The sequence below is a fragment of the Astatotilapia calliptera genome, chromosome 19 (assembly GCF_900246225.1).
Source record: "Astatotilapia calliptera chromosome 19, fAstCal1.2, whole genome shotgun sequence".
NCBI lineage: Eukaryota > Metazoa > Chordata > Actinopteri > Cichliformes > Cichlidae > Astatotilapia > Astatotilapia calliptera.
In genome coordinates, this window is record NC_039320.1 from 4,149,300 (window position 1) to 4,213,313 (window position 64,014).

A 64,014-nucleotide genomic window follows, 5' to 3' on the forward strand; every position below is an offset into this window, starting at 1 on the left:
AACAGTTTGCACCAAAAAATAACTCTGAGAAATATTGACCATAAAAAAAATTCTGAAAAATATTTATACCCTAAAAAATGCAAAATAGATCAGACTAAAGACAATAACTTTTAAAGACGCATTTAATATATTTAGCTGTAGTCACATAAATATTTTTTATATATTACGATGTGTTATGATGTGCTATTTTATGACTCTATTCCGAATGTGTAGCCATGTACTTTCTTATTTAACTATAAATGTCTGATCCTGATTTTTGTCACGATTTATTTATTTTTAAAATGTGCGTAAAGTCATTCAGCCTAAAACTGCGTTATAGGGCAAAACTGTCTTTAATGAGTTTACCAGAAAATGAATTTATTGTGTTTTTTTTATCAGGTTGGACAGTTTACAATGCCACGTTCAAACGGGCCTAATAAATAGCACGATTGTGCAAAACAGCATTTTGTTATCGTACTTTTGTATTAATACGCTTCTTTTTTTTTCCAAATGTCAATTCTATTTTATTAACAGAAACAGTAATAAGTGAACCATTATAACTTGTTTTGTTTTTTTCTCGGGAAAATAAAATAAGAATGAACTTTTTCCATGACTGACGTTACCGTTTCGTTGACTTCGCTGTCAGGTAACGACGTGTCCCAGGACAGCCTGCTCCTCCACGGCCCTTTCGCGAGAAAACCCAAACGCATCCGGACGGCCTTCTCTCCCTCCCAGCTCCTCCGGCTGGAAAGAGCCTTCGAGAAGAACCACTATGTGGTCGGAGCCGAGAGGAAACAACTGGCCAACAGCCTGAGTTTATCTGAAACGCAGGTAGGTTAAGCTAACGCTTGCTTGTTTAAATTAATTGCTAACGTCGCTTACTTTTGTCGTCAATACTATTACTGCTAATAAACTATTACTAGCATCTGGCTAGTTCTGGATACTTCTATAACGTTATCCACACATAGCTACAGCTAAAATAGCCCCAATATTTTAAAGCCCAAGCAACGACATTAAAACGGACAGCAACAAAAGAATAATAAAAAAAAATAATTTATAAAAATAATTTATATTTATTTTCTTACGTAGCCAACAATTCTTTATATGTTATATTATAGGCTTTTACTCGTCTGTTTAGTTGTTAGAATACATTTATTTGAATGAATGCACTGTATTGCAGAAAACTAGATTCAATTGTAATAGTTTATGGCAATTTTATTTGTATAGCACATTTTATGTGTAAACTCAATGTGTTTAACATGAAAGATAAAAACATAAAACCCATGTAGGTCTACTGTGCCTTCAGGCAGTAAAAATAACAAAACAATCTTTACAAAGATATAAAACACAACACACACGTACAAGGTAACACACACTGTTATTAAGTGCAGAGCTGCGAGAATGATAAAGTCTGAAGTTTGTCTTTGATTGTGGACAGAGCTCTGACTGACCTCAGGGCAGCTTGTTCCTAAGAACAGGACCCGGGTAGCTGAGAGCATTCTCAGCACACTTTGATCTAATTCTGGGAACAGTTAAAAGATCTGCACCTGATGACCTGAGAGGTTTAATCGACAGGGAGCAAGTCAGAGATTTATTGCGGGGCCAAACCATTTGGAGCTTTCTGAATTAATAGGATTTTAACGATGATTCTGTGCTGAGCTGGGAGACTTTAATATGTTCAAATTTCTGCGTATTTATAAGGACTCTGCTGCATTCTGGACAAGCTGAAGCCTACTGATAGTTTGAATGATCCTTCAAATGGAGCATTACAGCACTCTTGATACGGATGCATCAAGCACTTTGATATAAGTATTTTCAAACTTTTTAAATATATATTTAAGTGGCAGAAAGAAAAAACAGTTCTTGTGAATCTGTTAACATAATGAAAAACAGAAAATTAAAGTCCAAAATGAAAAAAAGTTCCTGACTTGATCACTATGTTTCAGAGACAGAGATGATAAATATACAAATATTTTCTTCTTGTTATTCTAATTTCAATAATTGATACGTTAGAAATTTAAATTAACAATAATTAACTGAATTTATCTTACATGACATATCTGTAGGCCTGTGCACTTGCATTTTTTTAACATTTACCTGACCCACATTTTGCAAAGAGTCTCTCAAAAGGATTTCACTCATGTATGCTCTACTGTAAGCTGTGGTAAATATTATTGATGCTTAAGTTTAATGAGTCCACACTCTGTGGGTGTCAATTAGGCTGCCTAATAGGTAAGATTAAAAGATATTTCCTCAGTCAGCAGTGTGAATATATTCTGCTTGCAAGTTTCTGGTTTGTGTCAGTCAATAAGGCGGCTTGCAATTAAGCAGCAATTGAATTATGCAAATTTTAAAGACTGTCAAACGAATACTAATAAACTCACTTTATTGGATCAGCAAGATTAAACGATAGCATCTACATGGGTGATAGCAAGGCCCATGTCATCAGTTTATCTTAAAGTTAGAAAATTTGGATACGATTAATCAAGTCACTGTGGTCATGAAATAAGCACGAAATACTGTAATATACTATAACGTATATAATGCAGCTCACCCTCCACCCCTTTAGCTAAACAGGTCATTCACAAATTACTGCACTGTACCAAGGATCTTTAAGCGTTTGCTCTGAAAAAAAAATTACCCCAAAGCCGAGCAAAGTAAAGATTAAAGAAAAGTAATGTAAGTGTGAGTGTGTAGTACTCTGACTACATACGGGTTAGTCAGACAGGTTCATATTACAAGGTCACAGCAGCAACTGTCTGGAAGCTTTTAAGCTTGATATTTCACGCATTTTATGCCATCCTTAGTCATTAAGTCTTTATGTGCATTTCTGTTTTCCCTCTCGCTTGCTAAACAGAATAAACTGCGTTGCTTTATTTTATTTCCCTTACTGCATTTCAACAATACAAGTCAGAAACACAGTTTGCCAAAGCACATACTTTGTAGTACCATAAAGAAAGAGAGAAAGGAGCTTCTTAAGGAGTAATTATTGTGCCTTTATTAGATCAACAAAACCACAACATGGCCATCATTTATCTTATTAGCTGCTTGTGCGTTGGGAAACTCAAAATGTGCATCTAAACAGATGTTCGTTAAGTCTTTTCCTTTTTCTCGGGTCACACACTGAGTGCTTTTCTCTATCCAGGTGAAGGTGTGGTTCCAGAACAGGAGGACCAAGTACAAGCGACAGAAGCTGGAGGAGGAGGGACCAGACAGCCAGCAGAAGAAGAAGGGGAACCACCACATCAACAGATGGCGCATCGCCACTAAGCAGACCAGCTCCGAGGACATTGACGTGACCTCAGAGGACTAAATCTGCGGTCCAGCCTCTGACAATGCTGCCCTACCCCTGCGTCTGCTTGTGACGCATCAGAGGACCAATACTATTTATTATGTAATATTATTAAGTATAATTAGACACATTAGAGGAAGACTCGAGGACTTAATATGTGATCACTGCTCATCTCTTCATCAAGGTGCTATACTCTGTGACACTGGGAGGGGTGGGGGGCATCTTATTTAATGAAATCTCCTCTGATTGTCTCTGGATGAGAAGAGATTCTGACATCGTTTGATCATTTTGGTTGTGTGACAGCCAAACATGAAGAGACATGACACCCTCTACCATGGTGTTTTTGTTGTTTTGTTTTTTTAAATTGTACATAGACCAGTGAAGGTTACGTGTTTTTTGTTTGTTTTGTTGGGGGGGGGGGTGTTACCACTTGCTTAGGTCATTAACACTTCATCGCTCGCCCTACTCCACCACCTGTGTACCAAGTTAATTTAAATTTCTCCTCACTTACAAGAAGGAGGTGATCCACACTACGAATCCACCCGGTGAGTCGGAGGACGCACTCGGTGCCAGACCGGAAGAACAAAAACTGGGGAGAAACAAACAAACAAACAAAAAAAATTACGTAAAGGAGCACGCATCTAAAGAAGATTCAAAGACCCTGCATGATTTTATTCCCACTTTCACGCCTTCAAAGCCGTCTTGGCTCTTTGTTACACTTCCTAATGAAGATTCTTCACAGTAATGTGACTCTTGGCCAGCTGTGCATGACTCTGGGACAGATGAGAAGCTGCAGAGACCTCTGGTGTTCGGGTTAACTTGAGCTGCATAGTACAAGTTCACAGCTTCGTGCTTCTTCTGCCATGGCACATTTGTGATCGTGAATGTGTGCAGATTTCATCCAGCACTGTGTGTAGTACAAAAACGTAATATGACCAGAACACAGTTGTGCGAGCGGAACGTGTAATTACAGAAAGATGTTTTAGAAATAAAAGTAAAAATTATTTCTCTGATGGGATACGCCATTTTTGTGTGTGTGTGTGTGTGTAACTCAAGTGTTTTCTTTTTAAACTTCAGATACTGCAAGATTACATTTCATTACAGCCATTGCAGTTGCAGATTTGATTTATTACGTCTTACTTTCAAACTCAAGATGCATGCAAGTGATGGGAATGACAACCCGGCAATACTGGAGCACAAATGAAGAATTTTACTGTTCTTTTTGCTGTAAGCTGCAGCAAGCTTAGGTGGGTGGTGCAATCCAACATCCCGTTAAGGTGGTTTCTCTTTGAGATTGATGTGTCAGGAATGTTGCCGGACAGCTGCACAGGTGTCAGGTGTGTTAGCCATCAGTCTGTATTTCCTCTGAATTCCAGCAGAAATAGCACAGAAATCATTCCCATCCAGAGGCTGAAACTCCTGGAAAAAAAGGAGGGAAAGTAGTTGGCATTGTGCAGAAGCCTTTTCACCAACTGCCACAGTAATCACCTGTCAAAGGAAACGGAAGGAGCCTCTGCCTAATGACCCCGAGGCTTTAGAGATGAGCCCTGACGGCTGACCCTGATGACTTGTTTTGTAAGCTAAGAGGCACGGAGACGTACGAGTAAAATGCACTGCAGTAGTGCTCACTTTTTTCTTGTTTTTTTTTAACAGCGGTGCACAATACATCAGACATCTGGAGGTGTAAAGGGGCCATATGTTTTGTTTTGAGTTCCAGGATATCCTATACTCACTGCAGGTGCAAATACATTGTAAGAGACATTGACGGTTTCCAATCATCTAAACAAACACAATCAAATGGGCTTATTTTTAAACAGTACAGTAGCTCACTGACACTAAAAGCTGTCTTGACGGTGAGCGGGTTGCTTAAGCCTAATCACATCTTGATTAGCTATAAGGTCAGCGCAATTAACGCGAGCTGCACCTCTAAGTCGTCTGTTAGGAAAACAATTAAAGGCAAAAATCAAGCTCATCTCCCTAAACGCCCGGTCTCGTGTCGCCTTAGTCAGCAGAGGGGAGAGTTTAGGATGAGAGCAGGAAAACAGCGTGAATAACAAGTGTCTCTCCAGACGTGTAGGTTTAGGAGCTGCTGCTGCTGTTGTTGCTGCAAAGGTGTTAGAAAACTCGACCGAATCACTGTGGGTTTAATCAGGATTTTCTCATTACTTGCTTTCTGGGGGATGATTGCAGCTTTCTGTTTTCTCAGTAAAACGTACAAATTACACTGGCTTTAAAATTCCTCGTTGAGTGATAAATCATGCAGTGCAACGCACACACAGAATTACACGTCTAATTACTGAAAGAATGCTGCTAACTATGCCCTGGTAGCATTTACACGGAGCTCAAAGTATAGCTGAAAAACTGAAATTATAGGGCACAACCCACAGCACCTTTAGAGATGACGCTGAAAAACATTTGCTGGCTGAAAAATAATATTCAACATAGATGTAATTAGAAATAAATAAATGCAATATATCACCGTAACCACGTTAAGCAATTTTTATTTTTGTTATTTTATGGCTATTTTATTGTTTTTATTTTAATGTTAAATTAAAAAAAATTAATTTACTGAATTTCAGTGAGATATTACAAAGCTAGTAAGCAGCTTCCGGTGATGGGACGCCTTGATCCTGCATTATAAACGTCTCAGCTGTTGGATAAGCTATGGCGGTGGAGCCACTCTGCTGGACAAATTATGGCACAATTTCTCAAATCACATGATTTTAATGAATTGTGGCCTTCTTAAAAAAATAATAATAATAAAAATTAATGACATTTTCTGCAACATGTTTTCCACAGCTTTATGATATGCAAATATCAGCCAACAAATATCAATATCGTTCAAGTTCTGTTAAAAAAAAACAAAAAAACAATACCTTTTGATTACCAGTTTATAATCTTCCTCAAAGGTTTCATATACTCACCTACAAGAGACACACAATTGATACCCAACCACACCCCCCTCTGGATTAATCAGACAGATGCTGATAAATCCACTGTGGGTTACAATTTAAATTACTAGCTCAAAAGCTACAACATGGTGCTTTGTAACATCAGATGACATTACAGTTAACAGGCCAGAACTAAATCTGATGACAATAACTTGGTGAGAGATGTGCGTCGTTATGAATGGGGTTTTGTTTCCATTTATTCATCTCACCCTGGTTGTGTGCCATAACTCACACCCAGCAACCTCCACTGATCCTGCATGTGGCTTCTTGTTGAATTACGCTGGAGTGCAGCCTACTGTGCTGTGTTCCCTCAGCAACCGGGCAAACATACTAATCACACACATCACAGCAAACCATCTTAATACTTTGAGAATGTTTAGATAAATCGAGCATGAATATGTACACAAAGAGAGAGAGCGAGAGAGAAGTCTCTGGTTATAAGACTAATAAAAGAAACAATTTGGAAATAAAATGTCACAATTGTGTATTTATTTATGCTTTTGCAATATTTGCTTAATTATAATGTTCTGGTTTTCACTCTGAACCAAAACTGCAACTTTTTTATTATTTGCCATTGTGGTTAGAAACTGAGTCACTCTTTCACTGGAGGAATTTAAAGCTGATAGTGGTCACAGGGAACACTTGGCTCATTGAGATCCAAGGAAACTTAAACAAACACAATCAGGCTGTGTATATATTTGTTGTGCAGACACCAGAGAAACGCAATTCACAGCAAAGCTACTTTAAAAATACATAAATCAGTAGTTGCGAACGTGAGTCACAGCACCCCAAGAGAGCAAAAATAATCATTCAGATTCAAAAAGATTGATCTTGGCTGCTTTCTTATTTCCACGTTGATTGAAATACTTCCAGGTTATAGACATACATCGCCTTGGGTCACAGGAAGGTACTGACTCATATTGAAGGGTCAAAAACAAAACAAAAAAAAGGCGGGAAGCATTTGTATCTTCATTTCATTCACAGTTTACACATTTATTTGTCCAGACATTTTAATTTGCCCATCTTTGATCTATGGTTAGCGGTCTGCTCGTTGTGGAAAAAGCCTCAAGGAACCAAGCAAGCTTATGGGTTTTGTTAACCTAATTAATCAACCTAACTGGGCTGTTACCCTCAAAATGCACTTGTTTGGCTTTGTCTCCTCGTGTTGTGATACATATTTTCTTATCACTGTTGCTGCTGATTCTTCGTATCAGCTGTTGTTGTCCAAACGTGTGCTAAAGCCACTGCAGCAGCAGCCAAATTTGACACAATTAATTCCCTGGCAGCGTCGGGGCGGCTCGAGCCACGACGGGCTGCGCGTCCTTTCTTCACATTTCAGTTTTGGTAGCGATCACTCAAAGTCCTTTATTGTATGTCACAATCTTACAGTCGGTTGCCATGGCGATCTCTGGCTCCAGCTGATCTACACTGATCTGTGGGAAACCAAAGCAGGACAGAAAAGGTCAGTAGTGCAAATGGAAATATTTCGCACAAATCGTCAGATATAACAGCTTCGATGCAGTATGTGCGTGCTGTATATGCAACCGTATATCACCGACACGAACCGCTGCATAGAGACTGGAAACTGACTGTAATTCTCAAAGGCTTTAAATGTTCTGTATTTACTGCTAATGTGCAAAAAGAGCCAATTTGCCAGATTAAAGTCTAATTTGAGGTTTGCATCACCTAATATTTGAACCAGAGACAGATGGCTGTTGGAGTTGGAGGCAGAATCCTAATCAGACATCTTGGTAGGTGTGAAATGGGGAAGTGGGACAAATTGAGTAGGCGGGGGGTCCAAGAGAGTGGGGCATTCATGTTGCTTTTTGGGGAGATCTTTTTTTTTTCCCTTTTTTTTTTTCATCTGCTATCCTTGTGAAAGTGCAAAAAGGACTTGTGAGAAGAAAAAAAAACAGGCCCCTCTGTGGAACTGGAGGCAGCTTTTCACAGGACTGTTGGCGGCACATATGTCTGAAGTTTTTTGCCATATGGCTGTCTGAGCTATTTCAAGTGGTAATTAAATCCTAAACATTTTAAAGCCAGAGCTGGTTGGCTTGTGTCAGCAAGTCATTTGGCAGAGAGGAGACAAAGAGAGAGGGAGATGGAGTGGAAAAACATAATTGTGCCATTGCCGTTTAATGAGTAGAATGATACATACTGAGGCAATAAGGCTAAAGTTAGATCTCAGCCCGCTAGTCTGGATGGCATCAGTGGCGGTGAATAAAGGCAATGGTGGCTCTGGGCAGATCATAACAGAGCAGGTTGAGTCTCAGAGGGCGGCGCCTCATTAGGACAGCGCTGCTGCACAGCTCAATGGGAAATACTGGAGAGGTCAGGAGACGCTGGTCACCGACATCATCATTCAACCTGAGGCTTTACATTTGCAGCTCTGTGTTTGCAATGAACAAAATCTCAGGACTGAGCATGAGCAACCGAGCATTAGGCAGGAGAACAAAAACTGTGCCACCGCAGAGACTCAAACATTCATAATTTAGACACATATGCTCGAACACACATCCAGCATATCTGCAATTTTAGAAGACCCAATATAAAGCCCTGCTTAAGTCTGTTCTGTTTTATTCAATGTTGAAAAATTACAGCGGGGGAAATGATTATTTGATCTCCTGATGAACTTGTAAGTATGCTCACTTCAAAATAAATGAACTGTCTTTTTTATGGTATTTTCATTTTAATGCAGAGAGAGAAAATCAAAGGAAGAAATATAAAATGACCATCAGTGAGTCTCGGTTTGGAGCTCCATGCAAGATCTTGGCTCATAGGATGAGGATGATGATGAGAACGGTGGTGGATCAGCACAAAACTACACCGGAGGAGGTTGTTAATGATCTGAAGGCAGTTGGGACCACGGTCACCAAGAACACCATTGATAACACAGTTCCAAAAATCTTTGGAGGAAGAGAAATGCAGAGTATGACCCAAAGAACATCATCCCCACAGTCAAGGTGGAAACATTATCGAATTATCGATCGAATTTCCCAGAGGAACCCACCCGAGGGATTAATAAAGTTCTATCTCATCTTATCTTATGCTTTGGGGCTATTTTTCTGCGTAGTTTAGAAGACGGCTTCCTCAGTACCGTGATATCTTGCCTGAGAACCTCCTTCTCTCGGCCAGAACACTAAAATTAAATTGGGTCATGGATGGATCTTCCATCAGACCTCAAAACATACCCCCAAGGCAACAAGCAAGTGACTCTGGTTGATAGTTCGTCTCTCTCAATTAAAATAAAACGACCATAAAGATTAGCCTGTTCACTTCACTTCAAACTTACAAATTTAGCAGGGGATCAAATAATTATGTCTCCAACTGCATGCTCCTTAAGAGAAAAAGAATTGGGCATGAAGTACCTGCGACATCTGTGGAAACAAACTGATGGCAAGCGGCAGAGCCAGGCTGAAGGCAGCGAGACACACGAGACTGTGGACAGGCAGGACGAGCCTCTTTTGTCTCTGCAGGAGAGGGAGCCTGACGGGAAACAGAGAAGAAGAAACAAGTCAGTTGTCAGCCATACACCCAGACCATGGGCAAAAGCAACAGGTTCTCACACACAACACAGTGCAACATAGCCTGGGCTGCATATATAGTCAACAAACACACATATGCTATGAGTGTTTAGGGACCAACCAGCTACACATTTTAAAATAAAGGTGAATAAAAGCTGGATCATCTTATTATATTTATAATCTTCTGTTGAAAACTTTAGGTTCTGGCCAGGGTCCCAGCAAAATGTGCTTAAGAAAGGAACATGACAAACACCCAAGACATTGACGGAGTCTCCAACTCTGTTCAGGTGCCAGTCAGCACAAGACCTATGCAGCACTAGGCAGGCTACTTTTCCACACCATTCATCACCGAAGTTAATTCAGTGCAGTTAAGCTAAATAAACCCCGGCAAGAAAGTCATTTGTCAGGACCTGATAAAACTCACGTGGATCAGCAGGTGAGCAGATCAAAACATTTTGATTTCACACACACTATCAGCTGTCCACTCCGTCGTTACACATGTTTAGCTTAAACAAGCCTTTAATCACCATTTATGCAGTTAAAACTGAACCGCATGATCCTTTGCTAACATTTTGCAAAAGGTTTCAAAAGTGTATTCCCATGAGCTAAAGAAAACAAATGCATGTTAATTTTTTTAAGGGCATTTAATAAATCAAACGAATGAAATATGTTTCTCCTCTCTCTCCTCGCTAACCCTCCACTAGGATAATCCCCCTCTACATTGAGCGGGACAGCGAAGCTCAGCAGGAGCTTGAGAAAGAGCCGCTCTGTCTCTCCACCGCTAGCGACGCCTCTCCCCCTAACGAGGAGAGCTACTGCCTAATGAGAGAGCTCATTAACACATATGGCTGCCATGGTTTAATTAGGCTCCGTGCACACACACGCACGCGCACACACACACACACACACACACACACACACACACACACACACACACACACACACACACGTGGAAAACTGCATTTTTAACAAAAAAAGTCAACGGGAGAAAAGTTGCAAGGTATGTGAGACGTGACAGGAACTTGGATTCGGGCTCATGTGCAAAATTTAAAACCCCTTTTTGGTCAGGTGAAAAACCTGAAACCAACCAAAATCAGTGATATCATTTAATGTAATACTGCATTCACGGGATCTGACTACAACCTGGCTAGTGGCCATATTTTGGTCAAGGTCTTACCCAGGTTGAACTGTTTACATGGACCTGTGTCTCCCTGTTACCATGATCAAACTGGCTGTTAGACTATCCCCTGCTGACCTGTGGCGAAACACAGCACTAGATGATGATGGAGGAAAAAAATAAAAAGCAGCATCATAATCAAATTTAATATTGTTAGTCGTTCTACTTATAACTAAGTGCATTACTGTGAAATGAAACAGCAAATAAAAGCATCAGAAATTAACACATAATCAACTACAACTGTTTTTCCCCTTTAATGTGGACTAACAGAAACAATTTCTAAATTAATAAATCTAGGATATCATATTTATATTGTTTATTTTTATTATACAAGTGTCCTAGAGTTTGCCCAAAATGTGCCCAAATGTGTTCCCATTTATTAAAAATGAATTCCTGACAGCGAAACGGTTCATTTTTATTCACTCGTTCGCTTCTGCTGAGCCATCATTTGATTTATTTTGACATGTTGGCCAGTTAGAGCAGAAAGAAGCGTGCAAACATGTGTCAAGAGGGGTTGTGTAATACAGACTTTTCACAAATGTTACAAAAAAAGGAAAAAATAATGGTGAGCATGTCTATTTTTAGCAATATATCTTTGGTGTCATATTTCAATATGAAAGAGCCTTAACATGGCCAGTTTTGACCATTGTGTTTATCTAAACAGTCTCGCTACTGCTACTGCAGGAAATATACTATCATTTATATTATTAAATTGTTATAAATAACACCTGACTTAGAATTTAAATGCTGAAGCAGTAAACCTGACTCTGAATCAGGTAACCTGGGTATCTTACAGCAAATGGAAATTCCCATTGCAGATTAATGTAGTCTGGGACTTAAATAAATAAACAGATGAAAGTCCAGAATTCACTGCACCCCCTCACAGCTACTGAAGCACATGAAGGCCAGAACCTGCAGTCACTCCCCGTGTATCTGTTCTCAGCAGTGTAATCCATCACTGAGGGGCCGCCCGGGGACGTGTCTCCATCCCCTTGTTCTCGCTCCATTGAGAGCCAGTGAAGGCGAGCTGATGTGGAGGACGGCTGAGCAGCGCTGCAGCCAACCCTCGGAGATCTACGCTCACCCCACCGCTGCTTTCTCTCTCGCTCACGGTTCAGTCATTCAGCTGCCAGGAATCCCAAACACACCTGGGCAGTCGGCCCCACCGACTGAGCCCGCCCACTCTGAGAGGTCTAGACAAGTGCTGTCAAGGATCTGCAGAGACCGCTGCATTCCTCACTGCACCACAGGCACAGTCGCGCCATCGATCAACGGGCATCTGCATAAACACCCTTTGTCATTAAAGCACCGTTACCGTCATCGCACACAACGCTGAACCAGTAGAGCTGATGTGCAGTATCGAATCAGTATTAAACAACAGCCGAGTAGATAACGAGAGAATCACAAATATTCTTTTCTTGAACAAAAATTGGACGGCTTTATAATTAATTTGTGGTAATTTAATTAGAAGACAGCTGGATCCTTGAATTATTCTAACTCATGAAACTTTCACCTCCTTCATTACCGCCATAACAGCATAATCAGCCTCTTTAAAAAATAGTTTATGGAATTTGATAAAGACAGTGATTCTCTCCATTAAGACTTAATTAAATTAGTTATTTTCCTGCTGCAAACACTGGCTGTTTGGTCTTCTTTTCCTAAATAAAACTATTCATATCAAAATGAAATCATATTAAGGAATGCATTTAAAGTGCAGAGCACAACCTCACTACTCGTACAGACAACAGAGGTCAACATCAGCAGTTCCAACAGACGCAATCTACAATTAATAGCATAAAAAGCCAGAGGAGTCAACTTTCCAGTGAAAGGAAGAGATCAGTCTCCATTGAAAGTCAAGATTATATTTTCATTTGAAAGACATTGCAGGGAATTCTTTATTTGATCAGGAACAGTGTGGTTCTTCTACTGTTATCCTGTTTTTGTGGATATAAAAGCGATGGATCTCAACAGCACACTTTAAGACAGACGATAAGGAATCAGAAAATCCAAACATCTAAACGGCATCAACATCTTTCTGCCTTCAGTCGTCCGATACATTCACAGGATAGCTTTATTAGGTGCACCAATCGGTGCTAGTATCGGGTTGGTTCCCGTTTTGCCTTCAGAATGGTCTTAATTCTTCATGGCAGAGATTCAACAAGACGCTGGAAACATTCCAGACATATTGACATGACAGCATCACACAGGTGCTGCAGATTAGGCAGCTGCATGTCCGAAATGCAAATATCCCATTCATATTCAAGAAGCCAGTCTGAGATGATTTGAGCTTTGGGTTATCCTCCTGGATCCTGGGAATGGGAAGGTCATCAGCAATACTGCTGTGTAGGCTGTGGCTTTTAAACAAGTCTGCCAAGAAAACACCCCAAATACCATTACACCACCACCAGCCTGAAACATTTATATAAGGCAGGTGGGATCCTACCATCCGAAAGCTGTAGCAGGAATTGTTTGGCACTGAAATGGCAGCAGATCAGCTGTTTCTGAAATACTCGGAGTGGCCTCTGCATCATCAAAAATCACTTCTCTTAACAATTCTGATGCTGGATTTGAACTTCTGCAGGGTGTCTTGTGTTAAACAGCAGCTGAACAGGTGGAAACACACAATGGCTAAACTAAGTTGAGAAGTGTTTCTTACTTTTCCAGTGCAGACATGATCAGGGGAGGAAGCACCAGGATTGGCATGGGCATGACTACTCTGGTCAGGGCCGTCTCCAAGAGAGCCTGCATAAAAAAACATAAACCAGGAATATTAAAAAATACAAATAAATTTGCTTTGAATCTGGGAAACAATGCAATCATTTAAGTGTTTAAATGCACGAATACTGACGTGTGAAAGCAAAACACTTAAACTTTAAATTGTTTGCTATTTAAAAGCATTATAGTGCATATGTTGCTAAACAGCAATACCAATAACATGATCCATTTAATTTTCAGAGCTGAGGACATACATGCCTGGCAGCTACTCTTGATGTTCCCACCACGTTGCCGTTGTTGTCGAGCACGCTGATGCCCTCTGACAGCTCAGAGTGTCTCATGAGCACCACGTTGCAGACATTTGCACTCGCTGTGAAGACAGAAGAAAGTTTTTTAAGATCAAAGGGAAACGTGCCACTGCCACTAGGAATGTAACATACAGTCATATTTGGAATGAGGAAATCGTGATGTTATGGACAGAGATAGAAAAGGTTTTTTTTTTAAAGCACCGTTTTGACAGCCTTAAAAGTAATCAGTCTACTAACTGATAAACAGGTTTTCTATGAAGACGCCCACTGGAAAAGGGAGGTTTGATTTCCTTTTATAAGTCCTATAAGGATGAAGGACTAAACTTTGTTTGTTCTGAACTGCATGGATGGATTCAGAAGTTGCACATATTCTTTTTCAAGATGTAAACTCCACATCAGTGTCCTGTGATTATTAAATATTTGCTCAAAAATAATGAAGCATCTTGGCTCTAAGGATGGTAATATCAGTCAATGGGTCACATGGCTGGGTCCACCACTTTGATGAAATTCAGAGTGACTAACCTGTGGCGCTGACTTTTCCTCTTGGATTTCTACGAGCGTGACCTTTTGTTTTCTTGTGAAATATATTTAAAAATCTGGACTGACATTAAATTTACTACAGACCCTGATGCGCTACAATAACTTTGATGAGCCTTTAACTTTTTATCATGAAGTGAAAAATCATCATTTGTCCAAAATGTTGTAATGTAAGAATCAGCATAAAACTAACTATAGAACTGGCAGCAAGGCAGTAAAACTGCAAGGACACTCAGCTGCCAACAAGAAATAATAATACTTTAACACACAGATTGATTAAAAAAAGAAACTTGTAATACCCGTACATAATGTTTCTTTAAAATTATATCATATAAGGCTCGAGTCATCACTTATTTGTTTCCTTTTTGCTAGAAAAATAGGAAATAACTGCAGTGTGTACATGCAAACATGTGCAAATATACACAGAAATACAGTATATTAGGCAAAAACAGAGTTTGTACAATTCTAATGACATTTAAAAGTCAGTATTTGGTGTGACCTCATTTATTCTCCAACACAGGCTGAACTCTCTTAGGCACTCTCCCCACTGACTGTAGCCCCAAAGCTTGGCAGAGCCTCCGCCGTGCTTCACAGATGGCTACAGACACTCACTGTTGTACTTTTCTCTCAATCTCCTCCGTCCACACTGACAATGACTTGAATCAGACTTAAAAATTGCTTTCATCACTCCATAAAGCCTGTTGCCACCAACTTTCAGTCCAGTTCTTGTTCAGTTTGTCATACTTCAGCCTGTTCTCCTTGTTTACTTTCCATAAGAACAATGACAGCCACCCTTCTTTCACTGACACATGGATCAGCTGACGCGTTGGCTGTATCACTCAGGTCCCGTGTGAACCCTTTGCTGGATTTTTTCCTATTTCTTAAGGATATAATTTTCAGATACTGTTAATCAGCTGTAGACATTTTTTAGGCCTGTCACAGTTTCCTCAAATTTTTTGAAGTCACACTGCACGCCACGCTGCAATAGGCCAAGCTGTTGACTCTCTGGTAATCACCTATTACTCAAGATAATTCATTTTAAAAGATATAAAGAAATGAAGCATGGCTCAAGACTTGCACAAGACTATTCTTTCAAATGAAATAACCTATTAACTACATTAACTCAAGGATTGGCACTAGACCTATAATACAGATAAATAATTTCTGTTTGCATATTTACATTAAATATCTACAACTGCATGTTATTTGCACATTTTTGGTTACACAATAATGTTAGATGAGCAGCCTATCATTGATCTACAGTCCATTTTAACACATCAGGATATGCAATTAGGTCAGAAAACACCACAGCTTAAGAAATCGCTTTTGCCCTTGTTCCCTCCTGTAAGGAAAATCATCTCTTGTAAAAGAAGCTAACAGGCTGAACTGACATTGTTATGAAAACTCCAAACTGCCAATTACCACCGCTGAGTGTCCCTGTGGAAGACACTGAACTCCTGTTTACTCTTCTCACTCCTCAAATGAAGAACATTATTGCCATGTCATCGTGTCAGCGTTCAGAAAACTGAAGCCGTGCCTCTGCGAGACTCTGACACACACAACAGTCAGATCACAGAGAGGCTGGCAGGTTGACAAACAGCGGCGTTGCTTCCCTCTGATTATTCACGAAAACTAAAATGAACACAAATGTATGTTAATATAGATTAACCTTTCTTCTTGACTCTAATAGGAATAAGACAAACTTCATTTTAGAGAGTTTAGTGGTGCTGCCCCGAGCCTTTTTAATTTAAGACAACAGCGTTCAGAGTTATCTCTACTAAAGGCCGCAGGGCTGCCAGGTCGCTTTGTGAGGGGAATTCAATTGACTGAGCAAATAACTCTTTTTACCTATAAGGGATTTTTTTACCCAGACCAGTTAATAATAAAAAGGGACAGACAGGGTTGTGGCGAGGAACAAACAGGAACAAACACTACAGTTAAATAGAAACTCTTAAACACATAAATAAAAGCATCAAAGTAATTACTAAATTAAATTGATAAAATGCAAAATCTGCACAGCTTAATGTTGAAATATCTGCCTGTCATTTGTAATTATTTAAAATAATTACATTTGTGTACATTTTAATCATCATCTCATAACTGGTGGTACACTCACAGAAATACATCCAAGAATTTTTTGTACATAATTACTTTCTAAATATCACAAATAATGACAAATAAGACAACAAATAATTAACCCCCTAAATTTCTGCCAGCGTGGCTTTCCCTCCAGTTAAGGTCTTCATAATCTAATTGAATGACAGGCCGCCGCTTGATTAGGTTATTACAAATAAATCTAGCCTTAAGTAAGCAAACAAAATCAAATGGGCGAAAATTCAAACGGCCCTTTGCTTTCGTTCGCTTCAATTAGCCATTTTAATTACCTCTTATATTGGCCTAGCAAAACAACAACAGGAACAACAATGAACAAACAGAAATCAGGTAAATGAGGCCTTGACATAGACGCCACTTTAAGGGTAATTATCCAATTTGTTTGCGGCAGCAGAGTTCTAACAAGCAGCCAATTACCAGGCAAAGGCTGCGCTGTAGAAACCTGTTGATTTAATTAGAAGAACCGCCATGGTAAGGAAAGGGGGGGGCAAGCAAACAATTTAATTATGAGCCAGCAGCCCGGGGCATTCTGGGACACGGGTCTATACCCCTGGGTGTGATTGTGTTTGCGGGAGAGTGGCATGAAAATCAGCTTTGTGGCTGCACACACAAAGCCGGCTGTCAACGCGACGGTAAGCCTGCAGAGAGGAGAGCGGGCGGAGGGGAGCGGCGTGAGTCAAAAATCGCTCTATTTAGCTTTCATACAGGGAATTATTGTGATCAGAAAACAGCTTAAATAAAAAGGTATAATATATCAAGAGCAAGGAAAAGAAAACAATCAGCTTGTGTGTGCGTTTTTTTAAATATACCTTTTAATAGCAATTATTGCAGAGCTGTTAGCCAAAGGCGTTTCATTTGTTTCTATAAAACCCCCAATTGTTTTATTACTATTACTAAAAAATATCTAAGCTATGACATTTACTTTAAATGTCCATCCAGGGCTTAACCCTTCTCTGTCCCACGAGAAGCTCACCTGACTTTTTACATTTTTATTTAACTTACCCACTGCTGGGAAGGGGATGAACCTCTGCACCAAAAGCCTGGTGGTTGGGCTGAAGCGGCTCGCTCTCTGGATTAAAACGTTTAACCCAACCTGAAGATAAACCAGACACAGATGATATGATCAGACACTGTGTGTGTGAAAAGCCAGCACAGAAAATTTGGAATTCAGAGCTCTTTCTTTCAAAGGGGATGAGCAGAGCACGAGAACAGCCACCACCAGGCTTAAACATACAAGCATCAGAAAAAGGATCACTGGGAGAAAGTGGACTAAAATTATGGGCAATGTGTTTAAACATTTGATGAACGTAACTTTGCAGTGTTTTAACATTTCAGATTGGTGCATTCAAAAGGCTATATTCGCTCAAATAACACACCACCACGCCACTTCATCCTCCAGCTCCCTCTAGCCCTGCGGGGGGTCGTCACCAGAGCGGACGTTTAATTGGAGCGTGCCTGCCCCCCTCCAGGGATGTCGTACCAAACTCCAGACACCCCGCAATTTCTTTCTGTGCTTGCTGCCATTGTCAAGCCTGAGGGCATCAGCCGGATGAACACCCAGCAGGACCAGTAATTGGCTTGGTTGGAGCTCCTTGTCCACACTAAGGGTTGTGTCAGGCAGGTGTGTGAACGGGTATTACGCCCCTATGACATTTTATTCTGTGGTGACATAGAGGTAAGAAGAGACGTTTAAGTGATTGGGATATTATGAAGTCTGCTTTTTTTATAGTTATGTTGATATCCACCTTATTTGAAATTTTGCCATTTTGGATATTTGGTGTTTAACTGAAGAAGTAATGCGGTGAAAGACCACATGCTGAAACTGCACAGAAGCCCAGATTACCAATATTTTCTTCTGTTATCAAGGTGGTTACAGGAACCCTTCGTTTAGTGTATGTAACAGACAAATTAATAAATAATCTGCAAAAAAAAAGAAGGCTTATTGAACATTTTTTTCCCCATCTGTGGGTAATGAAGGGATTACAAAGACCTGCTTCTATACATTGTTCCTAGTTTCAGTGAATTATCAGTTAACCTGATGGATCCTTAGATGTCGAATGAGACTAATACTACTATTTGGTGATTTTCAAAGTCCTTTATAATGGCCGATATAATCAGAGATTTTTTTCAGACACAGCACATACACAGATCCCGCAAATAGTTGTTAATGAGTCTTTAGTCCACAACAAATCATGGATTTCTCATTTACATTACTTGGATCAGCTGGTTGTTGGGTTTGTGGTGTTCCAAACATTTGTTGCCAGCAGGGAAGTTGCACTGTTTTGGTAGAAAAACTATGCAACATCAACACTCATGCCAAGGTTGAAGGCTTTACTTTTTTGGTTTTTCCTTTATCAGTCAACACAAGATTTGCTGGGACTTACAGCAATGGACACTGCACTGGTAACCGCCCCAAGGTATCCCAGCAGGAACTTGGAAGCTGGAGCTGGCTAAAGTGGCAGAAAACAAGAGGAGACAACATTATAAAAGCACTTTAGCTGAGCAACAGAAAAAGGCATTTGTAATGTGTGTAGTAATGGGCCAGCTGGGATGCCATGCAGGTACAGTACCTTGGAGGCATTGCGGTTGCTGTAGTTAACACAGGCATTGTGACTTTGGTTCAACCACTGCCGTACAAAGGAGAGGAAAGTGAAAAGTATAGTAAGATGTAATAAACTGCGATAATAATAAGTTTCATTTAAGGTGATTCTCCTGTGCATTTAAAATCAGCTAAAAGAAGCATCTTAACCTACAGGCTCAGCCACTGGCTCTATCAAGCATACGAGCAGAATCAGTGACAGAAGAGACTCCGTTATTTAAACAGTGGCAGCCTCTGTCTCACACCACCCGGATTTCTTATAATTAATTCTTAATTTATTCTATTCATTATTGTTTCTGCTTTTTTAAAGCATTTTCCATTAATCCCGCAGCTTTACAACTGATCATTCTTAGTTTTATCAAAACAAAATCACATCATAGTCAACACTTGCTCATTCGTTGTTTTTCTTGAGGCACTACCTACAGCATATGTGCCATGTTTACAAAGTGAAGTAATTTAGAAAACCAAACTACGCCAGAGATGAATTTCGAAGAAATACCTGCCAGAAGACGGTAGATGCAAGTGTTTGATTAGGGAGAAGGAGGCCAACAACCTGCAAACAAAGAAAGAAAGAAAGAAAGAAAGAAAGAAAGAAAGAAAGAAAGAAAGAAAGAAAAAGATTTCATAAAGGAAAATCAATAAATTATCATTATTTGTAGCATTGGTATTGTATGAGTGTGTGCTTTGGAAAAACAGAGTTTATGAAAACCACTCTTACCACTGGTGTGCCAAACGGGATAAAACCTGGTAAAAGATGATCAGTATTACCACTCTTACAATTTCGCCTCTACCCTTTTTCTCAGATTTACTATAAATCTATTCTTTTGTGCAGAAATGTCCAAGCCCTTCAAAAAACACTGTTCTCTTCTTTCTAACTTTGGATCACGAGGCCAGTTCCTATTGGTCTGACATTCATGTGGTATGTTGGTAATTACATGTTAATTGCTTCTGTCCTTTCCTTCTTTTCTTTGTTCTCACTTCCACTACGGTCATCCTACAAAAAGGGTGCTTTCAAACTGAACCAAAGTGCTAGCATTTGCTTCTTCACAAACCCCAAGTAGATCTCTGTCAGCACAGCAGAGAGGTTTTAATCAGCGCCCAGCTGAGCGTGACCTTTTCCAGGCCTGAGACAACCTGAAGAGCCCTGTTGAGCCATGACAGTCTCTAAGGTGAAGACGCCTCCGTATTGGACCACTTAAAAGCCCCGAGATTCCCCTCCACTCCAAAGTTTCCACTCTTAGATACGCTACCTGACATCCGAAAAGGCATGAGGATCTTCTCCCCTGTGTCGGGGTGGATGATGGCCTGTAATAAGTGCATAATGATAACAATCAGACAGTAATGAGCACCGAATGATTTGGGTTAAGTCAGTTCATATGACTTATAAAGAGAGCACTGCTGTGAAAATAACTAAAAGAAAGTTACTGCTCAGGGTATTTAATATTAACTTGAATATATAAAAACCACTGAGAAAATGGTTTCAAATCAATAGATTAACCAGTTATTGCTAATCGACTTATTTATTTACATCACTCATTTAATCATATTTCAGGAACAATGCATTGCACTTGGGGAGCTTTTGAAAAATAACCTTACTCCTTTGACAAATATAACAGTTTGACATGTTTGCAGTAATTTAACAAAATTCAACAAAAGTTGTTATCTTCACAAGTAAAAGAAAAATAGTGACTGAGTTGTCGGATACAGTATAACGCTTTAAAGCAAGCCAAAAGTATTCACCACAGAAAAAGCTCCCTTTAAGAAGCTAAAGATGCTAATGCTAATGTAAAATACTTGGAATAACAATATGCTGATGCATAAAAGTACGAAACACCAGTGTCATTACCAATTGTGGGGTGCCGTAGAAACCCAACCCTAACACTTAACGCAATATTTACAACAAATCTAATTTCTGTTATGGTTTGGGTAGCGAGAGCTATCGTTTTTAGCATGTTAGCATGCTATCATCTTCTAATTTATATTAAAACACAAAGTAAAGTTGAACCAGGCAGTTTTCATGGACAGTTAAGGGATGTCTAGTGAATGAAATTTATCCTGCAGACTGCCTGCACACACTGTCAGCTGAATGTACGAACTGGTTGCAACCACATCGAATGGCTTAATTAACTCCCCCGAAACAGGGAGCAAATTTTAACAGCAGTCTTTTCAGCTAGACTAAGGTACGAGGCATTTTCAAGGTTTACCTTCTCATCTACCACACAAGAAAGCATTTGATCAGTTTCAGATTCGTTCTACAACATTACAACAACTTAACCAGACGGTCAAAGTGATAAAGAACCACAGGAAGGACCGGCAACATTAGGTAAGGCCACCATATAGCCACGATTCCAGTGTCACTGAGTGAATCTTGGATGACATAAAGAGACAGAAGCAGCCAAAAGGAATTATGGGAGGTATTTCTAGACAAATAGGAGGCTAACTTTAGAAAGCCCATTTACTTTTAAATGATTTTAGAAGGATTGTGGGGTGTTTTTTGTCAATTCTACACAAATATTCAAGCAATTACACCAGACATTATCCCGTCAGTTTGCTATTCCCACTGTTACAAAGTAGATAAGACAGATGATGTGTCTTTCCCCCACTGCCTTAACACTGATCAAATCTGCAGATTGGAAAAGAACGAAAGCGATTACACTGCTTCCTCAGGCTCATGGAGCCAAGCTTCGACTTGTGAAAGACCACATACGTACATGTGATAGATATACCACTATCATGGCTGAATATAGATTTTCCTCTTAGTCTTGAATGAACTTGGGATGCAGTAAGAAAAATCTGGAGACTAGTTTAAACTATAATGATCTAACAAACTACACAAAGAGTTCTAGGTCTTTAACACTCAGAAAGAGTATAAACCTTAGAAGCACATAAATAAGGCAAGCACCATGCTGAAGGATAGGTCGGTTTTGGGGAGTTTTGGCAGTTGACAACCCTGAAACCCTGCAAGAGCACCAACTGTTTCATGTTCTCATACAAAAACAAACCTGGACGTAAGCCAGCCTTCAGTGTTCATATGGAGCCCAGTTTGAGCCGGATTTGGTTTCATTCCTGCAGAGTGTGAAATTGTTTATGTAGACTGAACTGCATATCCTACACATGAAATGGAAGCAATAGCAACCATAATGATAAAAGAAGAGTTACTTACTTAAGATTTGTCTGAACAACCCTTTATACACACATTAAACCTGACCCAAAGACAAGTTTATGTCGACAAGATACATACTTTAACGTAAAGTCCACTGCATCCCATCCGTGGTTTAGAAAATTAGTTCTAAAGATGAGAGGATACTTATGGTTCATCTGTATTTAGAGTGTTTGATTAGATCCTTAAATACACATTTTAGTGTCGAGTTCAATATGAGCAAAAACTGAGATGTAACAGCTTTTAATTTTTAATTTTCCAATGAAAATGCACATTTTATAAATGAATAAGGTGGACGTGGGAAGTCATAAGATTTAAACAGCATCTAAATTAAAGAAATGCCAAACAAAGTACAAAACTAATTTCACAGTGCTGAGATTGCACTTAAAAATACATTCATTAAATAATTCATCAATTCATTACATTAATTAAGTTTTATTTAGGTGAGGCATAAATATCAAACATATAAATCTCTGGCAGTGTTGGACGTTGGCAGTTTGTAAATAGATATTAAAACTTTAAATAATTTTCTCCCACTTTAACCGGCTGCACCTGTAGTTCAACGACTGTCAGCCGTCTTGCAGAGCTGGCACTTCCAGCTAATTAACACTGGAGGTAAAACCGCTCGCCTGCTTCAGTGTCTAATTTTAATGTAGTTACTTCAACATGGAAGCCTTTTTTAATGTTGTTTTTGTACACTCTTTGGTATATTTGCGGTATAAGCACGTAACACCAGTCAAACCTTACCCGCTTCGAATGACGTTACTTTTTTTTGGAGTGTTTCACTTAGATTGGACCCAATAATGACATTATATAGAGATGGATCGTATTTCATCTGCTTCTCTTAATAGACAAAGTAAGCAAAAACAGAGAAATCTTACCTGCTTTATTTTCTGGGCTTGCCAAAGCTGTAAAGTAAAATAAATAAGAAAAAGTAGAAAGTCTTTCAATGCTTCTGTGTTTAAGGGGGATAGTTTGTCTGTCTACAATATAGTTTACAAATTTAATATGTAAAAGAAAATTAAATAAAAAATTACATTAAAAAATGATGAAATTTCAATTATTATATTTTGCAATTATTAACAGGACTGTACGGTTAATAATATTGTTGAAATTAAATTAATTAAAAAGACTAAATTTGGTTTATTTTTACAATTAAAATTGTTTGTAGTACATCAGCTATTGCAAAAGCAGTAGACTTGAAAAGAACAGATATTTCAAATTTAAATATTTCATCTGAACGTTTAAACAATTAAAAATATTGACTGTAAATACCTCCTTAGATAAAATAGAAGGTTAAGTATATTCACAGAGTCTGCTTCACAGAGAAATTACTGTACAACTAATAACGAATAAGTTGCTTCAACGGTGTAAATAAAAACTAATTATTAAAATGTTGCAACAATATAAACTTCGTTCATACCATAAATATTTCCCTGGCACAAACATTAAAGCAGCTATTTTTGATTTAGCACTCAAAGGCCGGTTAGTGCCTGCAGTGCACAGATAATCCACTCAAGGGCAGGAGACACATGTCAGACTGCATAGAAGAGGCTTTTCAGAAAGGTTTGCAGCGTTTCAGATGCTGAATTCTCACAAACTGATGTTGATGTGAGTTTTCAACTCAAGCTGACGCATATTTACCTGAGCATTCGTCACTCCCAGAGGCAGAGTTCCTTGCTTGAAATGGTCAAGCAGCTCGACGCACTCCCGCAGCCGTTTCTGATGTGACGGAACATGAGAGTCAATAAAATGTGAAACCAAGTCTGGCCACTCTCGCCTCTATGTCAGCTTAGATGTGTATTTGCCCTCCTGCTATAGGCCTCAATGTGTGATAATTATGTTTTACTAAAACCTCCGTGATGATTTTCATGTGACAAATGAGTTCCCTAAAAGGTAATGAGGAGCTTACTGTGGTGTGATCATTGTCTAATATGGAGGAAAATACAAGGTCATGAGGACCAATTTGTTCTAATGAGCTCGCCATCTGTGTGTGTATGTGTGTTCACGTTTCTGTAATTGTGCGTGTCAGTGTTAGCCGTGCACTTTTTTCTTTTTTTTTTACTGTATGCACAGGAGGTCATGTGTGCGTGCGACCGAAGGCAAATCAGGGCTGTCCCTGTTCCACTGTCTGAATTAGGGGCAAGTTGAGGCGATGCCTGGCCCAGCAAGGTGTCATGTGTATCAGTGTGGGTGTGGGTGAGTGTCTAAGCATATGCACTTTCCACCCCTCCCAGCAGCCCCATATGTCCACACCTCATCACATCCCGGGAGGTACTGCAGCTATTAGTGTCACCAAAGAACCCACTAACAGCTTCATTACCCAGAGCACTAGAGCTGTGATGGCTCCATGAGCAAAATTACCACAACACAACCAAGAACTGTGGAAATGTTGCAATGAGCAGAGCAGCCTAACATTTACAGAGAATATCCTGTAACCTAAAGGTGGCACATTTGCTGGCAGTAGCTGAGAATCCTTCATTTTAATTATACCTTTGAGGTTTTCTTCCTTTAATTCAACACCTCCTTCAGTAAATTTTGGCTAATGTTGAATCCCACAAGATTATTGTGCTGCCGTTTTAGCCCAGCTAGGAAACCACTGCGGTTATATAAAACCTGACTTCTCTAAAGATCACCATCACAGATCATCTGATGGAGTTTAATGTCATTTGTATGCAGATATTGTGATACTGTGGCTAACTTGGTAAATAAGCAACCCACGCATGTGATCCATGTAACAAATCCAAAGGTTTGTTTACCTCTGTCACAAAGAGCGTGCTGGGGTCAATCACGTCCAAGAAGTGCCTGAACCGGCCAAAAAACGTGTTCTGAGAGACAAACGAAATGCACATTCATTCATTCATATACAAAGCAATTGTTAGCAATATTGTTTTTTTATTTAAAGACCAAACATTAAACTGCAGATGCAACTTTAAATATATAATCAGTGGAAAAATCCTGATCTGGAATGTATAAGTTCAGAAAGTCCAACTTTCCACCCAGTCTGCATATAAATTGTTGATCAATTATATGCAGCCAAATCATGATTATGAATCGAGAGCCATGGAGATTCCAGCTGTCGCCCAGTAAACAGCAATATTACCGCTCGCCAGCTGTTTAAACACGCCAGGTGGAGCCTCCTCATTAATGCCAGAGACAAACTGCATCTTTTGCACACCCAAAACTACTCACACCGTTTTGCAATTAATTCTAATAACGACTGTGCCAGAAATACCTTTCGAGAATTTATTCATAACCGAGCATAAGGAATAATTTAGGGGAATCAGCAACGTGCCACGCAGCCTCGAAAGCCTCGAAAGCCTCCTATCCCTCCCTAACTGGAGTTTAATTACACTAACTGCTAATTTGGATGAAAATCTGGTATCTGACTCACTGCTGTGCCTCGTGACTTCCTGAACATATGGATGGTTTGTACAAACATGGCACAGGGGAAAAGTTGTTAAATCTGGTACATTCAATTACCCACCAGTGCCACTCCAGTTTGACCAGTTTGAGTCGATACTCGAGTGGAACAGACTTGTCTCAGCTTTACTGGAAGGGTAACAGGGGCTTAATCTTATCATTATGTTGTATCAGATCCTGATTTATGAAGACGCAGCCTTTTGAGTTGGTTTCCACATTTCAGCTTCGTCTGAAATTCCACTTTCAATGGAGTAAACTTAACAGTTTTAATAAAAGAAAATTCAAAAAAATATCTCCATGTAATAATTTCACAGGATCAAAATAGGGAATGCTGGAAATTCAATTTTTCCACAGTTCATGCCATACCGTTATACCGGAGTACAGATGGAGACCTCCCCAACTTAGACCAATAGAGTTGGAGTTAAATGCAAATCACCTCAGTGATGGTTAAAAAACTATGAAAGCACAGAAATTAGAGCTACCAAAACAAATAACCATCCTCTGGAACAAGAGATTAAGCTTTGGTCTTTTTCAGGACATTGTCGTAAACCCTACAGAAAATTCCCAGCAAACCAGTACTTTCTAAAATACTCAGACCAGCTCACCTGGCACTCAAATCACCGTTCGTCCTCATTCAGAAAATTTGTTTATGAGCAGAGAACATGCCTACATGGCAAAATGCATGTGGGCTAATCACATATTTGTGTTGACCAGCAGTTGGACAGGTGTACCTAATAAAGAGGTTGGTGAGTGTATACATCTTATGTCTTATGTTCTTCTTTTTCATTTTTACTGACTCAATATATTTGTGTACAAAAATACCACAAATTGATGTAAATGTATATTTATAGCAGACTAAAAAGTGTATTACACAATAAATCTTCATTTTCTGTTAAAACTTAACTGATTCACCTGGGCGATGGTTTTTGTTACATGTGGCTTGTGGTGCTGAACCGCTATACCCCATATAGAGAGCCGTTTATGACATTTGTCTCATTTATCTAAATGAGGCATATAAGAAGTCAGACACCAAAAGAAGGTCGTACAGTTCAAACTGATAAAGTAATAAACATTTCTCTGAAAGAGCCTCGAAGGTGCAGGCTTGTGTGTATTCGCTTTTGAGGGCACTAGGGTTGAAATATAAAAGGCTAACATAAGATGGAATAAAAGCATATCTCATGGGATACCTGTATGATAACAGCTGACCTGCATATTTTCTGTTAGCACATACAGTGAGGGTCAAAAAGCATTTGAACAACAACACAGTATTTTGCAGTTTTAGCTCTGTGTGCCTCCACAGTGGATTTAAAATCAAGCAATCAAGGAACTATTTAACAATTACAGATATTTTTCAGGAGCTAAAAGCTTGTTGGATCAACATAATTTGAAATAAAATGACTGTTTTTAATACTTGGATGAAAATCCTTTGCAGTCAGTGACTTTCTGAAGTCTAGAATCATTGAAAAATATTCAGTGTCTCTGACTCGCTGCTTTCGATGATTTTCTGCACTGTAAATCGCTTTCTGATCAGTTTTGCAGCATTTGTGCCGAATCGGAGCACAGAGTATATCCCTGTATACTTCACATTTCATCCTGCTACTTTTATCAGCAGTCATGTCATCAGTAAACACTAGTGACCCGGTTCCTCTGGCAAGCATACATGACCGTGCCATAACATTGCCTCCACCCTGATTGACAGATAATGAGGCATGTTTATCTCCTTCTCCATACTTTCCCTCCCTGCACACTGTAGTACAAATTCATCTTGGTTTCACCTGTACAATGATTGACACCAACCACTGAACAGTTATTTTTAAACCCCTTGAATAGAAGCTGGAAGCCTTGACCTTAATCACATCTTGATTTTAAGTCAAGAGGTGGTGTGCAGAGGCTAAACTACAAAAAGCTGCGTCGCTGTCCAAACATTTATGGACCAGCTGCATATTACAGATTTTTACAAGTTTACCTTTGCTCTTGTGATGCGTTCAATGCCCAACTTCACCTAAAGCCTTTCGGATACAGCTTTAAAAGTCACAAGGCTTCACCTAAAGTTATGGTATGACTTTCATTTCAAAAGCGCAATAAGATATGATATGGTATAATGGTCCTGATATGGGTTTAAGAATCAAGTTTGCCACGCAAATTATGTCCAAAAAATATATTTTGTTACAAGTGTATCTGTTTATGATCAGATAAAAACTGCAAGTACCTGGTCGAAACGAGACTTGCCATACTGGAAGGGCGGATATTCAGACATGCCGCTCCAAATCACCGCCAGCCCTCTTCTTCTCTGAGATTATTAAATGTTTATTTCTTTCTCACCCTCCAACTAACTTTTACAGCTGTGGGACTGCCGTCAAACAGTCAGCTGGCCAAGTTGCACTGTTGGAAATGTAGTTTTTCCGGTCTGCTTCGCTCTGACAGGACGTGGCTTTAACCCCTTTACAGGATAACTACATTTCCCAGAAGAGCTTGCATTGTTTTCGCCTCTTTTAAAACGGGAGGTTAATGTCGAAAGACCTGCACTGGGTTTGGAGTACAACGGTTAAAAAGAGAAATGCTCTTGGTGAGTGCGAGGTTGCTTGAGCTTATAGAGGATAACATACCCCCTAGTGGTGGTTCTGAGGAGCAAACAGTAGCAGCTTGCATTATACAAATGTGCAACAGGGTAACCCAGCAGGAGTTGGGTTTGGTTTGTAAATTTGAGTTCAAAGTATATGATGTCATGACACACGTGGTTTTTAGAAATTATGCATGCTTAAAATTGCTGGTGACTATGCAGTATTCAGAAGAATATCAGTCCTGGAGGTGTGTGAGAGCATGTACAAAGGATAATAAAACTGCAGGAAAAGATTCAAAAAGGATATAAAAAAAATGTTATTGTTAATAGTGAAGAACACTAATGACTTCAGTGTTCTGGTGTAAAGGCTACGAGAGGTATTGTGAAATCTCCAATAAGATTTCAGCTCCATCTTTTCAGTGTTTTAAGAAGGTGGAACTAATAAAGGCATGACAAATGGGTGAAATCGTGTATAATATGAGCCCAGTCACTGTCGGTGAAAGGTTCCCAAAAGACAGCGTTCAACATGACATAGCAAGATCGCTTGTTTTAATATATCACATTTTATTCAGTTACTACTTTGAAGAATATGCTTAATCTAAAAGAGTCAAACTAGTTAAAGAACTACCTGAATGTCAGGAACATCTAGAACTCTGCTGTTTTAGCAGCTTGGAATTGGATGCAAAATTGTAAGAAAAAACCCAGAGTGAAAGATTCTGAGTTTTTTTAAACAATCAGTGGAAATATGGAAAGAAATAATTACCAGAAAACATACGGTGAGCAAGAAACACAAAATATTCTTTATTAAATATACAAAATTTGTGAAACAGAATTGCATCACGGATTGTAAACTTTCCAATCTTACATACTACCTCAAGCACATTCCACCAGCTACACAGTTGAGGAGAAAAATACAATCAGTTTAAACTGAAATGCAAAAAAAACCAAAAAACAAAACAAAACCTCTGTAAAATGGAAGACGTGAAAGAGGATGTGCCGAGTCACACGTAATGTGCAGTCTCTACAGTCATCTATGCAACTCGATTTCGCAATCGCACAGCAGGACTGAGACGACGGGATAGGTCCGGATGCTTGTGTATGCTCGTGTATGCTTTGAGCTCACTGGCTAGTTATCTGTCGTGACGTTAAAAGTAGGCCGAGTGCTTAAATCACGGAGCGATTAGAAAGTGCAGTACGGTGTAAAGAAGATCTAACTATACCGATACCAGACAGACAGGTACAGTTTTATTCTGACAGTTAAGTAGTGCAAGAACATCCACAAATGCTGTTAAAAGTGGCATCCTATCAGAATACTTTATGGTGTATCACTCTGCTCCATAGATTAAGTTTCAAGGCTTCTTTTTAAATAAATATGTACACACTTTATTTTTGGCATTTCACAGGAAATCACTGTTTCTACTCATTTTCTATTGTTATGCATACATTGTACTTTTGTGCAGCAGTGACCTAAACAATATCAAAACAAAGCATTAGAAAAAACTGAGAGAACAGAAAAATATCAGTGAACAGATGGCTTTTCTTTCTCAAAACCTGCCTCGGGCCCCGACAAGTTCAAACGAAGTGCTCGATTCTCAATGAACACCAAAAAACAAAAATAAGGCAGCATTTGGCATTTCAATACGGCATATATGCTGTAGAACGCGGTATATATCCCTTTGTAACACCTGAAAGCTGTAGCGATATGTGTGCTTGAGCAGAAGCATATGTGACACCCAAGACACTGAGGGAGGGAAGTCAAGTACCAGCATGTCGCAGGCATCATCTTCTTAACGTGGTGTCGAGAACGCACACGTGGGAAGGCAGAAGCATGAGATCAAATAGCTGGGATGGCTGATCCTGATACTGACTGGATACTGAGTGATACTGTCTTCACCTGATAACACCGTGACCCATGCTAGAATCAGTTAGCTTATGTGGCTGAGCATAACATGCCCAAAGAACAGAAAGAAGAAAAGAGGAAAAAAAAAGAGGACGGAACAAGCAAATAAATGGGTGAAAGAAAAAGAAGAAAACACCATTCACTTGCTGGCTAAGAACACTTTTGAACATTCAAAGGCTACAATCAGTTCCCAGTAATGTCCACGTGACAAAGGCTGAAATCTGCTCATTTGGTTTGTAGTTTCAAACACGAGTCAGAGCACTCGGTACTTATCAGGGAACATTAGTAGAGTCTTAATCCAAAACCAAACACGCACAGACACACACTCTGGAAATAGTGGCACGACTCAAACGTTGCAGAAAGCCATACCAAAAGAAACATATCAGTGGTTTTGCACATTTTTATCATGAATTTGCCTTTTTAGTTCACTTTGCATGATTTCTATTTGAAGATTTCTTCCTTCCTTCCAGATAGCCAGACTTTTGAGATCATTTCAATCAGGTCTCAACTTGCAGAGACTTGAAACTTTCCCTCTGTTGGAGGAAATGTTATGGTGCCTTTGTTATTTGTTAGCGGTGTTTCCATTGCGTACTGCAGCGGCTGCTGTTGGCGCTTCATTCTGACTCTATACACAGGGCCCAAAAAAGCCAAATCCAACATAAACTTTCACAAGTTTTACACATGAACTCCAGACAATGCAGGAGAAACTAGGTTAGGGGATTGCCCAGTGAACTGCTCAACACACAACAGGAGATACTGCTGCAAATACTCAATGTGGTTTTCCTTCAAATGTCAGGATTTTTAGTCATTTTTGGCTTTTGAACTGGCAATTGAGCTAGCAACATCTCATTGCACTCCATAAAATGGCGACATTTTCTGAGCTACTATGACATGTAACAAGACAACAAAATGCTCACCCTGATCGATCGTGTCTTGAGAGGCTTTGATTTTCATGCCAAAAATAGCTGAAACAATGTCTGCCTTGAAAGAGGGGAATCAATCTACTACTTGACTGCATGCTGAAAAAAGGCCAACAACTGATGGACTAAATATGCAAAACCACCAGTATGTCTCTTCAGGTTGCTCTGCTCAAGCTACAAAGCTGCAACACTCACGAGGAAGTGTTGGTGTCGTTTCATCTCGAGTGAGGATATAGTCGGATAAACGTCATGTGGACTGAAACCCTACAATTTTCTCTCTTTTGTGATAAGGTGATAGAAGTGACAGGTGAGGTGAGAAGGAAAATTAATTGTTTTACAATCAAGATCCCAAAATTGAAGCATCTGGGTTTTTTAAACCCACCATCTGGCTTTGTGAACCTGAAAACAACCTGAGGACGCGCTACATTCATAAAACCACTCAGACCAAACCCTTCACCGAGGACGGGTTTCAGTACAGTAAAGCATGCCAGCTGGAAAACGTCGCCTCGACATCTCTCAGTGCCTAAATATTTGTATCAAAAAAGACAGCATAGCAGTGAAAAGACTAAAGAGCTGTTGTGGAGGTTAGAGTGAACAGATGCAACGTGAACTGCAAACCCTCTACCCCCCGCCTGAATTCGTCACTTGAATTTGGAGCGCACTTGCAGGAGGGTGGGCTTCTGCTCCATGATGCGCACCAGCAGTGTGTCAATGTAGTCCTCCAAATCTTTGACCTGCGGCTTCAGTTTCTTCAGCTCCGTCTCCCGCTTGGCCAGCAAAAGTTTCTGACGTTCATACTCCGCCTTCTGCCTCTCCAGCTCCGCCTCGCGTTGCACCAGCAGGTTGACCAGTTCGCTGTGGGTCAGGTGGTAGTATGACCCCGCTCCTTCTGTCAGTGACTTAAGACAAAAAGGAAAAAAAAAGGACAAGAAAGAAATATTAATTTAACAGGTACAGCCTTGTGTCTTTTCATTGCACTCATTACAGAATGAGATTCAGGCGTTACATAGCTACCTTGTAGAAAGGAAGTCAAGCTTCCTGGAGATTTCAAAACAAGTTTCTCAAGGTTCAACTACAGGCCCTGCTTTTTCCCCCCCTATTTTTATAAAGAATATTGCGAAGGACATGCCTGTTCCTGAACTGCACCTTTATACAGATGATATAATACCCTACTCAGTTAGCTCTTCTCTAAGTCAGGCCATTTAGGAGATCCAGACTGCTTTTGAACTGCTGCAGCCATCATTGCCTGGTTTGAAGTTGCTTCTTAATACTAAGGAAACAAAACCTATGCTGTTCACTCCCAGATCTCGACAGTGGCTAGGACTATACTGCCTCACAGCAAGAAGGTCCTGCGTTTGAATCCACTTATTGGTTGGGGCGCTTCCGTGTTCAGGTTCTCCTTGAGGTTTTTCTCTGAGTGCTAGGGCTTCCTCCCACACTCCAAAGACATCCTGGTTATTCTAAGCTGCCTGTAAATGTGAATGGGAGCATGAAAGCCTTTTTTCTGTCTGTTAGCCCTTTTCATAGACACTCCACCCCTACCCCCGTCTCCCAACCTTAAACTGGATTAGTGGAAAAAAAAAACAAAAAAAAACACACAGATGGACAGACTAATGAAATATCCCAGATATCAAATAATCTCGGTATTCATACGCTAGGAGAAGACTTAGTGTAAAAAGGGTAATCCTACAAATACACATGTGTCTTGCTGGATGATAGACTTTTCTTTAACATCATATTGTGTACACACTGGTTTTTCTATTATCAGAATAGGGCCTTTTTTAAATTTAGCACTCAGGAAAACACTCGGACATAATATGTTTTTAAAGGTTTTCATTATGATTCTATTATTTGTTCTAGACTTCGTGTATCACAGTTATTTGTATTTCATATCAAATTCATTGTCCAGTACACATTCCCATGTATTTTGTGGTCTAGACAACGTCACTGGTATAACTATATTAACAAATCCGTACTGGATAAGCACCCCCCTTTTTATCTCTTTATTTACTTAACATTACAAAAAGCTACTATGATCTTCACTACTTTAAATATCTCCTCATTAGGGCACTGAGTTTTTTGCTGTTATGCGTTTTTAAGGTAGTAGGACCTGGTTCTCTTATTTTGCACTGTGTTCATGGAATAACTTTCAGAGGACGCTAAAGCTGACTACAAAGTACAATTCTTATAACGTAAGCCATTTTATTTTATGTTAGTAGTTTATTTCAATTTTTTTCGATTTTTTTCAAACACTGTACCTTCTTCCTTTCGCCCTCCTGCTCCGTCAGCTGGCTGCTCCTTCCGTGGTGGATGGTGGACTTTAGCTTCTCCAGGCCTGTGGCCAGCACTGACCGCTTCTCCTCAGCCTGCATGGCAGTGGGCAGGGGCTTCACTGGGTGGGGGCTGGATGTGACAAGACATACACACAGTCACACCACCACACTTGATACAACACCGCACTCTGACTCTTATATTTTATATGAAGTTTTTTTTCAGTTGAGGTTAGGTGAAAAACCCGGTTGCCATACTGGAGTTCCACAACTCTTGGATATATTTAACTTAAAAAAAAAGCCAACTATGCTTCAACAATATACATCAGGACTATTTCTGCATGTGAAATGATGATCGCAGCTACATTAATAATAACCCAGGATTCTACAATATAAGTGTAATACTGGATTCTAGCACTTCAGCCCCAAACATCTTCTTAATAAACTAATGCAAGAAACCCAATCAGTCCGTAGCTTAAAAAAAAGGACTCACATCAGCCACATGGTGGCTGTGAGGAGCTATAGGCTGACAATAGTGCATTTTACTACTGTAACGAACAGAGACAAGAAAACCGTCTTGCTGCTTTGTTACACTGATTTGCATGCAGGGCAACAAACAGCCAAAAACTAGCCCTCTATTTGAGTCAGCTTAAAGGATCTTCTGAAACTCTACAGTTGACCTGCATTCATAGGAAATCTGAGTCGACTTGCTGAACTTTCATGCTCTCAATCAGCAACAAATCTTTCTTTATTCCAGGTATTGCAGGTTAAGCTGTTATTTAAACGCAACAGATTGGCCTGTGGACCTCCAGGGTGACATCAGGTGCTTAAGGACTCCTTGCTTTAAGTGATTAAGACCAGAGGAGGTTAGACAGGTGTAAGATGTCTTATTAAAAGAAGTAATGGTGAAAATTGAAAAGACCTTAAAAACCGAGAGACTTAATTGCATGCACTGGTGCAATCAATCATGTAGAATTGTATTAAATATGTTATTACCCGGAGGTGGAAAGGAAATGCTACCAGTGACAAAACAACACCTTTTGTGTCTTGCAAAAAAAAGCCTGTTTTTTGCTTGAGATTTTGGCAAATGAGGATGGCTGTGTGAGAACTCTAGCTGGCCCTGTGGGGAAAGGGGAGGTATGTGAGTGTTTGTGTGCGTTGTGCGTGTGAGTGTGTGTATTCGAAAGGGAGTTGGAGGTGTGTGGTAGGAAATGGGGCAAAATAATAACTGCTAATTGGCCTGAGGCTTTTTTTCCCCTCCCGTTACCACAGCCAGGACACATGAAAGACACCTACAGAAGAGTTTTGTTAACACCAATGTTGTTGTGTGTGTGTTTTAACAAAGTGAAGCAAAAAGGGAAGATCACACCACAGGGATGAGACAGGATGTGCAGTTGGCGCAGAAGAAAAGAAGGCGGAAGCAGAGCGCCAGAAGGAGACCAAAGAGATGACAGGATAGAAATTTCTGCAAGTAGTCCTTCCTCTTCACCTCGTCACCAAGCACTGAGCATGTGCAACCTCACCTGTTCTGCTGACTGGCTGCCTGCTGCTGCTGCTGCTCTGCCTCCTGTTGCAGTGGCATTGGTGCTGTGGCTTGCGTTGAGCTGGGCGGTAACCTCGCTGAAGCGTTGGCAAAGGGAGAGAAGGCAGGAAGCGCTACAGGGGAGCAAATACTTTCAGGAGCAAGAGAAGGAGCAAAGGAAATCAGAGAGGGAAGGTCGGGGCCTGGCTGAGACGAGGTGGAACCCTGTACCCCGCCAGGATCACTACCAAAAGAGGGTAGGAGGAGCTCGTCGAAGGGAGTTGCCAGTGTGCCCTCAGACTGGGAGCGGTGTAGTGTAACATTCTGTGTAGGAGCGCATATCGAGGACGTAGCATCCGAGACCTCACCAGCACTCTTCAGATTACAGCTCATAAAAGAGTCCGGCTGTGCTGCAGGGAATGATTGCAAGTCTCCTATTGGGAAGGTTGGCTCAAGAGTCGTCGTCTTGTCCTGAGCAGCTTGGGGAGATGCTTCAGATTTGTCAGTTTCCCCGATTTCCCCATTAGATAACTTGGATGCATTTGTAGAATCCATTAAGCCCAACGCAGCATCTGCAGTTGTTTTAACATCCTTCAGCTGCATTGTCTCATTTGGCTCAGAGACGCTGGAACTTTTGGAGGAAGAGTGAGACACGCAGGTTTGGTAATCCTGTGAGTCAATACTGACATTCAGACTTTGGAGAAAGCTGCTGGAGCTCTGATCAGATATCCGTCTGTGCAACTGAGTGTCATCAAAGTCTTGGCTAGGACTGTTTGCAATCTGACTGATGTTGAGTAAATCACCAAGGCTGCTAAATGGCACATGAGAATTGGGGCTAACATCCTGGCCTGCTAAATGAGCCCTCTCAAAGGGTTCAACCAATGAAGCCTGCTTGACATCAGGGGAGGAGGTTGTGATGTGTAATGATGGTAGTGTGGAGGATCTTTCTTGATCTGGAGTTGCAGGATTCCTCACTTTTATATTATTGTCTTTAGAGCCATCATTTAAATCTTTAGAAAAATCCTCTATAGAGACCTTTAAATCATTTATGTTTCTTTCTTGCCCTACATTGTCCGACTGTGAAAAGATGATGGACTTTAGTTGTGGTTTAGAGAGTTCAGGCAACAAGTCAGGGTATACAATATTAGAATTGTTACGTGTTTCAGCATCTGCACCATCAGTTCCTATCTCCTCTGTGATTGATGGATGTGGATGCCCAAGTACTGTGGGCTGTGGTGCCAAAGACCCTGCTGAACCACTCAAGTCTACCTTTCCGCTATCCTTAGGCTCAATAACAGTTTGCTGAACAACATCAACTAAAGATAGATCATTTGACCTGTAAGTAGTGTCATCTTCAGATTCTGAGCCCCTTTTATTTTTTACATCCGTTGACCCAAAGATGTTGCTTTCAGTGTCTTCAAATGAGGATGCAGAGACTTTATCAGAATAAGAGGAAACGCATGACAGAAAATCCTCTTCTGCTGAACTGCCGAGACCTGAAGAACTAGGATCTGGAGAGCTGCTGCTGAGTTGTACAGACGGGGTGCGGCAAGGAGCTCGACTCATGTTCGTGTCGGGTATTTCACTGGTAGCGCTGGTGTCCTGATTAGTTTCAGAGCAAGTGTTCAGTTTCAGAGAGTTAGTGGAAGTATTTAAAGTTACATCATTGTGCTCAAAACTTCTGTGTTCTGGGATTGTTTCAAGGAATTGTGGGAAAGTGTTATGGTAATGCATGTTAGTGTTGGTCACTTGGCTGGCTAGCTGATGATAATGCAGTGCATCAGTCACATTTGTGTTTCGATCGGCTTTATTATTGCAGTGTTCCAGCAGATGGTCGCTGGGTGGTTTTTGCTGCGTTTTGCAGCCTGTGGAGAGATCCTCAGGAGACTGCAGCCTGCCAGCTGCAAATGCTTCAAAGGATTCGTCCCACTCTGAATCCGGTTCCACACTGCTAACAGACATAAAAGGGTTGGATGACTTCTTGAGTAACGGTTTCTTTCCTTCCACGAGAGTTAGAGGAAGTCCTCTCATCCCAGCTTTCGTGACCTCTGTGCTGCTTGCATCAGCATCAGTGATGGATTCTTCGGCAGCTGAGTTGCCGTGGGTGAGGACAGAGTTAGAGTTACTCGGCTGTGGAAAGAGTTGAGCTATAGGGGGCCGGGAACTGGAAAGATAGGGCAGAGGAGGCGGTGTAGGTTTAAGTTGCTGAGTGGTTATCATGTCTTCATAGAAAGGGTTGTGCTGGATTAGAGAAAAGAAAGGGTTGGATTGTGATATAGGGGGTGGTGAGGTCGGTGAGTGGCAGAAAGGGTTAGTATGGTGCAGGTTTGGAACCATGGAGGTATGCTCTACAAGGGGACCCAGAGGGTGGTGACTAGGTGGAAGAGGTGGTAAGTGGGGATCAGTGCTGGGTTCTAATTTAGGTGAGACCACCAGGCTGTGAAAGGAAGGCACACAGTCCTCTTGATTAGTTTGGATCATTCACACAGAATAACCGCACGCTGAAGAGGGCTTTTCTGTCTCAAATCACGATTTAAAGAACATACTTGTACAGAGTGCTCACATGAATCAAATCAGTCGAAGCTGCAGTCCCCTTTATCCTTTAAAACCACTACTAATTAGTGTATAAACTGAAGTGGAAGAGTTTGCACACACAATTTGAAGCCAGCAACACACATCAAAAAGCTGCAGCAAAGCAAACATAATGCCAAAAAACAAAAACATGAAAAAAAAAAAAAAAAACCATGACTCACTTTAAAAATAGTATTCTAGAAGTAGAGTTGCAAAGAGGTTGGTAATCACAACCTCTAACAGTGCATGATAGCATTAAGAAATTGAGAGAATCATATTGGGAATGTCCAACTGCTGTAATCATCTACTATAAAAATCTATAAAAACCTTTAAAAAAGCACGTTTGTTACCGTATTTTCCGCACTATAAGGTGCACTTAAAATCCTTTAATTTTCTTAAAAATCGGCAGTGTGCCTTATAATCCGGTGCGCCTTATGTATGGTAAGCTACCAAGCCGCACAGCTTGATGGATTGTCGGAGCATTATGGCTACCATAGTCAGGGAGCCTCGCGGAGTAATCTGGGTCCAAAGATCCGTTTACTTCAGGTTCTATAGTCAAACAAACACTGAGGCACACCGAGAGTTAAAAACTGCCTAAATTCTTTCATCTTTAATAAAATGATCAGCGTTGCTGCTTTACCAGGTGTAACAATTAAGTTTAACATCCTGGCATCCATGAAAACAGGATTTATTAAATTTAACAGGGTTAGAAGTTAGCAGAATGTTAGCAGGAAGTTAGCTCACTCCTTTTGCTTACCTAAACATGATATACCATTTTCTGACTGAGAGATTTCTGGAAAAAAATGTAAACTATCACTCTGCTCTGCTATCACTTGCAACATAAATAAAGATAGAAAACTAAACAGCAGTGACGTTTGTAGGGTTACTGAAGTTGGGCTAGCTGGTATATAATGCTGTGCTACGTGATCGCTAGCGACACAGCTATTTTAGCATAACATAAACACTGGAGGATAAATGCTAACCTTTTTCCACTCGATAAAAGTTAGTGTGTTTTTGACAAATGCAATCGCATGGAAAGACGGTGTAAACGGACCAAACTTCAGTCAGGAGAACGACTGAGATAATCTATCCACAATACGAGGTTAGTCATTAATGTAAGATAAGATAACCTTTATTAGTCCCACACGTGGGAAATTAGTTTTGTTACAGCAGTGGACAGTGCAAAGTTACATAGCAAAAATTATAAGGCGTTTAATGCGCCTTATAATCCGGTGTGCCTTATGGTCCGAAAAATACGGTAAGTAAGACCTTCAGTTCCAGGTACACTTCATTGAAGACTTTAATTGAAAAAGCTGAATTAAAAAACAGATATTACTTTTTAATTGTTGACATCAGTCATATGCATGCACGTGTCTTCACGTCTTCCATCCAAAACACTTTGCATCTAAAACATTAATGGCCGTCTCTTCTCTGTTTTCATTGGCCCTTCATGTAATAATTTGCGAGAAACGTTGACGCAGCTAGGCGTAGTCATTGCTTAGCGCTAACTGCACCAACTTGGCACCTTTCTCAACTCCAGTATCTGAAAGCATGTGGGTGCGTAGGCTGAGAAAATGTATAGTTACAGAGGCAGCAGAAAGGCCCTGTGTGTACTATGGTCCAGAATAGCTGACCCCTTACTTCTACGAGCAGGTGCTTATCTGGCCAATATTTTGTTTACACTCTGTGTATGAAAATATTACGACATCGACTTATTTTTTTCCCCCCCACCTTGGTTAAGTAAATTGATTTAAAAAATTTAAATCATGAGTTTTGGGAGACCTGAATGAAAGATTAATAATGTATTTACTACTATTTACCACCGACAGCAGTGCAGAAAGTGCAGTAAGGCCTGTGACACCCCCAAAATAAATTACCCACTTAAATACAGTGGGGCAAAAAAGTATTTAGTCAGCCACCGATTGTGCAAGTTCCCCCACTTAAAATGATGACAGAGGTCAGTAATTTGCACCAGAGGTACACTTCAACTGTGAGAGACAGAATGTGAAAAAAAAAATCCATGAATCCACATGGTAGGATTTGTAAATAATTTATTTGTAAATTAGGGTGGAAAATAAGTATTTGGTCACCTCAAACAAGGAAAATCTCTGGCTCTCACAGACCTGTAACGTCTTCTGTAAGAAGCTTTTCTGTCCCCCACTCGTTACCTGTATGAATGGCACCTGTTTGAACTCATCATCTGTATAAAAGACACCTGTCCACAGCCTCAAACAGTCAGACTCCAAACTCCGCCATGGCCAAGACCAAAGAGCTTTCGAAGGACACCAGGAAAAGTATTGTAGACGTGCACCAGACTGGGAAGAGTGAATCTACAATAGGCAAGCAGCTTGGTGTGAAAAAATCAACTGTGGGAGCAATCATCAGAAAATGGAAGACATACAAGACCACTGATAATCTCCCTCGATCTGGGGCTCCACGCAGGATCTCATCCCGTGGGGTCAAAATGATCATGAGAACGTTGAGCAAAGATCCCAGAACCACACGGGGGGACCTGGTGAATGACCTGCAGAGAGCTGGGACCAAAGTAACAAAGGTCACCATCAGTAACACACTACAACGGCAGGGAATCAAATCCCGCAGTGCCAGACGTGTTCCGCTGCTGAAGCCAGTGCATGTCCAGGCCCGTCTGAAGTTTGCCAGAGAGCACATGGATGATACAGCAGAGGATTGGGAGAATGTCATGTGGTCAGATGAAACCAAAGTAGAACTTTTTGGTATAAACTCAACTCGTCGTGTTTGGAGGAAGAAGAATACTGAGTTGCATCCCAAGAACACCATACCTACTGTGAAGCATGGGGGTGGAAACATCATGCTATGGGGCTGTTTTTCTGCCAAGGGGACAGGACGACTGATCCGTGTTAAGGACAGAATGAATGGGGCCATGTATCGTGAGATTTTGAGCCAAAACCTCCTTCCATCAGTGAGAACTTTGAAGATGAAACGAGGCTGGGTCTTCCAACATGACAATGATCCAAAACACACCGCCCGGCCAACAAAGGAGTGGCTCCATAAGAAGCATTTGAAAGTCCTGGAGTGGCCTAGCCAGTCTCCAGACCTCAACCCCATAGAAAATCTGTGGCGGGAGTTGAAAGTCCGTGTTGCTCGGCGACAGCCCCAAAACATCACTGCTCTCGAGAAGATCTGCATGGAGGAATGGGCCAAAATACCAGCTACTGTGTGTGCAAACCTGGTAAAGACCTATAGTAAACGTTTGACCTCTGTTATTGCCAACAAAGGTTATGTTACAAAGTATTGAGTTGTATTTTTGTTATTGACCAAATACTTATTTTCCACCCTGATTTACGAATAAATTCTTTACAAATCCTACCATGTGGATTCATGGATTTTTTTTTTTTCACATTCTGTCTCTCACAGTTGAAGTGTACCTCTGGTGCAAATTACTGACCTCTGTCATCATTTTAAGTGGGGGAACTTGCACAATCGGTGGCTGACTAAATACTTTTTTGCCCCACTTGTGTTAGAAGTGGATATAAAATAAGACGAGGTTTTCTTCCCCCACTTTCTCCCTGCCCATAAACACACACACACAACCTGTAATAGAAGAATGATTTCTTTTTCCCAGCTCACATCATCATCTTTCCAATGAAATGAACATTATTACTGAAGCATATTACAGCGTGCACAAGGTTGAAAGTTGACAGAGCTAATTTCACAAGAGCAGCTCTCCTCCTCCATCTGCACTGCAGATACCTGCTGTAACCAGAGACTGAAACCAGGAGGGATATGTGCAAAGCTGGAAGCAATTTCTAGCTGTGATGCTGGTGCACAGGAAGTAAACATCTACGCCGTCATTTAACCCTCCTGAGAATGGGTTTAAGTTACGCTTTTGCTGCACTGTGAGCGTCATCGGTTTAAGCAAATAGTGGTAGACAACAGATATCGTGCAATGTCACGCCAAATGAGGTGCTCCACAGGAAATTGAGTGCTAATTTAGAGCCAGGAAGGAAGTCTGTTTCACTGCTACTCAAAACTGTTTGTCAAAACCTGTCACTGCTAGCCTCTGTCGTAGCTTGGTTGCCATGTCTGGTGGCAGTGGCCTGTACTCACTGGCTGTATCTGGCAACCTGCACTAGAGAGGCTAGAGAAAATTTTGTGCAGAGATTCATTTAGAAATTCATTTCAAGATCATTGATCTTGAAATAAAATGCACATTTAAAGATTTTATCTAGTAATACTAGGGTAACACCGCTATAACACTTTCTGTTACTCGAACACGCATTTGCATTCTGCTCTGCTGCCAAAATATCATCTTACACATCAAAAACATTCTTTGATGCCCTTATGATTGCTAAAGTAAGATAAAACGTATACGGGTCACATGCAATTACGCACCTCACTTTGTGAGTAATGATACTGGAAGTCTAAATGTGCAGGTACAAACTCTCAGCAGGCACTTTGTTTTTGGTTGCTTTTGACCTTCATTCAAATAATATTTGCACCAAAGGTTTAAACTGGTCGGACGTCTTCTCTGTGATCAGTGTGTATCTCACCTGGGTTTGCTCTGCGAGTCCTTTGATCCAAACCATCCCCTTTGTTTCTCGTCATTTGCAGCATGGGCCCGCTCGCACTCATCCTTGGGCTGACTCTGTCCCTTCCCCGCATGAGAGAAAAAGTTCCTCCTCTGCTTTTTCCCCTGGAGGTCCCCCGCCTCCACTGTGGAAGCAAAGGACCATGACGTGGCTTCTGTCGGAGCAGCCTGTCCCAGGCGCTCCTCGTTTTCACCCAGCATCGGGCCGCTTTTCTCCAGAGCCGCAGCTATGGCTGCTTTTTCCTCCTCGCCGGGCTTGTCAAAGGACCAGCGGCGCCCATCTCCCACACCACCTTTAGGGAGATCTATGGAGGCCTGCTGACTGAGGTTCTGTAGAGACACGGAGAGAGGCATAGACTTCTGCAACAGTCCCAGGCCTAAAGAACCTGCAGGTTTTCCTGAGCCTGGGGCCTGGGGCTGCACGTTGTAAGAATGGCTTCCGTTGATGCAAACAGTGGGCTGAGGCACTGCAATGGTGATCTCACCGGCCTCATCACCAAACTCGCATTTGAGAGACGAAGACTTGGGCGACGTGTTTGCTGTGTGCTCTGCAAATCGTGGTGAGGAGGAGGGAATGGAAGAAAATTGAGAACAGAGGAAAACATATGACTTTACTCGATTAAACTTCAGCTGGTAAAGCCTTCTTGACATTTTCCTGACAATGTCTTTCAAAACAGAGCTGATCAGTGTTTCTGGCAGACAAAGGTGTCAATGAAAATTTACCCACGATTGCAGAATCTTTTCTAGAAACTGTGCTTCGTAGTGCAGCTTTTTAAACCCTGCTCTCAGTGTAGATGAGATTTCAGGGAGCACAACTATCAAGAAATAGAACTTCCACATGTATAACTTTAACTTAAAGTCTGTGACATTTACAGAATAACCTCGAAAACTCTTGCTAACAAATATTTCTGTTCCTTTGGTTGAAACACAACAGCTAACAAATCCATGTTCTAGACATTATCATACAAGAAGAATATTTCACTTTGATACTAAAGTGACAACAAGCTCACCTGGGCTGTTATCTGCTGTCAGGTTGCTGCTGTTACTGGGCGAGTTAGAGAGATCGGACACCACCACGCTGATACCGGCCGTGGGACTGAGGCTCCCACCCCGTGACGATGACTCGCTGCTCTCCGAGCCCAGGGACGTGCTGGACCGAGTGTCGGACGATTTTCGCAACTTTCCCCTCAAAAAGAAAGTTCTCATCTTGCTCCTCCGGACCTCGCCCCCTTCGTCGTCCTCATAATCCTCCTCTCCGCCTCCGTCGCTAGGAAGTCTTTGGCGCATGCGGTACAAAGAGCCATACCCACTCGGCAGGACGGCCGAAGAGGAGTCCTCGTCGCTGGATCTCCTCTTGCCTTTCATGCGCTCCTTCAGCTTGCCGAAGGTGGAGGCGCTTTTATCTTTGATGACAAGGTCGTACATGCTAGCTGTCAGGTTGTCGCGGGTGAACTGGATGGTGACTTGAATGTCTCCCCGTTCCTTCTCCTTCTTCCCAGTCTTCGAGTTGAGCCTGTACCACCTGCAACAGAAAAGAATCCATTTGCATGATTAACACACAAACACTATCACTCTCCAGTGAAAAGGCGTGTGAAAAGAAGTGAAAAGAAGCTGTATTATAGCATATTCAAATGTGCTGCTTTTCACTAGTTCATATCATCTTAAAGTATGTGTGTTCTGACTATCAGCAAAGGCTTATTTTTTATAGCTTCATGTTATTTGATACTTAAACCGGGCTTCTGTGCGTGCCCGGAAAAGAGCTGCAGAGTGCGAGGAACTATTTTGTGCACCTGTGGTTCCAGGTGCTCGTCACGGATCTGACAGCTGACCAAATCCAGAACAACCTCCTGAGAAAATATATTATGCATCATATTGAAAAATGCACAGGTGCATCTTTTTCCGCTGTCAATAAAAATCCAAACACAGAGCTGAAATGTTCTGGTGTTGATTACTCTTCTTACTATAGTAACAACAACTCAAAGTGCTTTTGTGACGAATCACATTAACAATTAGTTCGCCGCTGCGTGCAGCCATGAAGCAGTGTGAATGACTGTATTGTAATCATGAATGGGGCTAATCTGTCCTCGCACAGGGTAACAGGGTGTGCGAGTGTCTGCGACCTACTAATACCAAACAGCTGTGCGTCCTGACATACCACAATACCCTGCGGGAGGCCCCTTGTTTTTGTTGTCAGGGCCGGTGAGCAAGAACAATGAAGTAAAACAATGCTCACTTCTGATGTAACACTCAGCACCCCACATGAATATGAAGGCCTTAAAAGTGTGTGGAACGGTGCCACCAAGTTCACTGCACTGTGACTCATAGGAAAGTCTCATCTGATCTGTAGTGACTGGTTTAAAAAAAATTAAATGAGTGAGAAAAATTCCCCAGTTAGCATAAATATGCTGCCAACGGGAAGTTGTCAGCTCTGTCAGGAAGACAAACAAACAGGCCTCAAACGGGTATCTGCTTATAGATTTTTCACTTCCTGTGCTACTGGGTGGCCACATTATTATAAACCTCACACCTCCACCGCATCGTCTCTTTATTCATATGTGCATTACGAAGCTGAGGGGCAAATACGTAACCAAAGTGAACATTCACCATTGTTCTGAGAAAGAGTACAGACATCCATAGATATAAAGCAGGGTATCCACACTATATTCAAGGTACATTTGGAGAGACAAAAATACTTTCTTTGTCAAGTAAACAACTATTTTTATATCTTTTGAAATATTCAGACAACTTAAGCTGGTGTTGTGATATAGTATATAAATTTGAGCCTTTTTAAACGAAATATTTCCTGCAATGAATTCTTCAATACAGTTTATCTGAGACGTTAAATAACGGTCATTAACTAAATCAAGTGTGCTTACATGTAATTTTCTGATTGCATTAAGTGGTTGTGAAACTTCTTATTGCACAAATGACAAAACAGGATGTTAATAAGGTTGTCGAAATTGCTTCATGATCAACTACAAATGTTCTGTTGAGTAAACAAGAAAATCTAAATGTCGTGCACTGGAAACTCAAACGTGCAACTGAGGAAAGTTACAAGAACAGAGGTTTAAGAATCAAAGGCAAAACATGAAAGCTCCAACATGAAAGAAAACGGGGACTACCCCACTCGTGTATGAGAAAGGAACCTCACACATTCGCCTTCTTAGAAACCAGAAAGCTTTTTATTTCTCCCCCACGGGATCCCTTCCTTTTTTCTCTAAACCTCCACTGTGACTCTGCAGAAACACTGAAGTTGAAAATTAACACGGGTGTTGCTGCATTGTTGCAACATTGTGGCACAGGTTTAGCATGTTGTCATGCTAACATCATGTACAGGGAGTGCAGAATTATTAGGCAAATGAGTATTTTGTCCACATCATCCTCTTCATGCATGTTGTCTTACTCCAAGCTGTATAGGCTCGAAAGCCTACTACCAATTAAGCATATTAGGTGATGTGCAACTCTGTAATGAGAAGGGGTGTGGTCTAATGACATCAACACCCTATATCAGGTGTGCATAATTATTAGACAACTTCCTTTCCTTTGGCAAAATGGGTCAAAAGAAGGACTTGACAGGCTCAGAAAAGTCAAAAATAGTGAGATATCTTGCAGGGGGATGCAGCAGTCTCAAAATTGCAAAGCTTCTGAAGCGTGATCATCGAACAATCGAGCGTTTCATTCAAAATAGTCAACAGGGTCGCAAGAAGCGTGTGGAAAAACCAAGGCGCAAAATAACTGCCCATGAACTGAGAAAAGTCAAGCGTGCAGCTGCCAAGATGCCACTTGCCACCAGTTTGGCCATATTTCAGAGCTGCAACATCACTGGAGTGCCCAAAAGCACAAGGTGTGCAATACTCAGAGACATGGCCAAGGTAAGAAAGGCTGAAAGACGACCACCACTGAACAAGACACACAAGCTGAAACGTCAAGACTGGGCCAAGAAATATCTCAAGACTGGTTTTTCTAAGGTTTTATGGACTGATGAAATGAGAGTGAGTCTTGATGGGCCAGATGGATGGGCCCGTGGCTGGATTGGTAAAGGGCAGAGAGCTCCAGTCCGACTCAGACGCCAGCAAGGTGGAGGTGGAGTACTGGTTTGGGCTGGTATCATCAAAGATGAGCTTGTGGGGCCTTTTCGGGTTGAGGATGGAGTCAAGCTCAACTCCCAGTCCTACTGCCAGTTTCTGGAAGACACCTTCTTCAAGCAGTGGTACAGGAAGAAGTCTGCATCCTTCAAGAAAAACATGATTTTCATGCAGGACAATGCTCCATCACATGCGTCCAAGTACTCCACAGCGTGGCTGGCAAGAAAGGGTATAAAAGAAGAAAAACTAATGACATGGCCACCTTGTTCACCTGATCTGAACCCCATTGAGAACCTGTGGTCCATCATCAAATGTGAGATTTACAAGGAGGGAAAACAGTACACCTCTCTGAACAGTGTCTGGGAGGCTGTGGTTGCTGCTGCACGCAATGTTGATGGTGAACAGATCAAAACACTGACAGAATCCATGGATGGCAGGCTTTTGAGTGTCCTTGCAAAGAAAGGTGGCTATATTGGTCGCTGATTTGTTTTTGTTTTGTTTTTGAATGTCAGAAATGTATATTTGTGAATGTGGAGATGTTATATTGGTTTCACTGGTAAAAATAAATAATTGAAATGGGTATATATTTGTTTTTTGTTAAGTTGCCTAATAATTATGCACAGTAATAGTCACCTGCACACACAGATATCCCCCTAAAATAGCTAAAACTAAAAACAAACTAAAAACTACTTCCAAAAACATTCAGCTTTGATATTAATGAGTTTTTTGGGTTCATTGAGAACATGGTTGTTGTTCAATAATAAAATTATTCCTCAAAAATACAACTTGCCTAATAATTCTGCACTCCCTGTAGATATAAATGTACAGTTTAAGTATCAATTGAATTACATTCTAAAGTATAAGCTATAATGTTAAAATAGCATGGATTATTCTCGTCAGTGACCTCCTGACCCAGTATGAACCTTCCAGATCCCTCAGGTCATCTGGATCCGGTTTTTTATCAGTTCCCAGAGTCAGAACCAGACACGGAGAAGCTGCATTCAGCTTTTATGCTCCTTATATCTGGAACAAACTCCCAGAAAGCCTCAGATCAGCTGAAGCACTCAGTTTATTTAAATCCAGGTTGAAGACTCTTCTACCTGCATTTGAACAAAACACCAAATCCACACTGTTAAGCTTAAATTTCAAAACATACATTTTAACTACTGATTTTATCTACTGTTTTTTTTTAATCAATTTTAAATCATGCTTTTTATTTGTTTTTGTTCTTTAATGTCTCTGTAAAGCACTTTGAATCACCTTGTTGTCATTTTCCTAGGGATTAATGAAGTATTCTGATTCTGATTGCAGATTGGTTTAGATTACTTGCTGCTGAAATCTTAGATGACCCAAGAGTGTAAATATATGCTGCACATGTATGCTGCTAATAAAAAAGCTGCAGAGGCCAAGAATGAAAACTTTGTGGGGGGCTTGTTTCTATTTAGAGAACAACGTGCACAGCACTACAAGACATTAATAACACATTCAACAGTCAGGGTTGTTATCTTCGCTTAACGCCAATAGGCAAAAAATGCTTAACCTATGAGATAAACACATACTTATGAGACAAATTAGCATTTGCCAGCTTACCAAGCTCCATCAGTCCAAGAAGCAAGACTGGAGAGGATTTAGTTTTAGACCAAAATGTTGAAAAACTGACATTAAAAAAAGATATTTAAGATTTAGAGCTAGTAATTAAAGCATAAATAAGTGTTTTAAATGCCTACATTTTGACTACAGCACCTGGTCAAAATGTAACATTATATTGAAGACACAATATAATGGAGAAAAAAAAGACTATGGAGTAGGACTGACAGACTCATGAACCCAACATGAAATCATCTAAATCTAATCAGAATACCAAACTCTCTTCTCTTCAATAGGGATGGGTATCAAAAACCGGTTCTTGTTGAGAACCGGTTCCCACTGTTTCAATTCCTTGGAGTTGTTTGCCATTTTTGCAAACGATTCCCTTATCGATTCCAGTCGCCCCGAATGACGTCACCACGTTGCAGAGCATCATTTACCTGGCAGGAAACACGGCGCATAAGCGGCTCAAACGCTCAAAAGTTTGATTATACTTTACGAGAACGGATGACAACAGGGCAACTTGCAATACTTGCAAAGTAGATATTTCATTTAAGGGAGGAAACACTACGAATATCCAAAAGCATTTGCTCACAAAACACACGATGACCTTAAATGAATGTCGTGATTTTAATTCCGCTCCGGACTCGTGAATCTCAACCCAGCAGCAGCGGTAACATTTGCACGTTCTCTCCCGTTAATGCGGCAGGTAAATAATCAACTAACAGTGCATATTATGTTAGCGCGATCTGCCTTATTACAAAACCTGCCATTGCTGTGCATTTAGGTGACCATGATGAGAGAGAGAGACAGAGTCTGGCTCAGATGCTGGCAGTTCTCGCTGCAGTCTACCGGTAGCGTCTCCTTTCAGGCCAGGATAGACGAATCTCACCGAGCAGTGACTCAGTTTGTGGTAAAAGGCTTGCGCCCATTTGCCACAGCAGATGCCCCGATTTTCAGTAAGTGAATGTGTTTAATTGTAGGCAGGGACATTACTGGATATTCTTGTGTAATTGCTACAGAAGAATTTCTGTTATACTTTTGTTATTGCTACAGAAGAATATTTATTTTATTATTTTACATTTACAATTTCTTTTCCTGGGGATCCTGTGACACCCCATTGAAGAGCCGTAGGCTGTGGATCTCTTAAGATCTCACTGTTGGGTTTGTAAGGCCATGTTACTCCTAAATTTCTATCTTGTTCAAAGAGAAGATATAAAACAGTTCTAAGCTATTCGACCTTAGTGTTCTCCTTTTTTAAAAAGAATCGATAAGAGAATCGATAAAGAATCTAATTGTTAAACAGAATCGAAAATGGAATCGGAATCGTGAAAATCTTATCAATACCCATCCCTACTCTTCAACCAATCTTCTGTTTGATTACAGAGGAACAGAGACAGGAAAGTCGTTTCTGGCAACAACACTGGCGTAATAGTAGGCTGCAGAGAAGAAATAACACAAGTCATATAATTCACTGCACAGCCTGTTATGTAATCATCATCGTCCTGCCTCTGACCTCAAGTTCAGCCCTGAAAACATGGTAACACCCAAGAAGAATGTCACTGAAAACAATTAGTAAAGCAACTCTAAAAGTCAAACTCCAAGAGGCGCGACTAATGAGCAGGTGGAGCTCGGCGTATAAGGAGAGAGGAATGCTTTTTACGGCCCAAGAACAAGAGAACTATACCTCACAGAAATGAGGCAACAATGGAAATCTGCCACTTGAGCACGTTGTTTTCATTAACGAACCAGATATCATTCACACACATGAAAAAGGCGTAGGCGGGAGCAGCACTCCAATGAAGCAAATACATACAGCCTATAAGCCTGGGTCTTATGTTTCTACGTTTGCTGAATGATGAGTTTGAGGCTGATTTAGTCTAATCCAGATAAGGTATTTATATTGGCGCGTTTCATTAAGACAAATCCTTTTAAGGGATTATTGAGCAACATGTCAACAAAGTCAATTCCTCAGCTCTGAACTTGTCTATTTTCTTTTTAATGTTTGGAGCCAAAACAGATTTTTTTGTGTGGGCTCATTCTCCTGTCACTAATAATATGTCTCAAACGCCTGTTAGGTGTGGTTTCGAATTTCACATCGACGTGTCAACAATAGTATCGGTCCTCCTCCTGGCACGTCAGCCGAGGTGGGGTTCACATTCCAAACACAGGGCCAGGGAAGCTATGCAAGGTTTCCTCAGGGATACTTAGTACTACAGCCACCATCACTAACATTACAGGGATTGTAATTCATTAAAAATATGTACATCTTTCTCTAAACCTGCACACGGTAACATTTTGTGCCTTTGTCTTCTCAAAATAACATTTCTAACTGGTCATATAAAAATAAAGAAGTTGCAAAATACTTAAAAGGCCACGTACAGTTCCGTTGTACGTGCACCTGTTCTTGCCTGATGCATGACTAAGCTTGACAATAATAAATGTGAACAACAAGTAAAACACACAAGAGGCCCAAATACAGAAACTGCAAGAGAGACAAAAGCAGCAACCTACATTTTGTAGCCCACATACTCAGGCAGAGCACAGCCTGCTACCGAAGAGGAGCCAGTTTCCCAAAAGCATCATCCCACACAGAAACTGTATAGTTCACTAAGGCCATCGTGCAAACACGGTTTTCGTTATAAGCACTAAGTGAAAACACAATAAAGATGGAAAATGTTCTTCTTGTTTTTGGGAACTTGTGGAAGTCTAAACAGGCTTTTAATTGTCATAAGAGAGGGAAAAATGCCATTCCAGAGCTGCAGAGCATAACTACACATCTGCTTCCCCATCTTGGGAAAACAGGAAATCACAACACTCCACCCCATCCCAGCAACACACCACCATCTCCTCAATCTCCCTGATCTACCACAGAGCAGACAGGAAGATGTTCCCACTCTGAAGCTGCTGTCTTATTGCAGACTTCAACTTACAGGCTATATGTCAATCCCTAGAAACCACCCTTCGGAGCAGACGAGAGCTGAAATTACAACACAAGTAGGCTATCAACTCGTTTCATCCAGTGTGTAGTCGGCCTCTGTGAGCCTCTGTGGTATCGGGGCCAGACACAAGAGTGAAATGAAACCATTGCCAAGGGCGTGTGAGCTGTGGAACTTAGCAGCACATGATTTAACAAATATGTTGGCATTTAAGGTCGTATCGCTCTCTTCTTCTCTTTTTTTTGCGTTTATCTAGCAGAAGCATCAGACGGGTTTCAGTTTCAGGGAGTACACTCCAGGGACACGAGTGCAGAGTGCATCTTGCACTACAACTTTAGAAAACACAAGCAAGTGAAGAAACTTTGTCACTTCTCGAACAGTCTGTCACATTTAGAAATGAAGCTAACAGCTTTTCTAGCAGCTCTAGAGGGCTGTGCTCATGCTAACGCACAAGGACTTCAGTAGATGAGAGTATTTTTGAAACAAAAACCTTTACCAAAATTTCCAACACACTACAAACTGCTATATTACAGCGTAATCCAAAAAAAACCCAAAAAACACAAGGTTTTCTTTTTAACAATACTCTGTTAGGAATCAATGTTCGGCTCTAGTGCTGGCAGGGATTTTCTGTTGGGGGGGGGGGGGGGGGGGGGGGAAGGTAAGAAAAGGGTCAACTTTTTATCCAAAATGATGAAATGATTCAGCAGAAAATTCATAAAATGATGAACAATTACAGCCAAAACAAAGGATATAGTGAAAAAAATACAGCAGTCAGTGGTCTTCAACAATGATAGCAGACCATCACCTCCATATCATATCCAAGTGCATAAAAAAGGATGCAAGCAGTGTTGTTCATTTGAGTTACCAACACTGAACACTTCCCATTACACCTTTCTGAATTAATTAGGCCAACAAGCCCTTCAGGAATACTGTGGGTAATACTGGTAATATGCCCTGGATTCCTGCTTCCTCAGCAGAAGAAGCAGACAGGCTGTGAGACCCAAACCACATTCCACATCTGGATGCTATGAGCGAAAAACCTACCGACCAACTTCCCTCCCAATTCTTTAAAACCACATAGTCGCAGATACATATTAGGGATAAATGAGTGATAAATAAACCTGGACATGAATGCTCGTTGTATAAAAACTAGATAGACTGCAATAACAGACAGAAAAAAAGAATCCACAATAAAAGAAAATGCAAAATAAAAATAAATGCAGATTACAGAATACTAACGCAGGCTATGCCAAATAATACATTGTAATCAGGTTTTAAGCTATATCTACAAGAATCAGGCACTAATATGCAAGGCCACCAGAAGACATCCAAGAACATTTTTTGCAACGCAAAGTTTGCCACATTCTTGCCACCACTGCGTTCCAGTGTTTCAGTCTGAAAAGTAGCCGAAATGTGACGCTCGAGTCTGCCAGCTTTCCAAGGTTTATGTACAACAACTACCATTAAATATCTAAGTACCGAGTAAGAAAGAAGCAAATGAGAAGAAAATTTGGCAACAGAGCTAAGACTTTCAGGACGGGGGACTCAATGGGAAACTTAAGCAATCGGGCATGTATAACTTTTCCCTATCATCTTTCAATAAACTGTATTTCCCTCCTGAATGACTACTTAACTCACCAGTGATGCTCTGCAAGTAACAAAGAGGTATTCACTACAGATTAACTCACATTATCTAACCCCTTAAATTACCTTAGTTTAATCACATCACTACTCATTACCTTCATCATAAAAAAAATTAAAATCAGGGGATTGTTCATCGACTTACGTAGAGTCTAATAAACTTAAGAGATTTCTCATGATTCCAAATGTAATTTGGTCATCAAGGAAAAGCAAGAATGTTTGCATTTTTAATTTTAAAGTAGTGATTACACTTCAATCTTGACAAAAAGCAAGCATTAGCTATAAATACAAACTCCAAAGGTACCCCTCACTGCCACTGTTAGTAACCACTATACTGATGATATTATACAATATGCCACACTATGGCACAATGCTAATACTAGAGAGGAGCTAACCTGGCATCACTTTAAAATAACTTTACATTAGCATGCTAGCTATTTGACTAGCTAGAAATACACGAAAAGGCAGCAATGTTAGCTGACCTAGATCTGGAAGCAAGTCAAACTCATCTAGCAATTGTGGCCTGCTACAAAATATTAGCAAACAAAACAGCAGTCATCCTCTATGTGCGCCTCCTCTCCTTTACTTTCTGGCTTTGTTGAATACAACCAGATGGTCTGATGAGATTTTTGTGATGTAGACACACACTGCCTCTCCATCACTCAGGAACATATCCCTCGAACGACCAGTGGACTCCTGCATACTCGGCTATCTGTATAATCTATACAGATTATTGTCTGAAAAATCTCCATGGAAAATTTTCCCAGAAAGCCATGCTACATTTATATTATCTAGGGTGACTTAACAGGTCACACTGTTATATAACTTTTAATGTCCATTAGACTAGATTTTCTTCAGCTTGTAGCTACTGAAAGTCTGTTGGCTCTTAGCAGAGGATTTTTCTGGATCTACATCTCTCTCTCTCACACACAGAAATAAACACACCATCTTCCTGCCTCACTCAGCAAATAGACGTTCAGCTCTCAGGCCTGAAACAACATCACAGATTTTCTTCCTACACATACACAACAGGGCAGGGAACTGTGACAGAGAGCCGATACAAAGAAGAAGTTGTAAAGCACCAAATCTAAATATATAATCTTAGCACAACAAGAAGCACTGAACCAGTAAAGAATCACTGGCAGGCAGCAAAGAATAAATAAATAAATAACTGAATAAAAGAGCTGACATTTATACTCTTGGGAAGAAACTTGATTATAAAGGAAACCTGAATATGGCAAATCTGATAATCAGCAAAAGCCTGGCAAAATGAATTTTCTGTTAACAACATGGGTTCCCTGGTATGCATGCTGCACTGGCAGGGCCTTTGTAGCTTCTTCCTGACAGACCCAGTAGGGGAATTCACCGAACGCCCACCTTTCCAGTAATCTGCTCTACACCAGTAATGCAAAATGCAAATATGCTGTGGTCACTCTTTTGAAGGAAGATCCACTTCTATCTTTGTTTCTTGAAAAGAATTACTGAAGGAGGAACATATTTGATATGTTTTCTTTTACTTCTTTCATTGCTAACTATGAATATAAACTGTGTTTTTAATACTCTTACATACTTGTGTAAAGCTTCTCTGTTACTACAAAAAGTTACCGAACCTAGAGTGCTTATTGATTGAAATTGCCTCAGTTTTCACTGTAGGCAACTTTCACAATAGATTCATGATTTATCATTTTGCAGTCTTACAATGAGTCAAAACTCCAATATTTTCAGTGCCATGCATATTCAAACTAAAATAAAAGGTGAAAATCTCATTTAAACCAGTTACTAGATATATTTGATGTATTTAAAAAAATTCATTACCATTGATTTTGTCATGAATTAGGAACAAGTCAAGGTACTAAACACCGTTTTAGCACCAACTTAGTCATTCTGTACCCTTCAACAAATTTGATACCTTTTTGAATATTTGAGCAATTAATATTGAAACTCTACTACCAGTAAACACTTGATTTTGATAGCTTTTCTTAATTTGTTAAGCTAGCAATAGATAACTAGCTTAAGCTAACATTAGCTACATGATAAGGTTGAAAACATTGTCACTATGGGACTTTTTGTTTTAGCTGACTTGTTTAAAGAAATTAAACCAATACATGCACTTGATGACACATACATACAAGACAAACTGGCAGCATCCTCATTGGTTTCATACAAAAATATGGTATAACACTTTTATTAAAGCATTAAGCTAGCCAGTCCTGGAGAAACAGAAGCTAGCAAGTAACGCAACCTTTCTGACCTACAGACACAATAATGTAGCTAAATTGTTTAATGACATATTCCTTGAAGTAACAATTGTGCTACTCAGTTAAACGTATCGGAGGTTGCAACTCATGTTAAAGATAAACACTTGGTTAAATTCATTACCAACACTTTTCCTCTCGCATTCTTGGGTTTTAAAAAGGCAAGTAAGACTCCATCTAAGTCAAAAGGCTCAGCTCAAAGCGAAGTCCTGTGTTAATGTTGAATTACAAGTTGTTTATCGATTCATTTTTAACAGAATCACAAGGCAAGTCAAATGAGCAGAGTTAACTCATGCAGTCCAATATAAATGCGTCCAAATTTAAAGCTCATTCCTCATTTCCACTCACTGACTGGAACATGCTGATTCAGAAGTACACTGTATGGAAAATGATGAATCCTGCAGACAATAAAAGTCAGAAAATAGGGTGGCTGGGGGGGTAGAAATATACAGTGTGATGCTTCAAACTCTTCCAAAGGGCTAACTATTAAAATCTGTAAAGTTACAGATGCACACCTTGCTTCTTAACCTCTGCTAAAATAATTACAAGGCTGTTGTCACTGCATTATTCTGTGTTTTCCCATTAAATTGCATGGCAGTCTAAAAGGAAAGGTCACTTTTAATCTCGTTTCATGGTTGTTGAGTGAGTTGAAAAGCTACCGGTTCTCTTTCTAACCTTATGTAAGCCGTCTATCAGTCGTACTTTCATCATGTTTTTATTATCAGATTTTACTGCCATCATTTATGTTTCCCTCTAGATTTGATCACCATCCAAAAAAAACTCAACTAACACAAACAGCACACTTGAGGAAACCAATTTTGCATTGTGTATGTCAAACTAGACTTCTCGTCTTTCTCATGTTCATTTTCCTTAAAAATATTTAAATATTGTCACCTTAATGATCGTATATGTATTCAAACCATGTATACAATGAATGGAAAGTTACATAAAATGATCAACCTGATGACAAAATGTTCTCCAAAGCAGAAGATCACAGTAATGATGGAGAGGGGTACGTTAAGTGTCAAGCATCAACTGTCAACTCAAACTGAATATTAATAAACTGAGCTGTTTTGTCCCATTATCACTGTAACACTTTATTTTCTGGTTTCGACAAACAGTTCAGTTCAATTTGGTTTTGAACTTTAGGGTTGCATTCGGAAGGGCATTCGGCATAAGCTCTGCCAAATCAAGCATGCGGAGCGTCCCGCTGTGGTGACCCCTTGTGAAGAGGGAGCTGCCAAAAGTAGCTACTACATTTAACAGGGTTCTATCAAAACACAATCTACTGAAGTTGTTCATTAGTTATGATCACTAGCGTGTACAGCACTGTACATCTAAAAAAAAAAGAAAAGAAAACGAAAAACATGTCAACAATAACAGTTTGACTTGAAGAAAAATAGTATTTTTGTACCAACAAGGTGATTCCCAACGAGCTATTAGCCGAAAACTTTGTATATCTCAGCATGGTGTGCAATTTGAAACAGAAACTAGACAAGTGGAGGCGAAAAGAAAAAGTAGTAAGCCTAAAAAACAAAAGAAAAACCATCTTGAACAGTATTTGAAAACAATATTCTTCAGTTGGTCCATCTACTGTTAGAGGAATTCCAGTGTACACAAGAACTGAGCTTAAAAGCAATGGCAAGAGGTCCTAGAGAGTGACGAATCTTAATATTAGTACATTAATATGTATAAGGGAGTTAGGAGAGAGACACATCAGTGAGCATCTACAGCAATCTGTAAAACACGGTGGAGGCTTAGTCATGGTTTGAAGCTGCATCTCAGTCAGTGGTGTCGGAGAACTTGTAAAAACTGATGTAAATATGAACACGCAAAGTAATGTCAGATTTTAATGCACCATGCAATATCGGTTTTGAATGCAGCTGATTGGCTACTGCTTCATTTTTAAGCATGGAATTGATTCCAAGCATATGGACAACACAGTAAAAGCATACCTTGATAGAAAAACACACAATGGACACTGTCAGTCATGGATTGGCCTCCAGTGTGGGATCATCTTGACAGAATGAAACAAAAGGCAGCTAAAATCTAAAGAAGAGCTTTGGAAGACCTTCCAGAAGCCTGGTGAACTTCCTAAAGAAAGCTGCCTAAGTGAACTCAGACTATGTTGAAGAATTAAAGTAAGTAAGTCATACCAAATATTGACTATCAAGCTTTTTAGAATTGTACAAACTGTGCTTTTGATTTATATACTGTATTTCCATGCATGTTTGCACATTTCAAAATGCACCTATTTCATAAAACATAACAGGCAGTTCAAGACTTTTGCACAATCTCTTATTAGCTTATCTGTACTTCGCTAGCTTCCATATTTGTTAGACAAAGCTCTTATGAGAGTTTTTGTTTGAATCAAACTTTAAAAACTGGTGCACTTGAGAAATACAACAGGTTCTGCAGAAAACACATTAACATGCAGCAAACAAATACTACTTTTCTCAGAATGAGAATAGCCATTATCCTACAAAATGAAAAGCCAATACACTCAGGGGGGTTTGTTGTAATAACCTCACAAGGCCTAATACGACCAGAGGCTTATAGTAGTAGCTAGTAGTTGGAAGTATCTTTTTAAAATGAGCAAACTTTTCTATTTGTTCTAAGTTCCTGTTTGAACATTTCCCATGATTTAATGCAAGAGTAGTCAGAACATACAGGATCTGATTGTGTAGCAAAACTCAGAGAACAGGGAGCGAGCAGATGCTGAATACCTTCAGCCCACAGGTAGCCTTTCTTGTCTTTAAATTATACACGCATTGGCTGGGTATAGTGTTTTGGTGTTGGAAGAATAAGAAGAAATGTCTAATTATAAGCTTTTTTATGTATCAAAGTCAACTATTGTAAATCGTTGTGTTCAAATGTTTGTTTTGGGGGGTCTTTTGCAAACCTTCTAGCATATATTTTCTCTTCAGTAGCAAAGACGAGAATTGAAGCTGGAAGCTTTGAAAGCTGCTGGTGTTGCTAATAACCAGTGAACATTCACTGAATCCCACGTGAAGACACTGAATGTACCACAGCACCAAACTGCTGACACATCATCATCATCACAGGCTGGCTCTAACCTTCAATTGACCAGCTCCAACAGGGCCGACTGGAGGAGACTTGCTCCCCTTTCGTCTCAAATTCATGGCTCTGTTTGACTGAAAGCACACTTAGGTCAGGTGGCAGTCACTTAAAAGATTTTTAAAAAAAACTGCTTCATGTGGCATTTTGTTAGCCAACACGACAAAACATAACATCTTTTAGTGTGGTGTCAGCATGATGGGGCAAGATCATGTACCAGTTCTGAGTAGCACTTATTGCTACTGTCAGATATAACAACTGGACTTACTTTTTTATTGACCCTGGTTTGGTGGATGAAAAGTAGAAGGGAAGCTCGTCAAGTTTTGGAGCAGTGGTACGAACACGCAAGCAGTAGGAAAACCTTTAGGTATCCAAAACCTTCCTGTAAATGTCAGATCTTTTGCTAAAAGTGCCTTTGAACCATCAGTGCAAAACCCACCTTTTTATCTAACAGCTAACTGCTTATGTGCCATTATTACTCAACCTACAAATGTCACACATTTCGATATTCTCTGAAGGTGTTGAAAGGTGTTATCAACAAAAAAAGAAAAGAAAAGCTCCTGTTTGCACCATTAGAGAGAGATGCACAAAAAAAAAAGAAGATTTCTGTTACCATGAAAAAGAAACGGAAAGATTCCTCCAAAGATTTATCACCAAACTTCCTGCTGTAGTGGGCGGGGCTTGTGTGAAACAGCATGTTATTGCTAAAAATACCTTGAAGCTTTATTGGGATCATGTAACTGTTGGTTAATCCCTGGATTTGGGACAAGCATTAATCCAGCTCTACTCTATGCCTCAGCTATGGGGAAACAACAGTTGTTGTTGTTGGTGGGGTTTTTTCTTTTCTAAAGAACCGACCGCAAGCAGCTGATGATGTAAACATTGTGGAGGATGTGAGGTTTGCAGAAGTTGTAGGGGAGCCTTGAGCCTCAGTGGGGAGTGCGCTGATGGTTGCTAAGAGTTAGTTTGGTCTGTCTGTGGGAGGAGGGAGGGTGTGTCTGCAGGGCCCTGATGCAGCACCAGAGATTTGACAGCTGTGTTTGTATCTAACAACAAACTGTGTGGCGAGTTAAACGGGACAAAAAGCGGACTGGACAAGAAAAACACCCTTGACGGGTTCAAGGGATATGGGAAATTAGATAAAACAACAACACGTGAAAGCATATCCACGCAGCTTTTTTGCCACACTGTAGCAGGTTCTCGTACTAAAAACACACACACAACTATTACAAGCGGAGACAGTTGGACTTACTCGTTTTTCACGCATCTACTTTCGAGAAAGACTTTATCCAGAGGGATCACAGCCTGTCCGAGGAACACGTCCAGCCCAATGAGCGCCCTGTGCATCACCGTCAGGATTAGCTCGCAGCTCCCAGCCGGGTATCCGCTCTGCCCGCCGCTCTCCAGCACACCGGGCTGCAGCTCGAACGAGCACTCCTCCTTCCACTCCGGCTCGGTCGTCTTCTCCGCCACGCCGGTCGAGTACTTCTCCTTCCCGAGCTGGATGATGGTGTACACATCGCTGGTGCCGTGCTTGCCCTTGCCCCGTAAGCCCCTGCCTCTCAGAACCGTCACCTGGACGTGTGTCGGTACCCATTTCTGGTCCTCCGGTACGTTTAGCGAGGACATGTCCGTCCCCCCACCTCCTCCCTCCAGACAGACAGAACGACAAACCGACCGGCTGCGCACACACCGAGAGAGAGAGAGCGAAGGGAGGTGGTGGTGTCCGCCGCTTCCTCCCGGTTCTGGTTGTGCACAGTCACATCAGCTCCGGGGTCGTCGGCGGGCGGTGCCGCATTATGGCCGTCTGGCGTCTCTACAAAGTTGCCGTGGTTGCCGGTTGTTTCGTGCCCGGCTGCTCCTGCGATTCTTCAGTCTGCTCTGCGGCAGCAGCAGCGTCCGTCCCTGCCTCTCTCCCCCTGCCGCACGGGCCTGTCTGCGGCCAGCGACGTCACGCCTCTCTATCCTCCTTCTTCTAATGCAGGACGAGGAAGTTCAGCGCCGACTCGACACATGGCTGCATGCACGGAGAAATCACACACACACACGTGCCTGGGCTGTAACGTAGGGCCCGATGTATCCCCTGGGTGAAAGCTATTATTCAAGCATCACATCAACAACACTCCGCCCTTAACCTGTTTGTCTGAGTTACAAGCTGCACAACTACAAAGCCAGACGAAGTTTCCGTGACAGCGTGTGCCAACATAACTCCACCACAGCACACCAGAGTTATTAGAGTTTCCTATTTTTTTGTTATTATTATTTTGAGCTCAATTTAACTTTTTTGTTTTTAATTCTTTTTAGTTTTTTGTTAGTTTCACTTTAATTTTAGCATTTTAATTTTAGTGTTGTGTGAAATCTTGGCTTTGCTCTGATACCAAGTAAATTACTGATTCCAATTATGATATGCAGTGGAGAGCAGTGTGTCATGATTTATCATTTATGAGCTGAATTTTCATTCATTTTAAAATTCTGAACACATTTTAATGACCACTCAATCACTTTGAGGTTTACTTTACCAATAATTTGTTAATACAAAAAAGCATCTTTCAGTTGTTCATGTATTTTGAGTTTTAAGGAGACCTACAACCAATCGCGTCGCTCTATTATCAATAGAACACAATGAAGTGGATTAGTCCTAAATATCAGATCTTTCAGCAGATTGTGTCGTGGATACTTAAGCCTCCCATTTAGTGTTAAAATTTATTGATGTAGAGACCAATAATTTCATTCAGGGTTTACAGATCAGTTTGCTGACTGTTGTTTGACCACTTTTCCATCACTTTTATCTCAGTGTAATTCACTTCTAGACTGTATCTTTATCCACGCTGGTTGGTTTTCCATCACTGATCCATACAATGGGCAGATTGTCAGTCATTTATGATGATTTACAAATACTTTGTCTGAATTTGGATCGAATAACTGCAGAATTACATGCCTTCCCGATCATCCACTGTGTTAGCAGTATGCTAACACTTAGCTTCACACATCAGCTGGCAAGCTTATGAGTTCAAGTGTTTTCTGAAGACCTTTGGTTAGTTTTTCACAAACAGAGTATAACATTGTGTTTCTATTAGCATTGTGTACTTGTACAGAAGACCTTTGGGTATCTGTAATGATAAAAAATATAAAAGCCACGTTGTTTTAATCAGTCCTGCAGGCAGGATTTCCCCCATCGAAAGTGCCAAAGGTCATGACATTAAGTCAACAATAACTGGCATGTAGGTGACTACACGGATATTATTGGCACATCCTGTGTCACATGATGGTTTCACCGTATTTAATGTTTCCAGAACTCAACCGCAGATTATCACTTCTTGAAGGCTGTTTTTTCTAATGACACAGTTTGGCATAAATGTCAGTATATTCTTTCTCTCTGTAACAGGAGATGCACCGTCCCTTACTGAGTTCCCAGTCAGAGCTTGCCTCATGTTTACGGCATGTTTTAACCGATTGTGGTTGCTCATGTCATTTGTCAGGCTGTTTGCTGTTTACGGCTTCACATTTATGCCAGTTCGTTCTGTTTTCTTTTGTCCTGTGCAGACTTGTGGTCCTCTTACCCGTCCTCCACACTTTTCTCTTCACCAGTCAGACCCCCGTTTGTCTCTTAGCAGCTGTCACTGTGAAGAAGACTTGTTCCCTGTTGACTCGCCTGCTTCAGTCCATCTGAACTGACTTGACCTGCAGTGGAGAAAAACGCCATGTGACCCAGGGTCACATGTGAGACTGAGAGTGGCTGATGCCCATTAATGCTGTAGTGCTGAAGTGCCCATAACTTGCATGTAAGAAAGTCTAGAAATATCTACTGCCAATCACATCTTTTTACTGATGAAGTCAAAAGGTTCATTTATTTTAATTAAGAGTAATTATCTTAAACATTTTATATTATTTCTGCCTCCTCTGCTTCCTAGCCAGCGTCTCAGACTGGCTCAAAGTAAGTGTCAATCCAATATAATTTATCTAAAAATAAACCAGCAAAACACAAACGCCAAGGTTGATTGATGCCAAGTCGAACGAAATTGAGAACACAACATTGCACATCTTGGCCAGCTCATATAGCTTGGAATGCCCAGGTGAGCCAATTCATGACCCTCCCAGGCAAGTGTTAGAAAGCACAGGCCAGAACAACCTGCAAGACAGTGGGAGGAGCATCACATCTCTTACTGTCTTTCTTTCTTCTGCGTGTGCCACAATTACAGGAGTGGAATTTGCTGTGCAGGACTCGTGTGCCAGTTACCGATCATTTGCAATTTTTTTTTCTTTCTGCGATAAACACAAACTCAGTCAGAAGTGGTCTTTTCCTAACATCACCCCCAGCTTCCAATTTTCACACTAAAAGCTCATCCTCAAAGTAAATTTAAAGTTTTTCTTCCATAACCGTCATCTGTTCATGTAAAGTGCATCTGGGTTCTTAGTTTTATGTAATCCCACAAACAAGTCCAGGACTGTATAGAAGAAGAAGCTCTCTCAATTTCACCCTCGCCACCTTTGAGATTGACACTGGTTCAGAGCTCATATAGATCAGTATGAGATCATTCCTACAGTATGTAAAACTGGCTGGTGTCATATGAATGAATGTGCAGGAGTTGTGACCTAGAGACACTATTATGATGAGTAAGCTCAAATATGGAGGTATGACACATCCTACAAAAAAATCTATTTCACCTAATGTAGGGATTAGCACATGACGGATGATGCAACATTAAGTACATAAACATATGAATATATAATCAATTGATTTTAATTGAATTGAATTGCATCATTTTTTTCTACAGCCAGCATCTTTTTGCAAATTTACTGCTCACAGTAGTGCTGCATGTGTCTGATTGTTATACCCTGATTGCTGTTGCAGGGTTAAGATAGATTGTGTTTTACAAGGTAAGCTTAAGACTGAAGTACCTCAGCACCAATTCAGTCAGATCAGGCAGCAAGAAGACAAAACTTTAGGTGTTACAGCCTATTTTTTAGTGCCACTTGAAAAAGTAAATGTAGACTATGATGATCGCAGAATGACTGCAAACAGTTTGTCAGGATCTGTCTGGTGGTCATGATCTTTTTGCTGGGACCTGTTAGAGCTCGTTTGAGTTAAAAAAAAAATCTAAACTGAAATTATGCTTGACAGATTTTGGTTGGATGTCACTGGAGGGCAACCAATAGAGAATGACTGGACATGAGCTTAATATTTGATTAGATATGGTATCAATCTTGTGTTTAAAGCAAAAAGAAAAAACTTTCAACTCAAATTTGAAGTTTGTCTTCCAGTCAGAATCCAGGTTTTAGTTCAAACCTTTGGTCTTCTGCTGCCCAGTTATGAAATATTACTGCATGTGCCATCTCACAGTAACATGTTGCTTTTGCTGATGAGATTTGTTGGTGGTATTTTGACAGAAGCACTTGAAATTTTCCACTCAGGTAAAAAGCCTGAGTAAACAGGCTGGCTGTCAAGTGGTGACCAGTGGGGGGGGGGGATCACAGGCCACTTAAAGCTTTGTAACCATGAAATCTGAAGTAGAAGGAGAAGTTCAAAAGGCTGTGGGGTGGCCACTTCATGATAACACTTTCCTCTGGCCAAAAATCTCTTACCCCCTTCCTTATCTTTAATTGTCAAAACTTTCTCAACACTTAGCCTTAATGTAAGAATGTAACAGAGTGATGAATAAATATAAACAATGATTTGACTCTCACACTTTGTCATTGCCATAAAAAAATAGCTTTGTCCACTGTGTTCCCATTATTTTAGATACCAGAAATGTGTCAGCGATGTTTTATACAATTTCATCAGCCGCGGTTTTAATGAGATTTGGGAATGAATTCGTTTTAGGGTAACTAGAAGATGATAGTTTCAGAGTTTCGCCCGTTTTGCTCCACAGAAATGACACATGGAGCAAACACAGTTCTGATAAATGGTACTGTTGTAGAGACCCACCCTTTGGCACATCCCAGCACACCCACTCACTTCACCAGATGCACCTTGTTTAGTTCTCTCACCTTTGATTGGGTGTGGTGCTTGTCCTCAATTGCAATCACCTGTCACACATTATATGTCACACATTATATAAGGACTGCATTCACTTTTGGCTCACTCTTTCTTCACTTCCACACGGGGCGGCAGCTGAGGTGAGGTTCTATTTGGATTTTATTTTATGTATTGTTTAAGGGAATGAGTAACTTAAATCTGTTTTCCTGTTTTCGTTCAGCTGAGGCAGTCCATGTGTGTCTTTGTTTCGTTCCTTCTTTGCCTTATTTATTTGAGAATAAAAGGAGAACCCTGAGAATAATTCTGAATTAGATGGCTGCTTTTTCTTATTCTAACCGGATGAGCCCATGATGCTGATTGCT

At 40.5% G+C, this 64,014-nt stretch overlaps 3 protein-coding genes across 13 annotated transcripts in view; 1 reads left to right on the forward strand and 2 right to left on the reverse strand.

Moving 5' to 3' along the window:
- The window catches only part of emx1 (empty spiracles homeobox 1), a 9,876-nt gene extending 5,580 nt beyond the window's left edge, over nucleotides 1-4,296 (forward strand). For all 4 annotated transcript variants that reach the window (XM_026152914.1, XM_026152915.1, XM_026152916.1 and 1 more), the window contains 2 exons: nucleotides 626-810; nucleotides 3,125-4,296. In XM_026152914.1, the coding sequence (XP_026008699.1) occupies nucleotides 626-810; nucleotides 3,125-3,292 (353 nt within the window). In that variant the 3' untranslated portion in view covers nucleotides 3,293-4,296. The remainder of the gene's footprint in view (nucleotides 1-625; nucleotides 811-3,124) is intronic.
- Nucleotides 4,297-6,689: 2,393 nt separating this feature from the next.
- Nucleotides 6,690-28,200, reverse strand: sfxn5a (sideroflexin 5a). Of its 3 annotated transcripts, XM_026152374.1 has the most exons (14): nucleotides 27,987-28,200; nucleotides 25,114-25,182; nucleotides 23,999-24,076; nucleotides 23,236-23,262; nucleotides 20,445-20,499; nucleotides 19,913-19,938; nucleotides 19,694-19,747; nucleotides 19,166-19,222; nucleotides 18,980-19,045; nucleotides 17,598-17,688; nucleotides 13,893-14,008; nucleotides 13,580-13,665; nucleotides 9,591-9,708; nucleotides 6,690-7,655 (listed from the first exon to the last, which is right to left on the reverse strand). In XM_026152374.1, exons 1-14 carry the CDS (start codon nucleotides 28,032-28,034, stop codon nucleotides 7,578-7,580), a joined length of 969 nt encoding a protein of 322 aa, XP_026008159.1. In that variant the 5' UTR covers nucleotides 28,035-28,200; the 3' UTR covers nucleotides 6,690-7,577. The 3 variants fall into 3 exon arrangements, with proteins under 3 accessions (XP_026008159.1, XP_026008160.1, XP_026008161.1); XM_026152375.1 differs by lacking the exons at nucleotides 19,913-19,938; nucleotides 25,114-25,182; nucleotides 27,987-28,200 and adding exons at nucleotides 22,197-22,260; nucleotides 22,436-22,483 and having other exon boundaries at nucleotides 23,999-24,016; XM_026152376.1 differs by lacking the exons at nucleotides 25,114-25,182; nucleotides 27,987-28,200 and adding an exon at nucleotides 22,197-22,483 and having other exon boundaries at nucleotides 23,999-24,013.
- A 914-nt stretch (nucleotides 28,201-29,114) lies between these two features.
- On the reverse strand, nucleotides 29,115-59,920 carry rab11fip5a (RAB11 family interacting protein 5a (class I)). 6 transcript variants are annotated; one of them, XM_026152043.1, is made up of 6 exons: nucleotides 58,928-59,919; nucleotides 43,101-43,612; nucleotides 42,053-42,638; nucleotides 34,951-36,897; nucleotides 33,416-33,560; nucleotides 29,115-32,056 (listed from the first exon to the last, which is right to left on the reverse strand). In XM_026152043.1, exons 1-6 carry the CDS (start codon nucleotides 59,302-59,304, stop codon nucleotides 31,799-31,801), a joined length of 3,825 nt encoding a protein of 1,274 aa, XP_026007828.1. In that variant the 5' UTR covers nucleotides 59,305-59,919; the 3' UTR covers nucleotides 29,115-31,798. The 6 variants fall into 6 exon arrangements, with proteins under 6 accessions (XP_026007828.1, XP_026007827.1, XP_026007825.1 ...); XM_026152042.1 differs by having other exon boundaries at nucleotides 34,951-36,900; XM_026152040.1 differs by having other exon boundaries at nucleotides 34,951-37,113.
- Between the last annotated feature and the right edge of the window lie 4,094 nt (nucleotides 59,921-64,014).

Coding starts and splice junctions, on each gene's coding strand:
- sfxn5a (XM_026152374.1), bottom strand. CDS start 28,034: ATGTCTGAATATCCGCCCTTCCAGTATGGCAAGTCTCGTTTCGACCAG. Junction 13,666..13,892: donor CAAGAGTAGCTGCCAGGCAT/GTATGTCCTCAG, acceptor TTTTTTATGCAG/GCTCTCTTGGAGACGGCCCT. Junction 9,709..13,579: donor ATCATGTCTGCACTGGAAAA/GTAAGAAACACT, acceptor GTTTCCCGTCAG/GCTCCCTCTCCTGCAGAGAC.
- rab11fip5a (XM_026152039.1), bottom strand. CDS start 59,304: ATGTCCTCGCTAAACGTACCGGAGGACCAGAAATGGGTACCGACACAC. Junction 42,639..43,100: donor GACAGCAGATAACAGCCCAG/GTGAGCTTGTTG, acceptor CACGATTTGCAG/AGCACACAGCAAACACGTCG. Junction 33,561..34,950: donor GCAGCCAGTCAGCAGAACAG/GTGAGGTTGCAC, acceptor TGTCACATCCAG/CCCCCACCCAGTGAAGCCCC.